This window comes from Solanum dulcamara, chromosome 5, assembly GCF_947179165.1.
Source record: "Solanum dulcamara chromosome 5, daSolDulc1.2, whole genome shotgun sequence".
Taxonomy (NCBI): domain Eukaryota; kingdom Viridiplantae; phylum Streptophyta; class Magnoliopsida; order Solanales; family Solanaceae; genus Solanum; species Solanum dulcamara.
Window position 1 is genome coordinate 42822434 of NC_077241.1, and position 72089 is coordinate 42894522.

Consider the following 72089-nt stretch of genomic DNA (forward strand, 5'->3'; position numbering starts at 1 on the left):
GGGAAAATAAAAACAGCAAAAAGGAGTTTTCTTTGTTGGCAGAATCATTATCAGAAGCTAGCAAACTTTGGTTTAGAGATTGGCAACGATTCGATAGCTCTTCTCCTCACCTTTGTGAAATAGTAGACACATTTCATAATTGATAGCAATTTTTGGCTACCATATTACGTTCCAAGAAATAAATGCATGACAATAGAAAAACGAACCACAGATCAAACATCAAGCTAAAATCATTAATCTTGAAATTTGTTAACACTCGAACTTTCAGAAAAATTGGATAGAAAGAAGTTTGGATGGCTGTCGAACCTGATAAAAGAAAGGAGGAAAATGGGTTTGAAACAACAATATTGCCTTCCTTTTAAGAGATACCAGCAAACAACTTGCTTTAAAATTTCTTGCCGAACTATGCAAATTCAGTTCGGTATTTACACTTATCGGATTGGAAAAGATGGACTTGAACAGTAGTAGCATTTGTTACAACAAGAATGATCTTTTATAAGTTTCCCCCCCAAAAAAAAACAGGGTAATTACAGTAAATGTACATCAACAAATACAAGCCTACAATTAGTACATGGAATAGAGATGGTTGAAATGAGGTAAAGGAGATAGGACTACATTTCTAGCAGGGCAAGTGCCTTGAAAACTTCTAAGACAGGAAGCATACAACAAAGAAGTAACCAACATGAAAGAGGAGGCATTCCGAAAAAATAAGGAAGCCTTTCCAGTAAACTACGCCTAGTGCTGTACAGATTCTACTCTAGATTTAGACTGCCGTGTAAACAAATTAAAGGGATTTTTTTGGGGGGAGACAAACTTGTCTAGCGTCTCCATGAATCAGTTCCCAACTTGAGATGCAGCTTTCCCCAGGCAAGAATTGGTAGATGTTGCACATCCCGATTGGACACTGGAGTTGTACAAGACAAGAATATTCCAAACATGCACAAAAAATGTTTACTTTGTGTGCTGTATCATAAGCAACGCTGATGGATATTCAGATAGGAACTTTGGCAGCTCCATAAGTGAAGGATCTAACTCCGGAAGTGCCATATATATGTCTTCTGTTAAGAACGGAATACTGCGAGCAGCAACAAATATTTTTTAAAAAAATAGGCAACAGTAAGCACCAAGAAATAATTAACGAAGGCAACCGGAAAATGATGAAATGAATTCTACATACACCAAGCAACTGATATGAAGATTGCACCTTATGGATTCATTAAATAAGCAAAATGCTTGATTAATGTCAACAGAATGGAATTTGCAAAATTGATATGACCTGCAATCTGGTTATTATGCTATGCTTAAATATTTGGTATGCTAAACTAAATGCTTTCAAGCATTTAAAAAACCAGGACAAGCTGCTGCATAGAAAAGAAATTATTTCTAAGGATTAAAATATTGCTATATCTCAAGAATACCATCAGCACTGAACAGTATGACAATCTAGTATTTATTTTTGACAACAATTAACTAGATATTTTAGGATTTGGCAAATCTCAAATGGAAGAAATACTGGAATAAAAGTATAGCAAGCTTTTACCTAAGATCATCATCCAACAAAAATGAGTTTGATGTTAGATTCTGAGAATCCTTGTTTAAAATCTCCCTCATCTGTGCAACAACCTACAGATTATATATAGTCATACGCCTATGAACAAAAACATACCGAGAAAACAGACTTGGAAGAAATGCAGCAAAACACTTACTTCATTTGACACGCTTTGAGTTCCATACTTGTCATCCCAATACATGGTACTAATTCGATAAATTTGCCTGGTTGTCAATGCCTGTCCAAGATAACGTATAAGGATTTTCAGTCTGCAAAGAAGATTGAATCTCAATGACATTTTGGGGTATTATTTCTTACCGGGCAAAGGTCCTGTCTTATCTCTTCCAATGATTTCTTCCTCTTTTGATGTATTACCTAGATAGTCACAGCGAATAAAACTTATAGCTCACAGTAAAACTTTCAGACATCAAAGAGCTATTAGCAAGGATATGGTTTCTACCAGAAATCCAACAGCTTGTCTGATATAGTTCAGTTCATGCCAAGATGTACCTGCAAACTACATTCAGCACCCATGTAATTCTTTCAGTTCAACATCTACATCGGAGAATGCACAGGAGAAAAATCTGTCTTTCTTAATACCTCCTCTTTTGCATTGACAATCCATTTTTCTAGTTCTGCCAAACCGGACTTCACATATTCTCCATTTGAAAATGTGCAACACTCTCGTCGCAGTAAAAGACTTGCAGATTTTTAAGACCAAAGACAATCATAAGCTTTATTTTCACAAAAGGAAAAGGACAAGGATTAAGAAAAAGACACTTGTAAGATCATGATACCTGTTAAAAAGCGATATATTGATGAAGGAGAAAACCTGGGTAGTCAGCTTGCGGATGAAAAACGAAGGCACCTGGGAATTCATCAATACATTCATGGACCGTAAATCGACAAGAGAAGAAAATTAAAAGTTTTGAAGTAACAAGGAAGAAACTAGAAAAAGCAGACATCCTCCTATCACCACACTAATGTTTAGCAGAGTATTATCAATTATGTATGTGCAAGTGTCACAAAAACATAATACAAGCTTGCCTCAAGGTCTTTGGGTTAGGCACGTCTCACTTGTTCAACCACAGCCAAAAGACTGGTATATAACTGGAGAATGGTAGAGGTGGTCAGTTTAGGCACTGAGTTTTTGAACCGTGTGCCCAGTTTCTTGGAGATTTCTCAGTTATCAGAAAAAACATAATACGGGTTTTTTCTAAGCAATACCGACAAAAGAAAATATCACCTCTCATAGGTTATTTTGGAGGTTATTCAGCTATACAAAATAAAAGATTAGGAAAAATTAAAAAGGAGTGACTGATTCATCATTAAGGTGATCAGGAATCCTCAGGTAGCACTGATATAGACCAGAGGCAAGCTGAAATAAGGCATATGCGCATGCAAACTAATAAATCACTAAAGGTTATCATTATGTATCCTCATGAAACACTGAGATAAAGATTAGAGACAGATAACCCAACCACAGATATCTGATACTGTGATACATGTGAAACATGGCATTTGTAGAAGGCATTTTATATGAGGATCTACCCTCTCAATTTGATAAGTTAACAGGCAACTTTATCTACACAATAATCTAGTTACCCTGTGGAGAACCCTATGCATATCCTCATGAGAAGGGAGGAATAGCTAGGTGAAAAAGACCCTCCTCCTCCAACACCAAGGAAGCACCACAGTGGAAATCGCCTCTTGGGTAGAAGTTTACGAGTAGGGTCTATGATATCCAGGAGAAAAAAAAACAAAAAGAAACTTATGAATTTCCTCATTGCTGAGTTAACAGATTTTTAGACTCTGAAATCTCATCATTTACATTTGGAGCAGATTAAAAATTTTGGGATAAACAACATTTTTATTGTTGTCGGACAATGTCTCGTATACTACTCGTATAAAACAAGTAGAGAAGCTACACAAAATTGTGGTTTCCTATGGAAGAACCCAATCATCTACAAAAACTGGAAGCCTGTGGATGCACCAACTTTCATAAAAAACTGCAAGTTATTCCACATATATCCAAAGTCATTTTCCACCACTTCAAGTTTGACTTTCATTGAAAACTAGTTTCTTCTTTTCTGCAACTAGATTCTTTTCTGCTGCTTTGAATTGTTCTAATCTTAAATTAAAATAAGTAGAGCTTAGTAATTAAGCAATCAAAATATTTTACCTAAATCTCAAGATTTGTTTCTTCCATTCGCTTATACAAAGAAACTTATCAACAAATATTGTAATTGGAAGATAATATTTTGATGTCTATTTATTGTAATTGGAAGCATTCACTTTCCTAATATTCTTCCATTCACTTAAATATCATTAAGATGTTTATTTAAGAATTTCTAAAAAAAAAAAAACAGTGCACCGCTACTCCATCTACGTTCACCCACAACCACCATTTCAGCCACAACTACCACCACCACCTACCATCCACAACCAGCACTCTCAGCCCAACCACAACCATCACTATCGCCAATCATCAAAATCAATCGTCGTCATCATGAACTATCATTTGCAATGGTCACCACCAAACCTTATTACATCCACTAATCACCACCAACAAGTACCACCATTAGTCAACATTATATATCGCTAATTACCATTAGTCAACATTATATATCGCTAATGAAATAAGATTAGAAAGAAGTTTGCAACGTTAAAATGCAACTACAAACTCTGATATGAAAATTACATCAAAGAAATTCTTCGTCAATGCAATATAGCAACCTCAAATGAAGAGGAACAAAAAGATACAGCTAAGACAATGAGAATGATATGCATACATGATTTCCACGTAAGCGACTCAAGAAAGAATCCAGGAATTTGATGATGCTATCCCACTGACTGCTTGGTGCTTGCTGAGGAATACCACCAGGTGATCTAGTTGATTTGCCTCCATGCACCCGCTGGATTTTTGGTGCCTTCACACATGACCACAAATATTAAAAAATAAGATTGCAGTCTCGGAGAAAAAGGAAGCCTATTAGGTGATGCAAATATCATGCTTAACTACAGGAAGAACATGAAACCATCAACATTTAGAAATGTCCTAATTTAGTAGCAAATGCTTATTTATAAATCCAACAGAGTTACCCATATACCATTCAAGTATCAGTGAAAATCATCTTAACCCCAAACAAGTTTGTTGGGATTGAGAATGAGCCCGTTTGGATGGGCTTTAAGTTGGTCAAGACCAACTTAAAGCCCCTTTTTAGCTTTTGAACGTGTTTGCCTAATGCTAACTTTAAGCCTTAAAGTTCTTAAAGTCCGTCAAAAATGAAAAGTTAGGATTCCTAACTTTTTTTTCCAAGTGTTTAAAGTCATTTTCTTTGACCATGAAAATTACTTTTATATCCCTTATATTTTAACTAAATTCCCAAACTACCCTTTTTATTCTTTTAACCCTAAAATTCACATCATTTTCCTCATTTAAGCACTTTTATCCAAACACTCAACTGCTTATTTATAAAAATAACTTTCAGCAATTCAAAGTTCTAAAAGCACTTCATACATAAAAGTTACTTTTTTAAGTCCATCCAAACGGGCTCAATATGACACTCTATATCAACTTCGGATTTTCTAGGTCCATTTACATATTAATAAGATATATAGTCCTTGTCCCAATTTATGTGACGCTTCTCTTCTTAGTTTATCCCAAAAATAAAGATACCTTCTCTCTTTGGGAACTGCTTAATTCCACCATTCCCGTTTTACTACCTAATGCCATCACTTGTAGGGGACCCTCACCACCACTCATTTAAATTAAAAAAAGAAAATGTGAAACTTCACTTGCACATGTAAAAGGATAATTTTGGTACTTTGCATATATTTGACTTACAAGTCAAAATCTTTTTTAAGTTCTTACATTTTGTGCTCAATCAAACACGGATACATAAAATGGGACCGCAGGAGTATGTCTTTTGAAAACATATTAGGGCTTATTAATAACTAGATGTTCTTTAAATTTCATACTTATCCATATATTAATATACAAGGATCTAGATAAACCAAAGACATTGTTGATAAACATCAAAGATAATATAAGTGATCATTTGGTAGAGTGTATTAGGAAAAACAATGCATGCATTAGCTTTGTGTATTACTAGTACCTTGTTTGGTACACTTTTTCAACATATGTATAACTGATGCTTGCATCAGTTACACACTCTATTGTGTATTGAGGTATGTATCACTAATACATGAAAATCCATGGTATTAGTAATGCAAAGAATTTCAATGCAAGCATTAGCACGATAAAAGACGATATTGCCCCTCAAAACCTTTTTCACATCTTTTCCACTATATTTGTGGAGGGTATTTTTGTAAACAAATATTTTTTTTAGAAATTATGCAATGTATGTTAGTTTTAATACACCAAACAAAACACTACATAAAAAATAACCTCAAGATAACTAACGCAAGCTTAACTAATACAAGCATTACCAGTACACCATACTCAACACTACTCTTACACACCCTACCAAACGACCTTAATCTCAACTAGTTGGTATAAAGGTATTACCCTTTTTTATAGGGTAAATAATTTTATTAGTGTGGGAAAAATGCTCTCATATACAAACGGCATAGCAAAAAGTAAAGAACCTACACAATAATATGGTGCTATACAAATGTCACCTAATCTCCAACACGGATAGGATTTGAACAGGCGCACCAAAGACTAACTAAAATTAAGAGGTTATTCTTCAAATGTACAAAATCACTTTTTTAATCCCTTAAAAGCTCTTATATTTCTCTCATTTCATAATACCCATGAGATGGCTAGTGGAGTATAGTCTCATGCCCTGCGTCTTCTCTTCCTTCTAGCGGTCTAGCTATGCAACACATTATTGATTGAATTCGACATCACCCCTTAACCCTCAACAAACCACCAAAGGCATGAAGCAACATGCAATGTAACAAGACGTAGCTGGTATCACCTATATGGACCCTTTGTTTTTATTGTCTCATGCTCTTAATCGAATGTGCCATCCCAGGAGATTCAATTTTGGCTTAATACATCGACAAACCCTTAATTTGCTAGTAAATTTCATTTAAACGCACGGAACTAAACTTGACATTGAGCATCTGACCACATAATAAAGACTTTCAATTCAAATTTAGGAAACACTTCTGCGCATATTCTCAAGTGCATGTTACGTAGCTAAGTTAACCACTTAGAATATGTGACCTCATTTAAATAAATGTATTAGCCTCAATAAGTTGTAAAATCTTAAGCATGTTCCAATTCAGCCTAATATGTATAATTAAAGAGGATGACATATTTTGTGGTCGACTTAACTACCTAATAAACGATTGGGAACACGCGCAAAAGTTTTTCCAAAATTTTTTGAGAAAGATTCACAATAATTACAAAGTTTTTCCAAAATTTGAATCAGAAGTATCAAATAGGAACACTTTATCTTGTGTTCAAGTGCTCAAATGGAACAAACCGTACTTCGAGTGTCTAAATGAAATTCACTAACAAGTTTAAGGGATTGTCAATGTATTAAGCCTTTAGTTTTTGAGACAATATCTCTACATATTATTTTAGGTCTACTCATTCCTTTGTAGTATCTTCAATCTAAATAACATTCCAAAAGGGATAAATAAAAAAAAATAACCTAATTTGTTAAAGGACTCAATCTCCCTTCACCCGCATTTACCCACTCCCTTTGCACCACGTCCTAAAAATATTTATCTTTTTCCCACTAAAATGAGATGTTAACTTAGTCAATAACACCAAGCAACCTAAATCAATTTCATCGTACAAGTCCATTTACTCACATTTCATTTATGACAATATTTAAGTTTAAGAAAAAAATGAAAAAACCTTTGTCACATACCACAAGTACCATTAGAACTTGTATCTTGATCGCGACATGACATTTTTGTGTTTAAGAGTATGTCATTAAGGATAAACAAAAAGTTTAAAGTCAAAAAGTTTTCACTTATATAAAGATGTATTCTTTCTGAAATAGACCAAAAAGGGAAGTGTGATATACAAAATGGAACACCAACTTTTGTGTCTAACCCAGAGTTTTCCAAGGCGTTTTCGGGGCAAGTCACGGGGAAAACGTACCAAAAACGCTCAGAGGCGCAAATTGAAAGCGTACATTCATAGCACTATGTTCCTAAGACAACTTTATCCATTTTTTATCATTACTCTTACACTTTTTTATCCTTCTCCTTCTTTGAAATATATAAACAATAATGGTTTAAGTCATCGACAGCCACTCAAAGTTGTCTGCATATTTCACTTAGACACCTCAACTAGGACTTGTAACTATTCAACACCTAAATTATTCAAAATGTGTACCGATTAAACACAAAATGTTGATGTGGCAATAAAAGTGTTCCTCACATTCATTGATCATTATTTAAATTTATTTGCCGAATTATTGAAAGTTCTACTTTTACTCATTTTCTTAGTAATAAAGTTATAAAATTAATGATACATGAGATATACGCCCCGTAGATCCATGGGATTTACGCTCCGTGTCTCGGGGCTTACGCCTCGCCCCGTGATGCCTAAAACGCCTCGCCTCGCACACTTGCCTTTTAAAACACTAGTCTAACCTTTCACTTCAACTACTTCCTATTTATATACGTTATTGTTTACTTAATTGTACTATATTCCTATTATTCTTTTTAAGTAAGTTAATATCATTATTCATTAATAAGGCATCAAGAAGATGCATAGTTACAAAAGGCTAAAGGTTAGCTCCAATACAAGAGTATCTCACTCATTATCGCTACTTTTACCTCTTAATTAAACCCAAAAAAACAAGGAAAGCAGTAGGTAGGTCTTCTCACGACCTAACTAACAAGTGATTGCAGAATCAGTAGATTTCAACAAGAAAGCAATGTTGACTTGGGTAATCAGTTTTATTAAAGGCATTAAGTACTGAAAGACAGTGTTTAACAGCTGAATGTGATGACATGCACACGCATAGAAAACTATTTAGAAGCAGGAGGAGCACACCTGAATGCACAGACCCAGCAATGGGGATATTTCCTTTTTCAAATTATCACGAATCAGACCAAATATCTTCTCTACGCATGCAGTAAGTTGTTGTTTAAACAGTAAAGCTGGATATCTTGCTTCCATATGCGACATTCCATCCTCCAATCCAATAAATTTCAAGGGAGACTTTAAACTCTGAAGAAGGTGAAAATACAAAAACCTGTTTAAGTCTTCTATCATTATCCAGTAATTTAAATGATGATAAATGCAAAAGAGGCTACAACAATCCAGGTTTGATAAGGATAAAGGACAAGCTACTGACTGACAAATATATACACCATGCACACACTATAGAGTATATGTACATATACTTGGCTTGTAACTCAGTTCGGTCTGTTTAAAACTTTTCTGGCACCCCCTAACTATAAGATGTAATTACATCAACCGTAATAACCCCAGTATCAACATATAGAAATATTTCAAATGAATGCACAGTAACCTTCTCCCTTCTTCAGGGACCCCCAAAAGTAAAGGGGAAAAGAATGAGTATATCAAGGTGGACTTAAAGGAAGACTTGTTAAAGAGGAACAGAAATCAGACACTGAGGCCATAGACAACAAAAACATGATTGGTTGGCTACATCGATATAGCTTTCTCGACCAGAGAACAAGAAAATGCCATCAAAGAAGTTCTAGCATAGAGTTCTGGGCAAGAAGACATGAAACTGATGAGATCTATACAGGCTGGAATAACACCAGTCTAATGAAAAGGTACTCCAACCACGGCCCCAGGGCTTTGCTCTAGTGGTAAGAGTGCATCATGTGATGTGTGCTTTAGATGCATGTCACGGGTTCGAACCCCACCACAGAAAAAAGCTTGGTATGTTAAGTGGATGAGGGTAAAGTGGCGGGCCCATTATCCACCGAGTTCCAAATCGTGCACCACTGACACTCGAGTATTTCTCGGTTATCCAAAAAGAATACTCCAACTGCTGCATGGCTTACAATATTGTCAACTCATCCAAATTTTTTTGACCGACAAATCCATCTGAAGCCAACCCTTGGGGCCAATCAGCCTTCGAAACTCGAGGATGATGTGCTCTCCCTTCTACTCTTCTCCACTTAAATACTGGAGTTAGTTCGCTCGGCACAAGGCTCGAACTTATGAGCAAAGACACAACCCCTCAATCTTTGCAGCTAGGCTAATCCCTGCGGCTCCAATTTGTATGAGTACTTGGACACAATTTCATAATGTTCTTTAAATGAAAGTTATAAAGAAACAATATAAAACATAATAGTTAAAAATAGAGGGGTGTATGATAAATTCCACCGACTACTTTATCAAAAGATTTCCAACTACTATCATGATCAAATATTATTGTTTATTAGTAATAACAATGGAACATGGCTATACTATTACAATTATCAAGATTTTTATTTTATGACCTCTATAGCTACACAACTTACTTGTGCGACCCTCCCATTTAGTGCAGAACCACCTCCAGAACGTTGAGAAGATGTACTGAAGAAGCCATTCGCCCTCAAATTTCTTTGCAGAAGACAGAGAAGTGCAGATGCATTAGATAACCAATATGGCAAAATGACATCCTCATCTCCAACCTGACACCCCAAGAAAATAGAAAGAAGAAAACCTGGTTAAAGATGAATGATACTTAAGACACTAGCAAGTCTAAAACTACCAGATAGTTACCATCTTTCTGAGAATTGCAATATTTACAAAAGGAAAAAACTATGCCCTCATTTAGAATAGAACTTTCGTTTGTTCAATGAGCACATTTAGTGCAATAGCTAACAAGGTGATTACACACTAGGTTAGGGAGCCACATGGATGTTTAGCTACATATTATGGTAAGAGGTACCCAAAGAGCAAATTTGGTTCAATAATTAGCAAGGTGGTTTAAAACTAGGTTACCAAGCCAGTTGCATATCATGGTAAGCAAGTAATCATAGGCCACATGTGCAAAAAGTTCTGAAAAGTTTGTACTGAATTGTGTAACCGACTAACCTCCTCTGAAAAGGGAGGTATAGCCTTGCGGTAAAGACTTACATCTCTAAAGATAACAGTTTGAGTCACACAGGTAGCAAAGCAGGGAAAGAGCAATTGTTGGGCTCATGCGTGGAGTACAGGGGTGGGTTTACCATATCAAAAAAGATTATGCAGGCCACTTTTTCTAAAACTTTAAAATATTAAGAGATGAAACACATTTATTTGTGGGGCCCATTTTTTGTTCAAGGTCCAAGCATATGAAATATTTTGTCGGTAACAGCTAAGAGCCTAATGCAGGACCTTTAAAGTATATGAACCACCTCTTTCTAAAAGCTCACGATGTTAAAGGAACACATTTGTTTGATTTAGGTCAGCAACACAATGGATGTAGGACTGGGTCCGACGCAACTCCAAGTCTCCAACTTCTTGGTAGGCCTTCAAAAAGTTCCACATGTGTTGCTTAACCTCACAGAAGTCAAATCTGACAAAAATGTCAATTCACTGATTATTTTAGCTCTCAATTGCTCAAGATTGCATCATGGCTTATAAAACTTGGACAAATCAAAGATAATGTCACAGAAATACAAGTTGGTCTAGGAATTTACACATAAGATGGTAATTACAAGAGCAAAAACAAACAAATAATATATAAATGTAATCTTGTATCTTCTATAACCTGGAAAATGCACTTACACGAAACCTGGCTAAAAACTACATAATGAAAGCATCAAGGAGTTCGACAAAGACCAAGTAGAATTTAAAATTCAGACATCCCTTACAACCAAGGACATTAAATAGATTACCTTCAAAACTTCATTGATCTCGGCAATGATAAAGTCAAAAATAGCAGTCCTCTCTGACTCAAAGGCATGCCAATGAATAAGGCATCTGTAGATGACACAAGCAGCAACTGGCTTTCCATCTTTAAATCCCAAATTCTCCTTGATACACCTTGAAAGAATTTCACAGTTCTCCTGCAAAAGAGACTTCATTTTAAAGCAGCATACAGTAGAACCACCATTACTTAAAACTTTGTACTAGTTATCCACCAAAATTACAGTTGCGGGCAGATGGTAAGTAAAGCAAGGGGACTCGTCACTTTTCCCTCACAAGGGAAATTCATTCTTTTATTTGCGTTGTTTACAACTTGAAGGAAAGTAAATGAGATTTCATCCTCTATAATCCTAGTCTACTACCCGAATCCTTAGTATCCTTCATCACTCATGTTCCCTGTTTTCTGACACTTTGCACCCACCCTCCCCAACGGTGAAAAACAAGAAATCATGGCACATAAGAATATCAATCATCACTAGTTGGAAATGAAAAGCAACCTGCTGCCTTTCACTGGTCAACTTAGCTCTACGTGAATCAGAAAATCCTTGAGCAAGAGGTGGTATCATTTTTGTTGGGGTGGGAGATTCCTAAACAAACAAAATACGACCGTTAGAGATCAAGAAATAGAAAAATAGAACTATGTACTTAAGCTGACACAGAAAAAAAGGATGCATACAAATGAAGGTTTACGATCAGCAGAGGGCAGAGCGAGTGCACCAGAGAATTTCTGCACAAAGGGGACAAAAGCTTATTAGATCTAGAGGTACAGCACGCGAGGAAGAATTCTCCACCATGGGTTATACATTGCAAGTTAAGAAATTACAGCTTACATCACTAAAAGACTTGGCAAAACCTGCACGATTGCTTCTCGGAGTTGCACTCAATGCTTTCTGTCGGAGAATATGATTTTCATCCTCTGAATTTGAGAGCTTCTCCTCCATACTAATATAGAAATGATACATGAGTTTTAAAACAACTGGAAATCAACCAGTTACAAAAAAGTATATGGTAGAACCACAAGAAATGTATGTAAATAGAGACAGAACGTCTACATTTCTAACTAGTTTTCCTAAAATATGTATAAGTTTTACCACTAAAAAGAAGTAGAAGACAAACTATGTGATGAGATTGCCCAAACAACTCCTCTTTGATATATCTAAAATTACCTTTTTAAATTCTGTTGGAGTTGCAAACATGTTTCTTCAACTGCTCTCAACTTGGCAATTGTGCCAGTAGACTCTTCTTTACCCTTTAGCAGCTCATGCTCCAATGCGGAGTTCTTCTCCTCCAAGGCTCTCAAAGAACTCTGCAAAGACACCAACAAAAAGTATCAGTGTCAATTCTTAGGGCCTTTTTATAAGCTTAAAATTGTTAGAGAGCATCCTTTCTGCTCTAAAGCAAAAGCAATTAGCAAGACTGTCAACCTTTAAAGTCATAGTATACAAAATAAGCAAGTAGTCTAGAAGCAGTATTTTGTCAAGTTATTTAATCAGTCAACAACAACATCTCAGTGTAATCCCACAAGAGGGGTCTGGGAGGGTAATGTATAAATAATGCCAAATGTCAGCTAATCAGGAAACATATGATTATCTGATCTAGCAGTAATTAAAGAAAAAATACTCATGGTTATAGAAACCCTAAAAACATCCACCCACCAAAATCCAGATACCTCTGCCCCAGGGAAAATAAATGTAAAGAAGGAAGAAAGGCAAATATTTTTTCTTGATAACCAAAAAATCCTCAAAGCCAGTGTCACATGGTTTAAAACTTGCTGGATAATCAGCCCGTTGCTCTACCATTCTCCACTTAAATGCTACGCTTTTGTCTACTGCAAGGTTCGAACCTATGGCATGCGCCTAATCCACACATCATGCATTGCACTCTTACCATTAGACCAAAACCCTAGCTAGGAGCAAGAAGAAAGGCAAGTATAAGTCCTTCGTTGACACTTAAAAATTTTGAAACCTTACAAAGCTCTTAGAAGCAACATGTTAGCAAATCAATACTCTTACCATCACTGGATAAATTGTACATCATATAGTTCTAAGCTTATAATCTCTTAAAATCTATGCAGACTTATAGAAAAATTTAGCACAATGAATTAAAAAGACACATTGATGAAAACCTAGTTGAGATTTAGGGTTCAGTCATGTTAGTATGTGATTTTCCTTTATAACAGAAGAAACCCCAAGGGCCAGTGACACACGATTCGGAAGTCAGTGGATAGTTGTCCCACCCCTCTACCCTTCTCCACCTAGATACAAGGGTTATCACTGCGGGAGAATTTGAACCCGTGATATGCACCTAATCCACACATCATAAGATGCGCTCTTACCTCAAGGCCGAAATTCCTCAGGGATTGTATGCTAGTAAAGTATGTTGAGAACTTCTAGCACAGAGTCTAAATATTTAAATATTGAATTAAGATACGTCTACGTGGAACAAGAAGGATCATGAGGATTTGTACAGCCGACCACAAATGGCTTGAGATTGAGGTGTAGTTGTTGCTTCTATATAGTACTACACCCATACACTTTCTGGCTAAGTTGCATGAATGCAGGTAGGGGTGTCCAATACGGGTGCGGATCTAGAAGTTGGATCCTTTATGATTTAAATTTTAAGATTCAGAGATACGAATCCAAATATGGATACGGGTGCAGGGATTCGGCTAAAAATAATTCAAATATCTAAAAATAGAGTTAACAACAACAACATATCAAGTGAAATCCCACAAAGTAAGGTCTGGGGAAGGTAGAGTGTACGCAGTCCTTACAACTACCTCACCGAGGTAGAGAGGTTGTTTCCGAAAGACGCTCAGCTCAAGGAAATTACAACAATAATAAAACGAAAAAAGATAGTGGGGAGAAACATGACATGTAGAGAACTTGAGGAGAAAACATTGATAAGAGGAGAATCTTGGAAGAAGATAAAAGGAAAAGGAGAAACATGACAAGTATTCAATTTCCTTCGATTTAACCTTAGCTTTTATTTTGCTGAATCTGTCCGGAATTTCTCTGCTAATTGTGGTCAAAGTACCCAAAATTGGTTGACCTACGGATCCCACACCCACACTCATGTTGTGTTGACACGAGTGCAGCACCGAAATTGAAGAGTCCGAGAAACTGAGCTTTCTGGCTAATCAAGATCCATAAGTATAACAAAAGCCTTCCCATTCTAGAGAGTGGGAGTGTGGGACTACTAGGTCAAGATGCATTATGAAGTTCAAGAAAGAGAGATGCTTAAAAGATGTTCGCAACATCTAGAACTAAATTTACACAAGGGAATCAATCATCATATTCAAAAATAGTGTAATCAGTGTTGAATGCGTTGAATGCAAACAGATAGAGAAAATCAGAGTGATATGACCTTCAGAAATGTATTTTCATTTCTCAACTCGGTCACTGAAAAAATTTCTCTTTCCAAAGCAGCCTTTTCCTTCATGTATAGTTCCAGTTGTCTCTGGAGCACGGCATTCTTATTGACCTCATTTACTGCAGCCAGCTTCGCTGCATCTAACTCGAGGATTAAAGATTCTACAGTCTTGTGGAGTTTTGAAATTTCCACTAATTTAGCCTCCTCATTTGATAGCTGCATCACAATGTTCAAACAATATTTCGTTCAATTAGCGAGTAAACTATGGTGAATTTGAGAAAAAATCACTACTGAACCAATAAAGCATTTACATATAAGTTAACCATTGGACCAGTACCCGTAATTTTTTTTCTAATTGCAACCTCCAAGTAAGATCCTCCAACTGCCTTTCAAGCTTGGTTTTTGCTAAACGGAGAGCACCAGCTTCATTAGCTTCCTGTACAAGGGGGAAAAATAAAGTGTGAAACTCTTCAGTTAAAATAACAGCTGAACCGCAGGAAACTTGGGGGAATAGAATTTCATCCACAGAAACTTGGAACATCAATTTTCTTAATATTTGTAAGGAATAGCAAACCCACGGTATGGAATCAATATTGAAAAGATCCTATAGTGGCAATATCCAACTAAAGCATATAAAAGGAATTTGCTTGCATCTCTCTGTAACATTAGTTCTTGTGTCTCTTTTTTGATGGGGCAAGAGAAACATACAGAATCTCAAGCAAAATCAATAAAAGAAAGAGTATCAACATCTTGAAGTCGCAAAAGTGTACATGTGTTTTCATGGGGAGCATAGATTTAGCATAGATGTATTTTATGTTATAAACAGAAACTTATGCGACAAAATAAAGATAATCTGACAAAATAAAACAACAACCCTGATATGGTAGTCCTTTTAAATGTGAACAGTCTTATGACCTTACTCGTACATAAAAGGCAACAGATGATAGCATTTCTCACTTGGCTGCTAAAGTCAACTGTTTATCACTTACCTTACTCTCAGAACTTTGTAACTAACATCTAAAGCACTCAAAAGTTGTGTCCTAGAAGGTTATGGCTAGACATATTCTGGCTTTTTTTATACCTTATACAAGCAGAAAGTTGGGCAAAATTACTCTGGACATAATTTCAGACTAATTGGCATGATCACTAAAAGCGGAAGGCTAATCGTTCTCAAGTCTTCGTATTACAGCATTGCATTTTCAGCAGATGCAATAATAAGCTTCTTTTGAATAAAAGCAGACAGACTAATTGACGGTCACCAATAGTGGCAGGCCAATGTTGTCAAGTCTTCGTATTACAGCATTGCATTCTCAGCAGATGCAATCATAAGCTTCTTTTGACTAAAAGCAGCACACAATCAGTTAGAACAATAATTAATTCCATGAAAACATCGACCATCCAGCTACTACATTTTGCATGCTTCCTAGCCACTTTTATCACAATTTTGTCCGTCATAACAATGAGGACATCACCATCAAATGGAGAAATTTCTAGCAGAGATTTGTCAGTAAACACGAATCTAAATATTTAAAACAGAAGTACCACCCTTCTCACCTGTTTGAGCCTTCGGAACTCTCTTGTTGCCATTTTTCGCCTCCAAAGACATTGAATTGCAATAATATTGGATTGACGATGACGAAAAGCAGAGCGGAACTTACACATTCTCCAATGTGCCTATGCAGTGGCAGAAAGAATATCAAACATTATCTTAGAACAATTTCTATTTTACGTTTTTTTTCCTTTTCTTTTGGTGGGGGGACCACATAACTGTCATCCCATATAAATAGTTCTTGCTTGAATGTAAAAGAACAAATTTATGAATGTATAAGATGTAACAGGTGGCAAAGCCATATACTCACCTGAATGATAGTAGCAGCCTTATTCTCCTTCCTATGTAAGAACTTCTGTCGAGCAACAAAACCACGAGTGCAAGACTGTATCAGCAGTGCAGAAGCATATAGTTGCAGATAAGCATTCCTCATGATCCACTGGCGCACGTATTTTTGGATTATGATCGCAGCCGATGCTTCCCGCAATGCAGCAAATATATTACGAGCAAGATAACCTGCAAAAAGAAGGTAATGTTTCAAGCCTCATTAGTGTTCAAACCAAATAAAGATGCAGGGAAAGCCACCTGACAGTAGCGTTAAAACAAATAAAACATACAACTATAAGCAAATAAAAAATACACACAAGTCGAATCACACACTGTTAAAACCAGAATGGAGACTTTATCCTTCTTCAGATATGATGAGTAGGACGTATTGTTTTCTCAGAGCCAATTACTAGGAAGAGATAATCTATTTTTTTAAAACGGAAAAAGGTCAAAAATGCCCTTAAATTATGTGAAATTGAACATAAATGCCCTCATTTTATAGTTTGGTCCAAAAATGCCCCTGTTGTCAATAGTTTGGTCCAAAAATGCCCCTATTGTTACTTAATGGAACCAAAATGTCATTTCCTACTCTAAATATATTAGTATTTTTTTTACTTTTTAAACATATTCTATTCCTAATAAAAATATTGCTTTTAAAGAATCATATTCTTATTTCTTTTCTTTTAAAATCACTTTAACTAATAAATAAGTAGGAAATAATTATTATTTTTTCTTAATCTCATTTTAACCATTAAAATAGAATCACTCCATATAAATAAGATCATAATAATCCCATCATTATTTTCATTTAGATCACGATAAAAAAATTCCTAATAAAATAGAAAATATTTTTATTTCTTAATCATTTCCGAATTGAAGTGGGATAAGCATTTTCTGATTTTAAAAAATCCTGGTATGTAAAAGAATGTGTCTAAATATATATTTGGAAAAGGGCATTTTTGACCCATTAAGTAATAATAAGGGCATTTTGGACCAAACTATTGACAAGAAGCACATTTTTAGACCAAACTATTAACTTAGGGCATTTTTGTTCAATTTCACATAGTTTAAGAGCATTTTTTACCCTTTTCGCTTTTTTTAATAAAGCTGCTTCAATTTACAATATCAGAGCACATCCCTTCATCTTTATCTAGGAGGAAATATGCTACTAATTGTTGCATATGTTCTCATTAAACAGCGCACCGAACAAGCTTGGAGAAATAAATCAGGTTGTGACAACTAAATGATGTCCATACTCAAGCTACAATACGACTGAATTTTACTTCAAAGGGACAGTGCAAAAACAAATCAGGCTGACTAGAAAATGACTCAGCCCTTTGGCTGTATGTGGCTTCACTTTACAGTATGATCATAAGAACACCATCAGTTTCCACTTAACAAACTGTAGAATATTGGGAGGATGGAAGATATGTTAATCCTAGAAATCTACAGCCAAATTATATCACCTAGGAACTCACAACCTGATAAACCAAGTTTGGGATCAACAAGGGCGGAACCTTACCTTTAGGAGTGTTCTGAATGATTGGGAAGTAGAAAGTCTTATTACCATGATCCAAGTTATAGGAACTTTTGGCGGAAATGCAGGGCAACAAGATAGACTCACATGGAGGCTCAGTAACAACGGTAATTTCTCAGTAAAATCAGTTTATCAGTTCATGAATCATAATAGCTCCATGAAAAGTGGAAACTGATTTGGAGAACAAAAATTCCAGTAAAGGTATCTTGTTTTGTCTGGCTGGTGGCAAGGAGAGCATGTTAAAAGCTACGAAGAAGAGGTCATCAGATTTGTTCAAGGTATCTACTATGTGATCAGGAAGGTGAAAGCACTGAACATCTTTTCTTACATTGTAAGACAACAATAAAAATCTGTGATACATGTTCTTTTGCATTTTGGGCATAAATTGGGCTATGCCTAGCTCTACAATGGATCTTTTGAATCGTTGGATGAATGTGGGAAAGAGAAATGGAGAGGAAGATTGGGGGAAGATCATCCCAGCATGTATTTGGTGGACAATATGTAAAAAGAGGAACTCAAGACAATTTGAAAATACTAGCAATTCCAGTCAAAAGATTATGATGAATTGCCTTAGTTCTTTTTTTGGTGTAAACAGAATTTATGGGGGGGGGGTGCCTAGGAGATTTAGTAGATTTAATTGGTAAAGTGTAAAGATTACAGAACTGGTAGGAGTCCCCTTTGGTTTGCTCTTTTGATGATGTGAAGTTCTAAATTCAGCACCAGTTATGGTGTTGAGTTTATATAGATTATACAAACAGTTACCTTTCTCAAAAAAAAAAAAAAAGATGACTCTTGTTTGCTTATACATTTGCATTTCTTGACATGGTTATGCAAAAAAAAGTTTGTATAAAAAATTTAGGAAATCAATAGAGCAAGAAAGGGTCTAGTGACCTAATTAAATTTCTGCGAGAACAAAACAGAGATTTGAATTTCCTCCTACTAGAATTCCACATATACTAGCATCAAACAAAATGTTCACACTTTAAACTGCAGTTTTTTATTTATTGATCCCGTTAACAAAGAATAGTTAAAACAAAAAAGTTATGAGAATCCTAAGAGGTGGCAAAGCCTAAGGTACATGTCAAACTAGATGAATATCAAGACTCGTAATATAAAAACAAAAATACATCAAAGATTACTTCTAAACAGAGTTTCGCTCCCCAGGAAAAAAAAAGAACCAAAAAGTAGTGAATAAGGGAAGACCAAAACCACAACTTCACTAGACTAGAAACTAACAATATACTCCCTCTGTCCTAATTTATGTGACACTCTTTCCTTTTTAATCGGTCCCAAAAAGAATTGACACTTACTGTATATTAACAATTCAACTTTAAAATACCTATTTTACCTTTAATGAGATGATTTATAGCCACACAAATATTTATGGTTTATTTTAGACCATAAATTTCAAAAGTCTTCCTTTGTTTCTTAAACTTTGAGCCCAGTCAAACACCTTCACATAAGGTCTTCATATAACAGAGATGTTATCTCTTTCAATCAAAAATAATAAGTTCAAACTAGGAATACGTAGAGAGTAACACCGTTCCCTTCTGATCTACAGATATGTGCAAAAGCACACAAGCAAAGCAAACTATTGCAGCAGTAATAGGCACGCAAATTTCTATTGTGGAAATTAGACAGCTATGCACTATTCTAGACAAAGTATAATTTTGTTGTAACATATTATACTGAGAACAGACCTCTGCAGCAAGACTGTAGATAGACTGCAGCCATTCGGTTTGAGATGAAGTCCCTGCGCGCAAGAAATGTCCGTATCCGACTTTGTATTTGCTTTGCAGAAGAGTCCAAAATTTCAGCTCGTCGTGAGTCCAAAATACCAATCTGGCCAGCCCGAAGGAATACTTTTGTTTTTCCCAACTGCAGAAATGAAAACCATGACATTACTTCAAGAAACTCACAGCAGAAAATAACAAATTTCAATTTGCAACTGCTAGAGCATCAAACTTTGAAAAGTTTGTGCTAAAGCTTATTACAGCAACCTGATAATTCCCAAGCTTGAGTTTCTGCAGTATTTTCTCTGTGATGGTTTTTTCATCATTACTGGACACAGAAGCAAGGTTAAAGATCAAACAAAGTGTAATAAGATACAAATTGGCATACAGTGCAGGAAGGAACCAAAACAAGATTATTGTTTATAATGAAGGATATTGTTACTAAAACATTCAGCTGGCATTCTCCTGCATCTCTACCTTTAATTTTACATTAAAAAACAACTTAGCCCAGCATAATCACAACAATCAAATATTTCTTTCTTTAAATGGCACTGATTAGGACAAATATCTAATTCCACCTGTATAGATCATCAAAAATGGAGGCTATCACACCAAAACATGTTCCAGAAAGAACGGAATATGGAAAAGGGTACTTCACTATATAAACCCAAGGTTCCTTTTTCTGAGGGTACTCCCGGGAACAGATCCAGTGGAGACGGGGTGGGGCCTGTACGTATGCTTTGGAAGAAGCTTGTACAGTTTGGGAAGGGGTTTTGATTGATCAAAAGAAGAATCTACTTCAACCGATATGCCCTTAGGCCCGGCCATACATAACATAGAAATCTCGGCTGCCTCCGGTCCGGTAGGTCGGTCGCCCTCTAGCCAGTGACTAGCCCAGCTATGGAGCTAGGTGTACACCGCCACGCCGAGACTCTCCTTGAAAGTGAGATACCGGCTTTCATAAGAGGGAAAGATCACTCCGTCATGCAGCAGAGCAGTGTTCATCTAACTAGAAATTTTATAAGAGAAGAGAACGACGACAACCATATCTCATTACCAAAAAGGGAAATTTCTAGATATTGATATACTGCAGATTGCAAAATCAGTTATTTATTGATCATGTATGGACATACAACTGAACAAAGTTGAGTAGCCATATGCTGCACCAACAGATGTTGATAAGCTTAATCTCATCATCCCACATTATTCTTAAAAACTCTTATGTTGCCCTAGTTACAATTAATCAAATCTACTTTCATGTTTTATACCAGCCTTCAAAAGAATCCAAACAGGGCCTATTCTGTCCTAGGTTGAAGGTGACAACGCCCTTTATTTTCGAATAGAAAACCAGATAACTAAATTACCAAAACACCAACTATTGCATGCTTCAATCTTTGATGAACTAAGGCATGCCATAACACTGTCCAGTTCAGCCAGTAAAATGCTCTTAGTAAGTGACAAATATTAAAGTGGGTGCCAAGCCAATGTTAGAAGATTGCCCAAACATAAAGCAACTTCAATATATATTTGTTGCCCGGTTTAGGAGCACACATGAAATTCTCAGGTGTAGAGATGATTGGTTGCATTTTGTGGAAAGTCATTGTTCGATTAAGTTTCTAATAATGCATATATGGGTTCTTAGTCAATACAAATCAGTTTATCCATCTCAATAATATTTGACTCAGCTTAGAGTTTTAGATATTGAATTGGTGTGCATATTAAATAAGTAGTAGCAGAGAAAATAAACAGCAAAGGTTATATAAAGAGATCCTTTTATTAGTCATTCATTGAATGGTAAATAACTGTAAGTGAGGGAGACTGACAACTTAATTTTTTTGTTTAACATAACTTGAGAAGATAATTTAATAGGTAAAACATTCAATCAAAGTTTATTTTACTAGTTAAATGAATTTGAATCTTCAGTGATATATGAAACTCGTAAAGAAAAACATTAAAACAGAAATGGTATCACATACTTAAGGACATAAAAACGACAAGTTTAGATAAAGGGAGTACTACTCATAAAAAATTGGTCCAAGCCAGTCAAAGTGGTTAACCTGGAAAGCAGAGAATTTCAGGATTGTGGAACAAACACAAGTTCATAAAAGAAGCAGCTAGTGGTCTGTAGAGAAGGGGATTGACCCAGTAACATAAAGGCCTACACCTAGATAAGTTCAATGCCTACATAGTCTACCAGCAGAAAAGGATAGAAGCGCATGCACTATGCTAAAACAAGCTTTATACAAAATGCACAGTGAACCACTGACATATTAATCCAAGTATCATCAGCTACCTACTTCCACTTTGTACCTGAGCAAGTATGTTTTTCTTTCATATTTTTGGTTGGGATACAGCAATACGCAAGATAAACCAAACTCAAAAAAAGTTCAGCTTCACTCTCATCTTTCATATGATCCATAATAGCAACATTACCAATGTAAAAGCCATATTAGTTAAATGTTTACAGCACTGCTTGTAAATTAGCAATGTAAGAAAATTTTGATACCAAGTACTTTCAGGTCTTTTCAAAAGATTCAACACATGAAACTTCTTATCCTAAACTTTTCATACATTGTTCTATGTTTTATGGTGTTCAAATTCTAGATGAAGTAATATTTTGTACTTACATTTCTTGTTTTCTGCCTTTTGCTTTTTCCCCTCATCTAGTTAATTATTTCCTCCAATATTCAAAATAATTGACCCTAAGTTACGTCCCTTGCCAGATTAACTGCAATGTGTATAATAACTATGCCTACCAAAAAGGGCAAGCTGCAAAATGATGTCCTTCTCAGACATCAGAATTCCTACTTTTGATAAACAGGCTCCCATTTGAATCTGAATTTTCAGCTGAATGGAGATTCAACTGGATACCATATCCCTCTTTCAGGTTAACTGCAATAACTTTGATAACTATGCCAAGTAAAAAGAACAAGCCACACAAAAGTTCCTTCTTACATAAGCTGGACATCACAAATCACACTTAGGATGAATAACTGCCATATTAATCTGAATTTTAAAATTGTCACAGAACCAAACAACTAGCAGAAAACATTAAGTTGGTAGCTCTGCTAAACTAACCAAGGAATTGATATGCATGGAGATGCTTGTTGGTCATATTTGATGTTTCCAAGCATCCCATTACAAATCCAATGCAAGAAAACAGAAAATAAAAAATACAAAAGAGGGGGTCAAATAATTTCACCAAAAAGAGTTATAATCTATAGCAAACCCACCTTCCATCCAACATGTCTAAAACAATAAGTCCAAATCGATCAATAAATTCATGGTAAGTTCTGCGTGTGGGATAACCCGCCAAACTTATGCGCACAGCCTCGAGAACACCCTGCAATGTATCAAATTACCATTAAATGAGAACATTACATTCAAGAGAACGCACATGCACGGCCTTTTATTTTCAAATGGTTAAGAAAAAGGACTTTGGGGGCATGAAGGCTGCAGAAGAAAGCAATATATAATGTCAGTTTCCCAAAAGTTCGACACATCACTGCTCATTAAATAAATCAATACAACAAAGAGACCCCTAATTCACTATATCATACTTTAGTCAAAGTGAATGAATGTGTAATAAGTGGCATAACAAACATACATACATTCATTGAAGCTTTTTCTTTGAAGGAACTTAACTTCTCACTTTGAAACAAGGAAAGTAAAGAAGCTGAGGAGATAAATTCAAAGTGCCAAGGAAACGAAAGTATCGAAAGAAAAAACAAAAGCAAACTGCACTACTAAACAAAAGGTTAAGAATTGAAACTGAGTTAAATGAGAAAAGATAACCAAGCAGGAAAAATTGCAAGAAAATATTAAAACAAGAAACCTACTAAAAAGAAAACAGGCAGGTAACTGATAGAAAAAACAATTCACCCTATCCAATATCATTCCAAGACAGAATCAGAGAATAATAGGCAAATCATGAAGAACAATGAAAGAAAATTAAGCATGTGAAGTAAACAAAGAAGCAAGCATGAAACAAGATTAGCTTTGCTGCCACGCATTCCACTATAATAACATATGCAAGAAACCAAGATTAAATAGCATATAGCAACTCCATTGAAAAATCAAAAATCATATCTTATCAGTAAGATGACTGAACTCTGAAGAGCCAAAATATTTGACATATGGAAATAAACAAATTCTATATCAACTGACCCCACAACGCAGTTGGTGCAGGATGCTGACATTCTCAAATTTTTGAGGCCGATTCAGAGAATTTGGCTTCACACAACGAATATAGTGTGGTTCTGTTGTGCTGAGTGTCTCCATTAGAGCTTGAAGTTGTTGCTACAGAGAAGAATAAGTGAGAGACAACATAGTCTAACACATTATATATATCTAATCTAACCTTTGCAACAACAGCTGCTCAAGTTGGTACTTATGCACAACCTAGCACCAACCTTCACACATAATCATTTAGTTGTAACTATAAGCAGGAGATAATTACAAATCAATGTCCCAGAAATTCAGAAAAAATGCACATCGCAAGGCCAAGATTGAAAGAATTGTGGAAGACAAAGTTCAAATCCTAAAGCTTTTTATACAAACCAGAGTATGCCAATGACACATTACAAGTAAATGCATGTGCTCTCATCTATAAAGCTGAAACAAATATTACTTTCTATAGATGTATACAACAATACAGAATATACAAGATGTCTGCCCCGACACACGTACACTTACATAGCCAATCTATCAATTTACTAGGAATCAACACAACATTCATATTACCCTACTTTAGCAACACATGCTCCTATAATCCACTCCCTGAAAGATTTGGCTGGCTAGAAATTTATAGAAACACCATCCGACTTATCACTGTCGTTTTACTCTTTAATTTCTAAATAAAGAGGTGATACTTAATACCAGAGTGTATCAACCACATTGGGGAGTAATTATGACATATTTAGGCTAAAAAAGATGCCGAACACCCTGCATCAATGCGAGCAATCGATTTATCTTAGTTCCACCAAATGATGACAAGAAAACTTGTAAACTCTTAGCTTGTGATGTTAATTGATGTGGAAGACAACAATTGCACATTAGAATAAGCTTCATACCTTAAACCGAGAAGCTACTGAAGAGAACTTGTATGATGACCTAGAAGATTCTTCTCCAAGGGAAGGAAAAAGATCAGCAATAAAAGGACACTCCGAAAAAGATAACAGATTACGGTGTTCTACCACAACATAATCACGATTTTTATCTAAAAATGTTTCTGTCTTGTATGTGACCTACACAAAAAGCACTTAAACATGAGTAACAATAGCAATCATTCTCTTCATGAACATAAACTGAGGTTACAAATGTCTCTTAGTTTGACATGCCTTGCCAGCATAATGGGAGATGGTAAAATCTGTTTCATAAAATTTTGCCTTCTCTAATCGTGGATGCGCCCGAAAATTCTGGAACAACTTATTGGTGAAAGTTTGATGTGTAGACTTAGGAAACATGCTGCAATGGTGAATACATCAAGATAAGGAGATGTTACACCATAATTTCTAAAAGAGAATAAACTTAAGAAATCACATGGCCGTATTTATACCAAGCTTCATCCAGAAGAGCAATTATCCCAATAGGCTTCTGCAAAACACATTCGACATTTGAGTAAGTCGAAAGAATTAAGTCCAGCTTCACAGTGAAGATGAGCAGTTTTTAAAGTGAATTGCGCAAAAATGAAAAGCACAAAACACATCTAGGTTCATGCGACTTGAAGCTCAACGTGTGAGTGAAGCAAACAATTTAGGAAACATTAGAAACTACCAAACACGTGTGAATTTAGTAATATAATAATCAAATTGCAATTAAAAAAAATCAGCATTCAATATAAAATAATGTCATTAGTCATCCAACTTCTCAAAGTTTTGATTCAATGAACCACCCGCTTCACATAGAGATCACTTAAGAACGTCATTATTTGAAGCGCACACTTCTCTACAGCGCATGGTTTCAACCATGAAGCAGTAATCCCTCGCTTTGCATGCTTTCATCCCTTCAAGTGATGGATTTTAATAACACCGGATAGAAGACAAATCAAAATGAAATAAACCACAAAAGCTTCCAACGGTGATTCAATTCACACTTCCGATAACAACCATGCTCTACATCTACATATTGTGTTTCAAAAAGGAGGTAATTTGGTTTCTTGGAAGAGTAAGAAACAAAATGTGGTTGCTCAATCTAGTGCAAAAGCAGAACATCGACTTGTAGCGACTTGTGAGCTAATTTGGATCAACCAGTTGCTCAAGGAATTAAAATTTAGAAAAATCAATCAGATGAAACTTGTGTGTGATAATCGAGTGGCCCTTCATATTGCATCAAATCCAGTATTTCATGAGAGGGCACATTGAAATTGATTGTCACTTTGTTAGGTAAAAGATACTCTCAGGGGGTATTGTTATGAAATTTGTGAAGTGATCAGTTGGCAAATATTTTCACTTAGTCCCCTCACTGGCCCTCGTATTAGTTACTTCTATCAAGCTCGATACATATAACTTATATGAACAACTTGATAGGGAGTGGGTAGAATAGGATTATATGACCACATGGAAAAGGATTATAATGTAGTGTCTATATAAAGGGCTCAATGTAATAATGTAGTCAACACAATTCCATAATATTTTCTCCTTTATTTATTACAATAGTCAAAAGAGTTGCATTGAGGTAGAAGATGCATTTTTAGAGGTAAACCATGCACATACATGGATATAGCGCATCTGCAACTTGCCGAGGACATGACCTTAGCTAGGAGGGTATGGAGGTCGCGTACAAGGGTAAAAGGTTTGTAGGTAGTTGAGAGGTATTCTTATTACTGCGCTATTCCAGTCTTTGCTGGGTGGGGCTACATGCATGTAGTGTTTGGTTTCGAGTTTTTGATTATCATTTGTGATTTACTGTGTTTAGGTGACTGCACCTTGTTGTTAATGTTACGATTTCTTACATATATGTTTTGAGAGAAAAAGCCCAAAACAGTCTCTTATCTTTGGGTTAAGACTCAAAGTCATCCTTGAGTTTTTACATGGAGCACTAATAGTCCCTCATGTTTGCAATATTGGTGCACTTTTGGTCCTCCCCCAAACTTTTGCCAATTTTTTAAAATTAATTTTGTCCATAATTTAATGTATGGAATATTCAATCATCTTTTCATATATATTTAGTAGTAATAATAAATCCATGTGAGAGAAGGTGAGAAGAAGAATACTTCATCACGTTCAGAAGGAATATTATTGTAGCTAAACTAAGAATATATTGACATATGACGTTGCAAGAAAAGAAAATGTGTTACTATTGCACGTGAAATCGACGTGATGAACCTCTCGAATTATAGCTGCAATAATATTTCTACTAAACAGAACAAGGTATTTTTCTTCTCACCTTCTCTCACATTAAATTATTATTTCTACTAAATATATAAAAAAACAATTGAATATTTCATACATGAAATTGTGGACAAAATCAATGTTAAAAAGTAGGCAAAAGTTTGGGGGAGGACCAAAAGTGCACCAATATTGCAAACATGAAGGACTATTAATGCTCCATGTGAAAACTCAAGGATGACTTTGAGTCTTAACCCAAAGATAAGGGATTATTTTGGACTTTTTCTCTATGTTTTGCACTACTTTGCTATTAGCTGTCATGTTTTTCTTTTGATTATTTCTTTGATTTGCTTGAGCCAAGGTCTTTCGGAAACAGTCTCTCTACCTTGAAGAGGTGGTGGTAAGGTTTGCATACACTTTACCCTCCTTAGACCCCATTTTGTGGGATTTCACTAGGTTTGTCGTTGTTGTAAATTATGCACGTACATCTGTTAGGAAAAGATGCATATTCAGAAGCAAATTATGCCCATACATCTGTTAGAAATTGATCTTACTGAACCTTCAAGTTAATAAATACATGTAGTTCAAGCAAGCAACAACAACATACCGACTGTATTTCCATAGGTACGGTCTGGATAGGGTAGAGTGTACGCAGACCATATCCCTACCTCATGAAGGTAGAGAGGTGATTTTCGAAAGACCATGGCTTAAGTAACGCATATCAAAGTAGTTTGAAAAAGAAAAATACAAAGTAAAGAGGATATAGCAAATAATAGGGAAAGCATTATATAGCATTCAGAAAGCAAGTTTCAGTAACAATAGCCAAATAACGCGATAACCAAAGCACAAGAAACAACAGGTAGCAACAGAAGTCATAGAGCAAGAAACTACAAGAAAATCCCAATAAAAGAATAGTAAGTTTTGAAGTTCACCATCCAAACTAAGAACCGCACCAAGTGACAAATGACATTGTGGGAGATACAAGCACAAAGTATCATGGTTGTATCCTCTTCAACAAAATCTTATTTAGCTTAAAATTTTCAGTAAGTGATAAAACATATACACCGTGATAATCAAGTAATACAAATTCATAACAAAACCAAAGAAATTTAGCAAACCCAAGTTTGCAAGCTTTCTTACATGAATATGTGGTATAAAAAGTTTTAACGTACGATATCAGCTGACAACTTTATACAAAAATTTTGTCCTTGCAGTAGGTTGCTCCATAAGATTACACAAATCAATTTGAAGATCTCAACCACATGATAAGATCAATCAATTACTTGTATACCAAAACATTCTGATAGAGTTGCATACGCTGTTTCATTTGTCGCGTCACCAAATTGATAGTAGAGTCTACTGTATAAGTAAGAAATAACATGCAAGAAATTTTCTGTAAAACAGATTATGAGGAGAAAAGTGTGGAACCTTTTCTATTAGATCCAAAACATCTTGGTTGTCTATAAATTCAATGTAACTCCAATTGATCACCTCTTTCTGATATTCTTCTTGCTCCATCTTGAATACATGCTAAAAATTTAACAGGATAGATATAAATAAGTAAAGGGTGAAAGAAGAAAAACTGAAATCAAAAAGGCTTAATAGTATACTTGTACTAAGATTCATAAGATCTCTAGTTCTTTTATTAGAAAGGTACATTATCCTAGACCAGTACAACTTACCTCATTAAAATGTTGCTGAAGCTTTTCATTTGCAAAATTGATGCAGAATTGCTCAAAGCTGTACATTGCATAGTGCAGATAAATCAGCTATTGGAATGTTCAGGTACCAATTTCCAGTTATTGCAATGTTTAGAGACCAACAACAACATCAACAACATACACAGTTAACCCACCAAGTGGGATCTGTGAAAGGTAGAGTATACACAGACCTTACCACTACCTCGTGAAGGTAGAGAAGTTGTTTTCGAAAGACCCTCGGCTCAAGTGCATCAAATCCAAGTAAGAGAAGAAAAAAACAATGAAGAGAGAACCTTTCTCTACTGGAGAGGATCGTTAATTGTCACACAGTCATAAAATAATTTAATTGGAACTATTTATTATTTCCAACTGTATATTTCTTCTCACTTTTTTTTTAATACAGAAAGTATATTTTACCTTTATTAGTATTATTTTTTTATGTGCAGTGGATATTTGTTCTAATTGGGTGTTTCTTCTTTTTCAGGCTAAATTTGTTAAAAAAGAATTAGCTGAAACTCTATTATCTTTAGTCAGATAAAAAGTTTTAGCCTAAATAATGGAATTCCAAGTGTGTATTTTTTTTATTCTTCTTCAGATACAATGAATATTTATTCTAATTGTGTATCTTTTTCTTTATTGAGCCAAATCTAAAAAATTAAAAAAAAAAAGAAACTTGGCTAGACCACCTCCATTGCTTTAAGCCATCTAAAAAGTTTTTACCCGAAATAATGGAGATCAAACTTATTTTTCTTTTTATTTCAAATTTTGAGGCAACGACTATTTATTCCAACTGTGCACTTTTTCTTTTTCGAGAAAAATATGTAAATCAAAATTTAGAGCTCTATTATTTTACGCCAAATAAAAGCTCAACAACAACCCAGTGAAATCCCACAACGTGGGGTCTGGGGAGGATAGAGTGTACGCAGACCTTACTCCTACCAAGGTAGGACGGTTATTTCCGGGAGACCCTCGACTCAATAAAAGCATAAAAAGATGTCAGATAAGGCTAAGAAATTAACAGCGTTATGGGAAAACAAATAACGAAAGCGTCACAGATAAAATAGAGTAATCAAAGTATAGAAAGTATAGGTAATAACAGAAATAACAGAAATCAGAGCACAAAAAATTGTAATGCGCAAATGCGCCTACGAATAGTGAAGAATAAAGAGACTATGTACTAGCCTTCTACCCTAATGTGAGTCCTCCACACCCTCTTATCTAAGGTCATGTCCTCGCTAAGTTGTAACTGCATCATGTCCTGTCTAATCACCTCTCCCCAATACTTCTTCGGCCTACCCCTACCTCTTTTGTAACCATCCATGGCCAACCTCTCACACCTCCGCACTGGGGCATCTGTCTCTCCTCTTCACATGCCCAAACCATCTCAGTCGCATTTCCCGCATCTTGTTTTCCATCGAGGCCACTCTCACCTTGTCCCGAATAGCCTTATTTCTAATCCTATCGCTCCTGGTGTGCCCACACATCCATCTCAATCTTCTCATCTCGGCAACTTTCATCTTTTGAACGTGAGAGGTCTTCACTGGCCAACACTCCGCTCCATACAACATAGCCGGTCTAACCACCACTTTGTAGAACTTGCCCTTAAGTTGTGGTGGCACCTTCTTGTCACATAGCACTCCGGAAGCGAGCCTCCATTTCATCCACCCAGCCCCAATACGATGTGTGACGCCATCGCCAATCTCCCCGCTGCTTTGCATGATAGACCCAAGATACTTGAAACTACTCTTTTGGATGGCCTGGGCACCAAGCCTAACTTCCACGCCAACCTCCTGAGGTGTCTCACTGAACTTGCACTCTAAATACTCTGTCTTGGTCCTATTCAGCTTAAACTCTTTAGTCTCCAATCCTCCAGCTTAGCGTTAACTCCGCTACGAGTCTCATCGATCAGAACTATGTCATCCACGAAAAGCATACACCATGGCACCTCACCTTGAATTTGTCGAGTCAATCCATCCATCACCAAGGAAAATAAAAACGGACTAAGAGTTGATCCTTGATGCAACTCCATCACAACTGGGAAGTGCTCTGAGTCTCCTATTGTCCTTACCCTGATTTTGGCTCCCTCATACATGTCCTTGATCACCCTAATGTATGTCACAGGTACACCTTTAGCCTCCAAACATCTCCATAGTATCTCTCTTGGAACTTTATCGTAAGCCTTTTCTAGGTCGATGAATACCATATGCAAGTCCCTCTTCCTCTTCCTCTCCCTATACTGCTCCACCAGTCTCCTCATAAGATGGATGGCTTCTATAGTTGAGCATCCCGGCATAAATCCAAACTGGTTCTCTGAAATAGACACGCCTCTCCTCGCCCTCATCTCCACCACTTTTTCCCACACTTTCATAGTATGGCTTAGTAGCTTGATACCTCTATAGTTGTTGCAACTCTGGATATCCCCTTTGTTTTTGTATAGCGGGATCATTACGCTCGACCTCCATTCTTCGGGCATCGTTGTCGTTTTAAAGATGACATTAAATAACCTAGTCAGCCACTCCAAACCTACCGAGTTCGCGTTCTTCCAAAATTCTCCAGGAATCTCGTCAGGTCCGATTGCTCTTCCCCAGCGCATCCTACGAACAGCACTCTTAACCTCTTCGACCGAAAACTCCTGCAATACCCAAAATCGTGACGCCTTCCTGTATGTTCCAAATCTCCCAACACAAAGTCTCTGTCCCCTTCGTCATTCAAGAGTTTATGGAAGTATGACTGTCATCTCTGTTTAATGAGAGTCTCTTCTACCAATATTTTTCCATGCTCGTCCTTAATGCATTTCACTTGATCCACATCGCGTGCCCTTCTCTCCCGCGCCCTGGCTAAGGTAAACTTTCCTTTCCAACGTGTCTCTTTTGAAAAAGTGACACTAAACAATTGATATTTCACTTTATCATACTTTATTTTCAATTTTGTTGGTTATATATTTGTCATTCATGTTTATAATTATTGGTCTTGGACCAAATATATATATATTTCTCCCTCTGCACCTTTTTTTTATTAAAACTCACACTTTATTTGCGCTCTGTGCTTAAAGCCCCAATGGACCTTAGAGCTTTTTTGCGCTTTTCGCCTTTGATAACACTGCTTAGAAGAGTAAGGGTCGTGGGGATAGAACTAATAAAGTCTAGCCTTATCTTAATCTTGGAAGCCTTTTTGTGTGCATGTCTGTTTTTTTGTTCTCAGATGCTACATCACTGCTTTTTAACACATTCCCTAGCTGAATAACTATCTTAGTCTGCCTTTTAGGTCTTGCACCTTATCCATCTCATTGAGGCAATTACCAGTCAATGGTAGTTGGAATGTGATCTTTGTCTTCTTATCAGGATCTATCTACACTTTCTCATCTCGTGCAAAGCGCTAACTATCCGAAGGAAGGGTACGAAGTTGATCCTCAAACCGTAAGAATACAGCTCATCCCTGGTGAAAGAGAGCACAAATAGTAAATCAAAGCTTCAACACTCATGGCACCAATTTCTGATTTCCTTATTCTCAAGTTTCCCCGCTTCTATAATTTGTAACTCCATTTAGCCAAAATTCTCTTTTGATTCCTTGATTCTTCAAAAATTGGAGGTCTTTACCACCATGGTTTTTGTGGATTCTAAAAGTGTGATAAATAATCAAAAAGCACTAATTTTCACAACAATCTTATAAGTTAGTAAGACGCCAGAAACTGTTTTTTCTCCTTTTTTGGGGTCACTCAAACATTTAGTCCATAGAGCCTAAAATGAAGGGAAAACAACCCATATATGGGTTTTGAGGCAAAATGAAAAAAATTCTCCAACTTTAAGCACATATTGACTGCACATGATAGGCTAATATTGGTTTCAAACTCATAGCTTGTGGAAAGAACCAACTTAGCAAACAAGCCACTATGTTGAGGACCAAACGGGAAGAAAATACTCAAGAGGCTAAAGTGATCAGATATTTCCAAAATAACTCCAAGACTTTGCCGTTTATGAACATCCAATAACTTCCCAACTTCTCATCTCCAATTTGCACTAAAAACTGCTTATTTAATACCAGAATAATTAAAAAAAGTCATAGCCAACTGTCATGCAATTCTAAAACATTATTTGTAGTTCAATTTCAACCATTGTCAGCAAGCTCATGTACTTATCAAATCTCAATTAAGCTTCCAATAAAGCATTTATAGCATTCCAATAGAGGCTTGTGAGCTCACATCTAAAATATAGATCACTACTCTTAGGTGCTAAACATCGATCAAGCTCAACAATGGATTGCCTTTCATATATTTCATAACATGTTTTTCCCAAAAATATGGGCATGTTCTTTTACCAGCAATGAAGGAGCATATGCCTACAATCTTGTGCTTTTTTCTTTGACCCAATGAGTGATTTAAGTTGACGTTGCAAAACTACGGAAGACTCCAATTTCATTATAACAGCAGTAAAGAGGATGCAATGTTGAAAATTGAAGCTTGAGCCAAATAATTGATCCACAGTTTCTGGGTGTCTATTTTACGAATCTGATTCTAGAAGGGCTTCCAATAACCTCTATTTCCACCTTTAAGTAAACACAATAATCTATTATGTTCACTACATTACATTATTTTTCAAATGAATACAATAGGCAAAAACAATAACATGTTACTGACCTGTTCTGCTTAAAGCATTCAAATCCATATATATCCAAAACTCCAATTTGTATCAGGGAATCAGGATCTTGCCCAACAGATCTGTTGATCTTTTCAACTAACCTGAAACAAGTAAACAATGTACAATACTCTTACATAATCAACTTATATATGTAGAACATTGACTATTGGAGACCATAAAGGAATTTTGAGTTACCAATCAAATAATTGGGCATAAACAGTCTTCGCTAAAGTATCACGTCCTGCAACAGCAGCACCACAATCAAGAGCCTTAATGATGATTCCTTCGTGAGTTTGAATTGATCTTGTACAAAGTGTGGTCACCAATAGCTGTACGTCACACCTTTAAAGAAAGAGGTATTGGGGATCAGCTGGACTGTCAAGACGTTAAGTAAAACAGGAAACTTACCACCCTTATAAAGCAATATGACAAAGCTTGAAAGGTTTCAAATAATATCAATACTGAAGAGCCTCCCAAGACAAGAAATGTAAAGAAGGTAAAGATAAACATAAGTCAGCAATCCCTCAAGGCAATACAAATACCATTAAAGCTAGTGCTGGAAATCCTAACCCATTTTTTGCCAACCCGCCCCACCCGCCCATATTTAAATGGGTTGGGTAGTGATTTTTAATAATGGGTCAAATATGGGCTCTACCCATATTCAACCCGCTGAAAATGGGTAAATCACGGGTAAAATATGGGTAATATGGGTTTCTTCTATTCAGATTGGGTATCCAAACTTAATAGACATAATCATTCTTACTATTAAATCTCCATCACCACGTAAAGGCTAGCCCACTTTTTAACTTAAGATATTATTTGTTTATTTTTTACTGTTGTATTAATTACCTTTATATGTAATGTGTTTTATGGTAAAAAAATGGAAGTATATATGTTTAAAAACTTGTACCTCTGTCAGCCTTTCTATTGCACAATTTTATCTACTTTTCTTTTTTACTAAATTACAAGTTTTATCAATTACTCTTATGAAATTAATCAGACGTATAAAAAATAAATTTATTTTATCTTCTCACATAAATTATATTCCAACAATTAAACAAATATTACCCTCAGCGGGATGGACATGAAGTGTGTGTGTGTGTATATATATATATATACATACTTACTTACTTTCAAGGCATGAATGATAAAGTGAAAACAAAAGTATAATGTTAGTGTTAAATAAATAGTATATATATCCGGCTATTCTTATTGGTCATTTAAAATTGTCATATCATGAAGGATGGAATCGAAGAAAATAAATACTTTCTTCATTTTGTAAAATGATAAATATTCTAAATTTTTTTGTTGTTGCAAAAGTGATAGATAAAAAGGATAAAAAAAATTAATTAATACAATTAAACAACCCAAGCAATCTAATCTTTCTTGAAATTCTTACAATTGTTGAATTATTTTTCTTACGCTAGCAACTGAGTGAGAAACATAATTAAATCCTCTTCCTGAAGCTACATTCCCTTATAAGTCACTAATTCGCTTTAGGAAATCATAAAAATGGGTTAGAATTGTAATTTATCCAACCTATTTTTTACCCATATTAATATGGGTGGGTTGTAAGTCTAACCCATTTTAACCCGCCCAAATTTGACCCAACCGCCCATTTGCCACCACTAATTAAAGCCAAGCATGGTGAACAAGAGAGACCAGTCCTACAGTTTAACAAAACTCCACTTACCTTCCCTCTTTTTGAGAGTTATGAGTTAAAATCTTCAAGCCCCCTAGGCTACATTTTTTGACAAGAAAAATGTATATCATGCAAAAGATAAAATAACAACCCATGAATTAGTCCTATCCTATAAGACGACATACACAGTGCTATCCTTTCCTGAATATTATTTCTAGATGTCTTAAAATCAGGAATAATGCCAATACAGAACAGAAAAGCAAGAAAATAAAATGAAGAACTATTGCAATAACCTTTGAAGATGACATATTTATTATAACAAACTGCCAACAACATATAGCAGAGAGACATATTGAGTGTACGGCAATCATTTCACCAATACAAACTGTATAAATCAAAATTGAGTGCAACAACAAACCCAGTGAAATCCCACCAAGTAGGGTTAGGGTTAGGGGAGGGTAGAGTGTACGCGGACCTTACTACTACCTCAAAGAGATAGAGAGGTTGTTTCTGACCCTCGCCTCAAGTGCATCAAACCCAAGTAAAAGAAGAAAAAACAATGAAGAAAGCATAGCCATTAATAAGAAAAGCAGTGTAAAGTCTACAAGAAAGAAACAACAACAAAAGCAAAATAGTGTGATAATCGATAAATCAATATTGAGTAATGAACATTATTCTAAGAGAAAGAAAGCATCATAGCTAAGAGCCGCAGAAGCTTAAGAGAATGGGCAATATACTTTATCCTTTTTTTTTTGGGGGGGGGGGGGGGGGCGGATTTGATAGAGAATCAAAGTAGATTATGGAAATTCAATTTTCTGTTGATTTATGCAGAGCAATTACCAGAAAGAAGTTCCAAAAATAATTATTTGTCAAGGGAGCAAGACCATCAAAGAGATGATTAAGGACATGATAATCATTCATCAACCAGCAACATCATCAGCAAATCAGAGAAACAAAAAGGCTTAAATGTGTTGCTAGGAGGAGGAGAACCACTTACTTAAAAAGCTTAGCAGCCATCTGTAAATGAGACCTAGACTTTTCATCTTTGATAACTGATGAGTCATGTTCTTTGCCTGGAGAGAATTCTATGTTTCCTAGATGTAGAATGGCTGCCAAGGTACGAAATATTGCTTCCTGTTATTAAGAACAATGCAATGTAGTAATTAGTGAAGTAGAACTGGAATGCTACTAAATACAGAAATATTGATTAGGATAACAAACTACAGTTGCAGAACCTGTTCCTCCAGACTGATTCCAACAATATCCATAGCTCTCCTTGTCTTGGTATACTCCTCAGCATTGCTAACTCCATCTAGCTCATAGGTTTTGCTCTGGTTCAAGTAGTGAAAGTCACTAGGATGACCCAGCTTGTATTTCTCAGCATCCTGAAGAAGTAAGAACATAAAAAGGAAATAACCTTAAACTTTTTCTGTAATAGTCAAATGGCATAAATTGGCCACTTAGAAAAACTTTTTCTGTAATAGTCAAATGGCATAAATTGGCCACTTAGAACGATTTAAATGCACAAATCAATGTCACCACATTGAAGTTAATACACTCGCAATGAAAAGAATATCAGAACACACATTTCACCTAGGGCATAAAGAATATCATGAATTAAACATCACCAAGCACATGGAGGGAAGAAAATACCATTCCAGATGCACATAATTGATAAAAGCAGTGGTAATTCCTCTCTGGATCTGTTAGCTGAACAACACGAGATCTCTCCAGAAGATAAGTCCTAATTGCAGCTCCAGATATTCTACCACTTGCATCAAATTGGATCTCAACAAACTTTCCAAAACGACTGCAAGAAACAAGGAATAAGAGGCATTAATCATAATTCAATAGACCTCAAGAACAATTTCCCCGTGTTCGGCTATCACTTTACTGAATAAGTATGAGTTCAAAGATTCCAACAAACTAGAATAGCCATTTCATTGTAAGAAGGTGAAAGACAGGACAAGCAGAGATTCCATATAAAGGACAAAACAATGCTCTTAAAAAAGACAATAAAACCACCTTCACTGCTGAAATAATAAACATCACTGATTGCATCAAATGATACCTCTTAGCAATACCAACGTTAGTAGTTGAAAACACACCTTGAATTGTCATTCCTAATAGTACGTGCATTGCCAAATGCCTCCAGCAATGGGTTAGACTAGACCAAAAATGAAAAAAGATTAGGAATTAGTAACATCAACTTTTTGAACTGCAAATAATCAACCAAATTCAATCATCAATGAAACTAACCAAAAAAAAGAAAGAAAGAAAAAGGAGGAAAAAAATCTCACTACAGTGAAGGAAAACACTGAAAAAAGAACCATGAGGATGATCTCCAAGCAATAAGAATTGAGTTGGCAATCATGACCTAATTCACATTACAACTTGATTTGATGATGACAGAAAAATAGGCTAGAATCTAATTGTTGCAATGACATGAGAATGACAGTAAAGGCACTACAATTTATTCAACGAGCTTTAGGGTGTCATATGCATATTGGATGGAGAAAGAATGCAGTTAATTCATGTGTAAGAGGAAGGTTGATGCTTGGTATGGTAATGAAATAAGATGCTTGGTCCTTTACATCTGGAAAAAGGAAGGATGCCGTCCCTCCCAGTCTGAGCCACATTAGCTTCCTGACGGGAACATTCATTGTTGCATGCAGATCTACCATGAAGTGATCAACAGTTCTCTCTCGTACGCCATCCCCCAACACCATATGTGAAATGTTTTGACCTCTATTCTTTTTCTTTCGTTGGTGCATTCAGCAAACTGTTAGACTGTACCGCCATCCAATAAGTTTCTGGAGATGTCACCTCAGGTTCAATTGAGATGCATAGAAGTCTGGACAATAACATCCTCCAAAGTAAAAATAGATGAACTGTTGAGAATTCATCTAAAACAGAGGTATGATCCAATCTCAGTCAGATGAGAGCAAAAACCATAGAGGATATGTCTCTTTCTTTCTCCTTATCAGTGCTGTTTAAGCGTGTGTAAGCCCTGAAGCGAGGCTCAAAACATGTTGAGCATCGCTTAATGTGCGCTTTAGTGCCGTCATCAAGGTTTTAAAGCATACTTCTCCTTATCAATGAGCTTTGTCTGAAGAGGAGACACTAAACAATTGATATGTCACTTTATCATTAAAAAATATCAATTTTCTTTGTTCATATATTAGTCATTCATGATTATAATTATTAGTCTTGGACTAAACATATATATATTTGTATTTTTTTTCTCCCTTTGCATCTTTTTTCATTAGAACTCACTTTATTTTCACTTTGCGCTTAAAGCCCCAATGGACATTAGAGCTTTTTTGCACGTTTTGCTTTTGATGACACTGCTCCTTGACAGACACATCATCAATAATTGGCATAATGGAATTTAACTCGTCCTTTAGAGTTTATACCTGACCCAAATAACTGGTAATGTCTAGATGATCTTGCTGCATATGGACGATCAAAACTTTAGTCCAAACTGAGATAGGTCGGTCATGCAAGGTTGAAAGAGACTGAGAGATAGGGATCAAGAAATGCCAAGATAGACTATACATTTGTCTTCTATTTCAATCCACACAGTTTGATCCAAAGTTTGAATATCTGAATAATTTTTAAGGGAATAACATATCCCTGACCCACGAATCATGGTTCCACACTTCCACTAAAGCTTCCCAAAAAGACGTAACTGTTACTTTTTGCAACTATGCATTTAGTAATTGTGGGTGTAGAAATTGAGGAGAAAATGTTTCTTGATTTTCAGTTTCTTTTATCCTCAACCATCTTTCTATAAGTAACAATTTGTTTAAATGGAAAACAAAACCACACAATTAGCAATCTTCAACCATCTTTCTATAAGTAACAATTTGAGATGGGACAATGGCACGAAATATATGGGTACTATGAGAAATATAGGGGAAGAATATTATTGAATTGTTGCATCTACATTATTACACAGAGATCCTATTTGTAGACACTACAATACAATCCTTTACCAAATTGATATTATTTACTATTTCTATTCATATTCCTATTCTAAGTAGGATTGTATATACCTATTCCTATTCTAACACTCCCCCTCAAGCTATTACATACAAGTCATATGTACCTAGCTTGCTACTAATGTAATTCATACGAGGACTGATGACGGGCTTGGTGAGATATCTGCAAGTTGATCACTCGACTTCAAAATATTGACAGCCAATCTCAATGTGCTCAGTCTTCTCATGAAATACTGGATTTAATGCATAATGTCAGTCAATCTCAATGTGCTTGGTCTTCTCATCAAATATTGGATTAGATGCATAATGTCAATAAAATACAGAGTGATAAATTCTTGAATTACAGTGTTGAACTTTCCAAACCAAGCTTGTTGAACTTCCCAAACCAAGTTTGAGAAGATTGTTTCAGACTATAGAGTGACTTACACAATCGACATACAAGGCTACCAGACTCCCCCTGAGCAACAAAACTAGGTGGCTTCTCCATGTAAACTTCTTTCACAATGCAACGGTCGCCGGAAAGTGCTCAAAATCTAGTATAAAATGCATGAATCGTCTTGGAATCAATAGACGAGTAGACATTAAACAAGAAAGTCACAGAAAAAATGGTCGGAACATACTCATACGTCGGAGTATTAGATTTGATGGCTGAAAATGGTCACAATCTGAGAAATAAAATTATATAGGTAGGGTCAGAATGATGGCACGATCCTACTGAGAAAGAGAATTATGTGTAAAGGATCGGAATGATGGCACGACCCTATGCAAATCAGATTTGAGGAGTCACCAGAAAAACGAATGGAACTACGCAAATCAAATTTGAGGAGTCACCGAAAAGACACAGTGCTATGCAACTCGGATATGAGAGAGTAGTTCGAAAAATCCATGATACTACTCAAATTAAATATGAGAAGTAGTCCGAAGGGATGCACGATGCTACACAAATTAGATATGAGAAACTAGTCACCGAAAAACTGGACGATACTTGCACAAATTGGATATGAGAAAGTAGTCACCAAAAAGATAACACGGTGCTACGCAAAGGATATGAGAAAATAGTCACCGAAAAAATAGCACGCTGCTACACAAACAATGACAGATATGGGGTTGAAACAAAACAGCCCTAGAAAGTCACCAAAAATTGACACACAGTGACCTATCTGATTGAGTTTTCTTTCCTTACATTTAGGGTTGATATATATATATATATATATATATATATATATCATTGTCCCTACTTTTGTTAACACAATCATTAGCCAGATGGGCTAATAGCCGCCGGCCGGCATATATAGCTAATAGTTGTCCGCCGGCAGCGGAAGCTCTTTGATTTTCTACCAAGATCGTAGAGGCTCTGATACCATGTGAGAAATATAGGGGAAGAATATTATTGAATTATTGTCTCAACATTGTTACACAAAGACCCTATTTATAGACACTACAATACAATTATTTACCAAGTAAGATATTATTTACTATTTCTATTCATATTACTATTCATATTCCTATTCTAAAAAGGATTGTATATACATATTCATATTCTACCACGTACTTATCTAGAGTCTAACAGGATCATTTACCAAACTAATTGTCCTTACACTAGTGCACAAAATGGATTGGCTGAACGGAAAAAATAGACATTTGTTAGAAGTTACAAGATCTCTTATGTTCAATATGAACCTCCCAAAACCTTATAGGGGAGATGCAACTCTAGCAGTTTATCAATAGAATGCCTCTCAAAGCACTTAATTTAAGAGTCCTTTAGAGATTTTTCAAGGGAATAATGTTTATATTGTTCCTTCAAAGGTGTTTAGATGTGTTTGTTATGTTAATGCAAGAAAACTAGATCTGAGGGCCCTTAAATGTGTTTGTTGGGTATTTTCCAACACATAAAGGTTATCAATGTTACTATCCTCCATCAAGGAAGTATTTTGTCAATATGGATGTTACTTTTAGAGAATTTGAACCTTACTTCAATGGAACTCAAGCACCTCTTTAAGGGGAGAGTAACAAAAGAGAAGAGGTGATACCTAGTACTGGATTTATTGATGACCTTACTCCAGATGAGAGTTCTATAGAGAGTGTGTTTAAGAGGAAACAGTTAGATGTTTTGTACAGGGGGAGACTATTGGACGTTTGGATAAGCCTAATTTGATGAGATATTCAAGGAGAAACAAGATAGAAGAAGCCATCATGCAACCTACTCCTTGCCAAGAATCCGTTTCTTCCGTTGAGTCATCTCTAATCTCAGATTCTACTAGTGATTTAGATATACCTATTGCTCAAAGAAAAGGGATTAGATCTTGTACCAAACATCCTATTTCTAATTTGTATCCTATGATCCTTGCCCGCCTCTTATAGAGCTTTTACCTTGTCCATTTCCTTTGTGTCTATCCGACAAGATTGGAGGGAAGCTTTCAAAGACCCCAAATGGAAAGAAGCTATGCTTGAAGAAATGAAAGGCTCTAGCAAAATATAAAACTTGGGAATTAGCCATTCCTCCACCAGACAAGAAATTGGTTGGCTGCAAGTAAGCCAATGGTTTGATTGAGAGGTTCAAGGCCAGATTGGTAGCTAAGGTATTCACTAAAACATATGGAGTGGACTACCAAGAGACATGTACTTCAATTGCAAAGAATGAACACAATCAAAATCTTGTTATCTTGTGCACTCAACCTTGATTGGAAATTGCAACAGTTTAATGTAAAAAATGCATTCTTACACGGTGACTTAGAAGAAGTCTATATGGAGATTCTTCCAAGATTTAATAATAAAAAAACTCAAGGAAAGGTGTTTAGAAGTCGCCTAGGAGCTAGGCGTTGCCGACGTCATATGTCACCTGGGCGCTTGGCATGTCGTCTGGGCGTTTGACATGTTGCCTGGGCGCTTGGCATGCCGCCTGATTGATGCGCGCAAGGCATTGCCGACGTCGCTTGTGCGCCTGGGCGCTGCCGACGTCGCATGTGCGCATGGGCCGCTGGCATCTGCCTACGTCGACCGGCACCCGTATACGCCTCTTGACATGTCACTTGGCATTAGAGCTGAACTCGACCCTCAACGACGTTGCCCTTGGTATGTCATTAGGCATTAGAAATGCACTCAAGGGCATGAAAAACCTCTAGTTGTGACATCGTTATTGGGCACGATCCTCGCATTCGCAGGCTATTGGTTGACATAGAAACTCATCATAGTTCAACACTTAGCAAGGGACTTTTCTCCAAGGAAGTAATACATATTACGTGCGACGTGATTCTTGATAGTTATTTTTCAACACTTAGTGGCATCTATCCGAGGAAGCAATGCATAAACCTCCTTTTAGAAAAGTTGAAAAATGATTGGATTGGAGGAAGAGGGGGGACGAATCGAAGAGACAAAGCGATGAATCTCAGTGGATCGTGGCAGCAAGGCAACTCTGCCACTTACAATACCCCATCGCGTATTTAAGTCGTCTCCAAAGGATTCTACCCGCCGCTCGATGGAAATTGCACTTCAAGGTGGCCATCGAGACGCTTCCGTCGCGATAACTTAGCCAATGACACGTACCCTTAGAGGCCAGAGGCCCTATTGCGGGTCGGCAAGCAGATGGCGGTTGCATGCGTCGCTTCTAGCCCGGATTCTGACGTAAAGGCGTTCAGTCATAATCCAGCACATGGTAGCTTCGCGCCACTGGCTTTTCAACCAAGCGCGATGACCAATCGTGTGAATCAATGGTTCATCTCGTACTAGATTGAATTACTATTGCAACATTGTCATCAGTAGGGTAAAAGTAACCTATCTCACGACGGTCTGAATCCAGCTCACGTTCCCTATTGGTGGGTGAACAATCCAACACTTGGTGAATTCTGCTTCACAATGATAGAAAGAGCCGACGTCGAAGGATTAAAAAGCAACGTCACTATGAACACTTAGTTGCCACAAGCCAATGAATAAAGCTTTATACATGCTAAAACAGTCCAGTGCATGATTCAATAGATTCAGCAAAGCAATGTTTTCTTTTGGTTATCAACAAAGCAATGTTGACCACTCTCTCTTTATAAGAGATCACAAGGATAAGATCACTCTTCTAACATTTTACGATGATGTAACATCCCTCAAAATGCCCACAAAATACCTTAAGAATGCCTTGAAAATAGGCCTCTCATGTAACGCATTATTCTTAATCTTTTTGGAAAATCCGAGTTCGGAATATTGATCAGAGGGTCAAAACCTACGAGAAAATGGTCTCAGTGGATTTTTAGGACTCGTAGATCGGAAGAAGGATTTTCAAAGAATCCACAAAACAGTGTGGTCCGCGACAGGTCCATTGCAGACCTGGGAAGCAGTTCTGGCCGAATTTAGTATTTTTAAGGGTGTTTTAGACTTTTCCCAAATTATTAGTTAATAAACCTAGACCTTTTTAGGACCTAATTCAACTCTATAAATTAACCTAAACCTCTAATTCTATTCATTCTTCTACAATTCATCTATCAAATATTTTTCTCTCTACAAAAAGGCTCTCAAGGGTTTCCATTGAAGACTTCAAGCAAATTCACTCAATTTCTCCATCAAAATTCTCAAGTTCTTCCAAATTAATTGGTGTTCTCACTCAAGGTATGTGGGTATTGATTCATGGATCCTTTCATCCATGAAGCCCAATCAATTTCTCAAGATTTTCTATCAAATTAAAGTATGGTATTTTATGGGTTTTGTTATCTCTATTCCAATTGCATGAATTTTGATTTAAAGCATGATCATGAGACTATTTTGATATAAATTGATGGTTATTGAATTAAATTGAAGAATTTTTCCATGAATTCATGATGTAAATTATGAGTATTTTGATTCATACTTCTAAAAGATATTATCTATATGAATTATGTATGGGCTGATATAAAGTTTATGATCATGCATGATTTCAAGTAAATTTCATGGATTTCAAGTCAATTGATCATACATTCATGTCATACCCTAATTTCAAGTTCAAGCTATGGTCATGAATTTTCAAAGTATGAACTATGACTGTGTTTCCATGATGATCATGAATTATAAGTATGTTTCAAGGTATGAATTTCATGCAAGTTATGAAGTAAGGTGACTTAGGATCCTATGTGGTGACCTAAGGCCTACTGATATGAATTATGCAAAAATGATTGTAATGATGAAAGGACAATTCTCACATTACAAGTATGTTATGAAAATGAGCTACTCTATGATTTCAAGCCTATGATCATGACTATGATATATGATATTATGATCTTATGTTATGTATGTATTCCGTGGGATTTGACTTAGCACCGAGTGGACTTAAAGTGGGAGCCCTACCAAAAGCCTTAGTAGCAGCCTCATGTCCCATAAACTACGTGCCACCGTAGGTTCAGGTTGCCTTTATGGCCTAGCTAGTGGATCCACAAATAGCACATGTTCATGATTAGGAGTCTACCTTGGCAAAGTAGCCTCCTCCTTCTCAATGTGGGTATCATCGGATTCCATGTTATAGCTCGCATGGTCTTATTGTCGGTTATAGCTCTTATCCCACATATGTATGATTTCTTAAGTATGTTATGACTTGAATTTATGTTTTTAAATGCTTTGGTCAATATGATTTTCTCATGACTTTACGTATTCCAACTTATCATGTGTTTTACTTGACCTTTGCATTTCATGATTTACGTTGCATGTCACGCCCTCATACTTAGCACATTCCAACGTACTAATGCATACTTTTTGCCTACATTGTCTCATAATGTAGGGGTTGAGGTTGAAGATCCTAATCGACCACGTAACTAGTAGGCGTTCCTATCCGAAGGTGTTATGGTGAGTCCTCATTGACCGGGGACTAGTTCCAAGTTGGTTACTGTTTTTCTTTTCAAAGACTTTGTTTACGTTTTATATTGAGGGTGAGCTAGGGACATGTCTTAGCCCCCACACTTACTCATTTTAGAGGCATCTCGTTGGACATATGTTTGAGTCTATATTGTCATAAGACATTTTCAGATTTCTATTCATGTTTTAGACTCTCTTATGATGTTTCCGCTTTTATATTTCACCTTATGTATGCTTATGATATGAACAAGAGGCTTGGTTGGAGCCCTTCGGGGTTTCGATGGCCATGTTACAACTACGCCCTAGGTCGGGTCGTGACAAACTTGGTATCAGAGCACAAGATTTTCCAAGTGTCCTAGGGTATCCAACATGCCGTGTCAAGTAGAGTCTTATTCATGGGTGTGAAGCGCGCCACACTTATGAGTAGGAGGCTATAAGGCATTTAGGATTTCTCAACTCTTTCATGATCCATGTCGTGCTATAGAGTTTACGTTAAGACCTCTTTTCCCTAATAGTCTTTCTTTGCGATTTTCAGAAAAATGGCTCCAAGAAGACCACTATTTCCAAGGGGAGAGAATGTTAATGAAGCCCAAGCTCCCCCGACTCCTCAAGACAATGGTCCTCTACCGGACCAAGTGACTAATGCGGAGTTTCGAACCACTATCACTATGCTAGCCAGAGTGGTAACCAACCAAGGTGTCGTGGCTCCTCCTAATGTTTCTACTCCAGCCTCAAAAGTAAGGGACTTTGCACGAATGAATCCTCCGGAGTTTCATGGCTCAAAGATTGATGAGGATCCTCAAGAGTTCATTGATGAGGTCTACAAGATAGTAAGTATTATGGGGGTAACTTCAGAAGAAAAAGCGGAGTTAGCGGCTTACCAACTCAAGGGTGTTGCTCAACTATGGTACACTCAATGGAAGTTGGAGAGAGTGGATGAAGGTCCTGTCGAATGGGAAGTTTTCAAACTTGCTTTCCTTGATCATTTTTTCCCTCTTGAGTTAAGGGAGGCTAAAGTGTTGGAGTTCATAAATCTTCGACAAGGCAATATGGGGATGAGGGACTATGCCCTCAAGTTTACTAAGCTATCCAAGTATGCTCCTTCAATGGTTGCCGATCCACGTGCCCGAATGAGTAAATTCATATCGAGGGTGTCCAACTTGGTTGCCAAGGAATGTCGCACCGCTATGCTTGTTAAGGAGATGGACATATCTCGGCTCATGACTTTTGTCGAACAAATTGAAGGAGAAAAGCTCAAAGAAATGAGGATGAGGGATTCTAAGAGGGCCCGGTATGAAGGTGGGTTCTCTAATGCTAGGACCGTTGGTAGCAGTGGACGCTCTCATCAAGGCCAAAGCTCGGGGAAGAAATTTGCTAAGGATAGGGTACCATACCCTAAAGCTCAAGGAGAAGGAAGTGCAAATGCTAGTAACCTTTCTCTTCCAAAATGTGCAAAGTGTGGAAGAATCATGGAGGAAAGTGTTTGATCGGAACGAGTGCTTGCTATGGATGTGGCAAGATGGGCCATAAGCGATCCGAGTGCCCTCTTGTAGCCAACAAGGGTGGAGATGGTCGCCCTATAGGAGGCCAAGTGCAACAAGGTGCCCAAGCTCAACCTAAGGGTGTTCAACGCAACAATCGATTCTATGCTCTTCATGATAGGCAAAAGGTTGATGAGTCTCCCGATGTGGTCACGAGTATGTTACGAGTCTTTAACTTCGATGTTTATGCATTGCTTGATCCGGGTGCCAACTTGTCTTTTGTTACTCCTTACATTGCTATGAGGTTTGATGTGTGCCCCGAAGTATTAATAGAACCTTTCTTGATTTATACTCCTGTTGGTGGTTCGGTATTAGCCAAGAGAGCCTATAGAAATTGTCCCGTATGGGTCTTGCCAGTGTAGCGCTCGCTTTAAGCGTGAAGCGAAGCGAGGCGAGGTATTAGCGCTTCAACACTGTGAAGCGAAGCGATTTAAGAAAAGCGTGTGCTTCATGGGAGAAACGAGAAGCACACTTAATCTAGAAGCAAGAAAAAGGAACGTTTTTTTGGAAAAAGCGGCACTAGGGTTTTATTTTAAAAAAAAAATCTGTAAAACTTACAATTTATTTTTCCAAGCTGCTGCGACTTCTTCTTCAACTTCGACAGTTCAACCAGGTTAGTTTTTCTTCTTCTCTTCTTCTCTTCTTCTCCTTCTATTTCTATTTTTATTTCCATTCAGCAGTTCTACCGTCTGCGCAACTGCTGCGATGTTCTTCTCTTATTCTCTTCATCTCTTCTTCTCTTCTTCTTTTTCTATTTCTATTCAGCAGTGAAGATAAAGAATTATTTTTTTCAAGTTTTATTCAGCAGTTTGGCCATTTTTTTTTGAAGATAAAGCATATGCTCTGGGTTTTTTTTCACATAGTCTAGCTGCTTTATTATTATTTTTTTAATTTTGCTGCAACTGCTCTGTTATTGTTTTGACAATTTGACTCGTGTGACTGAATTATTATTTTATTTTTTCTTTGTATTAAGTTGTATTTTCTTAATGGCACAAAAAAAGGATCCAGCTTGGGCATATGGAATTACCATGGGAAGTAACACAAAAATCAAATGTGTTTTTTGAGATATGACATATAATGACGGAATATTTCGTCACAAGAAGCATCTTATTGGTGGTTGTAAAGATGTTAAAGTGTGTCCAAAGGTCCCGAATAGTGTAAAGGAAGAAATAAAAGAGTATTTTACGAAAAAAATGAATTTAAAACTCAAATGAATCCTGAAGCATCCATGATTAATCTTATTGATGATGATGAAATGGATGATGAAGTTGAAGTGAATATGCCAATGGAGCCTCCCTCAAAAAAGAAACCTTCAACTAGTGAAAGTGGGTCATCCACCGCTAGCAATGTCAAAGGTCCTCTTAATCTCTATTTCTCGCAAAAACCAAATGAAAAGAGAAAAAGTGGACTTATTAATCTAGAGGCTTCTAGCAAGATTTTACAAGATCGTGTTGTATCTGCTTTTGCTAGGTGGATGTATGATGTAGGATTGCCTTTCAATTGTGTTAACTACACTGAAAGTTTTGGTGAATTCATTGAGGCAGTAGGCCAATATAGCCCTAGAATGAAGCCCCTCACCTATCATAAGGTAAGAGTTCCTTGTTTAAAAAAAGAGGTGGAAAAGACAAACAAAATTGTAGAAGATCATAAGGTTCAATGGAAAACGTATGGTTATTCCATTATGATGGATAAATGGACAGCAAGGAATGGGAAAATGATCATCAATGTTTTGGTGAATTCTCCAAAAGGAGTGTGTTCCTTGAATCTCATGATGCTAGTGACTCTTCTACTGATTCTAATAAGATGTTTAACTTGTTTGAGAAGACTATCTTGAAAATAGGCAAGGAAAATGTGGTACAAGTTGTGACTGAAAATGCAAGTGAGAACAAAAAAGCAGATGACATGTTGAAGGGAGTGTTCCCGCATATTTTCTGGACTCCTTGTGCTGCTCACTGTATCAACTTGATGTTTTGTGACATTTTCAAAGAAGCCCCGTATTCTACAGGTGAACTTGAGTCTTGATATTTAATGTTCTTTTTTAATCTTCATGTTAATTTTCTTACTTATTAACTATTAAATTTTTTTGAAAAGTTTTTGGTAAGGCTGTTAAGATACATTCTTATATCAGTCAAAGGGCACTGTTGTTGAATATGATGAGGAGATACACAAAGCAAAGAAACTTGGTAAAACCTGCTAAGACAAGATTCGCAACAGCTTTTTTGACATTGCATAGTTTTAATATGCAAAAGAAAAATCTGAGAACCTTGTTTATGTCCACTGAATGGAATGAAAGTGTCTATGCAAAGGAAACTCTTGGGAAAGAAGTTGCGAGACACATCATTAGTCCATATTTTTGGAATGACACTGTTCAAGCACTTAAGGTTGGTGGTCCTTTAGTTAATGTACTTCGTATGGTGGATGGGGAAAAAAAACCACCAATGGGCTACATTTATGAAGCCATGGATAGGGCCAAAGAAAGTATTGAAAAGGCATTCAATTATGATGAAAGAAAATATATGAATGTTTTCAAAATCATTGATGCAAGGTGGACGGATCAACTTCATCAACCTTTACATGCAGCTGGACATATTTTGAACTCGGGGCTCTATTACAAAAATAATGAGATGAAGACTTTAACTGAAGAAGTGTGGTTGGGATATCATGCATGTGTTGAGAGGATGATCCTAGATAAAACTTTGCAAGACAAAATAGGGAATGAGCTTGGTGTGTACATGAAAGCTGATGGGCTACTTGGAATTGAGTCGGCCATTAGAGCTAGAACCTTAAGGTCACCAGGTGAGCATTTCAACATTTAACTGTTAGAGCTTTAACTTTTAAGTTATTACATATTAACTTTTAAAATAATTCTTCTACAGTTGAATGGTGGATGCAATATGGTCATAATGTCCCAAACTTGCAACAATTTGCTATTAGAGTGCAGAGTTTAACTTGTAACCCATCCGGTTGCGAGAGAAATTGGAGCGTGTATGAACATATGAGAACCTATATTATGTTATTACTAAATTAAATGGTATCTTAATTGTCCAAAGTCCTCCCATTAATTACTTTCTACGAATTCTATGCAGATTCATACTAAAAAAAGAAACAGGCTTGAGTTAAAACGCCTGAATGATCTAGTGTTCATCAAATATAATAGAACATTGGTGCGTCGCTACAATGCTCACAATACCATTGATCCAATTTTGTTGGATAATATTGATGATGCAAATGAATGGTTAACTGGAGCACCCCAAAATCATGAAGATGAAAAAGTATATGAAGGAGAAGGTCTCACTTATGGTGATGTTGCTACGGCTAGTGGTGTGGAGGAGATTATTTATGGTTTTAGGGGGAGTACTTTAAGGGGAAAGGAAAAAAGAGTAGCTACAGGTTCAAGTTCATGTTCAAATAGAAGTAGAACTCTTGTTGATGAGTCCTCCGATGAGGAGGAAGATGAGGACCAAGTAGAAGTAGAACCCTTGTTGATGGCACTTCAAGAGTTTGAGGATCTTGTTGAAGAATAGGATTTTGCTCTCTTTGTGATTTGGTTATGCATTTGCTTTATATGTTGTTACTTATGAGGATTATTGACTATCTAGTTACTTTTTAATCTAAGTCTTTTGAGTTCTTGATTATTTATCTATGCATATTTTATATTTTATATTTTTATACTAAATAGCGCTTTTTCTAAAAAAAGCATGCGCTTCGCTTCACTCTTCTCGCTTCTGTGAAGCGAGCCCCCCGTCACTTTTTTCCGCTTCTCGCTTCTTAAAACACTGGGTCTTGCACAAAGTTATTCCATGTGACCTTGTTGAACTTGATATGACTGATTTCGACATCGTTCTTGGTATGGATTGGTTACATGCCGCTTACGCATCTATATGTTGTAGAACTCGTGTGGTTAAGTTTCACTTCCCTAATGAGCCTATTCTTGAATGGAAGGGTAATGATTCAGTGGTTAAGGGTCAATTCATCTCATGTATTAAGGCCCGAAAAATAATTTCCAAAGGGTGCATTTATCATATTGTGCGAGTTAGGGACATTGATTCCAAAACTCCAACTCTTGATTCGGTCCCTATAGTTAATGAGTTCTCCGACGTGTTTCCCGATGATTTGTCTGGCATTCCTCCCGAAAGGGAGATTGACTTTGGCATAGATCTCATTCCCGATACCCAACCTATCTCTATTCCTCCTTACCGTATGGCTCCAGCAGAACTTAAGGAGTTGAAAGAACTATTGAAGGATTTGTTGGATAAGGGTTTTATAAGACCAAGTATTTCACCTTGGGGTGCTCCCGTGTTATTTGTTAGGAAGAAAGATGGGTCACTCTGAATGTGTATAGACTACCGGCAATTGAATAAGGTCACCACAAAGAACAAATATCCAATCTCAAGGATAGATGACTTGTTTGATCAATTACAAGGAGCAAGCTATTTTTCCAAGATTGACCTCCATTCCGGTTATCATCAATTGAGAGTAAGGGAGTGTGATATTCCCAAGACAGCCTTTTGGACAAGGTATGGTCATTTTGAATTTGTAGTAATGTCGTTTGGGCTGACAAATGCTCCAGCTATATTCATGGATTTGATGAATCGCATTTTCAAGCCATATTTGGATATGTTTGTAGTGGTGTTTATTAATGCATTTTCAAGCTCGTCTTTTGCATTTTGTGATATTTGAAATCTACTCCTGGAAAACGTCTTCATTTTGCCAAACATGATCACCTCAATATAGAAACTTTTACAAATGCTGATTGGGTTGGATCTCTAAATGATAGGAGGTCTACAACTGGTTATTACACACTTGTGGGAGGAAACTTAGTCTCTTGGAGAAGTAAGAAGCAAAGTGCAGTTGCTAGATCAATGTTGACTCACGGTGTTTGTGATTCTGTGGCTGTGAAAGCTACAGAAGAACTGAAATTATCCGAAGATAAATTATCCTTGTACTGTGATAACAAGGTTGCCATCAATATAGCACATAATATAGTACAATATGACCGAACAAAACACATTGAAATTGATCGTACTTCATCAAGAAAAAGTTGATAGATGATACCTTGAGCCTATTCCATGTGACATCCAACAAGCGGCTAACTGATGTTTTTACTAAAGGTCTTAGCAATAGAACTTTTCACAACTTAGTTTGCTAGTTAGGCATGTGAGATATCTATGCACCAACTTGGGGGGAGTGTTGATAAATCTGATTATGTTCAGATTTAATCTGATTTTGATCTAATTTTGAAATGATGTTGATATGGTTAAATCTCTAATCTTAATTAAGTAGATTCTTATCTAATTTAGTTTTCAGCATTATAGAGATTTTAATTTGTTTCCTTAATTGTATATTTCATAGTTAGGCTTCTGTTTTGTGTATAAATACCTCTGTAATTGGTTGCATAGATACACTTGAGAAATAAGGAAATCTCTCTTCTCAAAGTCTACAATATACATCAAAACACCTGTGGTTTCTTTCATTCCAAACAATCCAAAAAATGACTGCAGGAATCATTTCCAGACCTTCTTGATGGTTTTGTCAACTCTCCGAAAAATCCAACTAGTGTATGCTACCTTTATGGACTGAGGCATACTCCAAGTTAGTTCAAAGAATGAAAGAAAGAAATTCCAGATTTCAGCAACAGTAAGGTAGTGGAAAAATAAGTGGTTGACACTTTCTAAACTTTGGTGGCACATATAGCAACTGTTAACTAGGGTAATTTTCCTCTTGTTGAGGTTGTCTTGAGTTAATGCCGCTTCCATGAGGGTTGTCCAGGTGAAGCAGGACAATTTGAGTCGCACATTGGTTCTCCAGACATGTTTCCATGGTATGTCCTCAAGCACACCACTCTGAGAACGCAAATTTGTAACCTTTTTTGATTGTGAACTTTCTTTTCTTTGAGCTACCCCATAAAATTTTGCCTAGTAACTAGGCTTCAAAAGTGAAACCCTCCAAAGTGGCTAAGAGAGTTATTAAATCATTGATCTCCCCGTCAGTCGTTAAGGTTTCCTTCTGAGTGAAGGTCTCCAAATGTGGTCTTCTCTATTCCGAGCAATAAAAGAGTCCTGATTGTAAGCAATAAGGAAAAGGCCAGGATAAGAGTCCTCTAGACATTCATTGCCAATCCACCTGTCTTCCCAAAATTTCACATTTAAGTTATTACCAACCTTAAAAAATATGTTTTGAAAGAGGGCTTAATGAAAACTATTGATATGTTTCCAGGGCCCAATACCATGAGGACATGAACGTTCCTTATGACTCCAATGATTCTAAACTCCACATTTAGCAATGATGATCTTTTCCCAGTAACCTGCTTCTAGTTGTCCATACCTCCAGAAGCACTTCATCAATGGACTTTGATTGTGTAATCTAAGATTCCTAATACGGAGACAACCAGCGTTCTTTGGTTGAGTGACAATGGGCCATTTCACAAGAGAGAATTCCGGAGTCTCATTGTTACCTTCCTATAGAAAACTTCTTAGTTCAAGAGTTGTGCCTCTTGAAGCATTGTCCAAAGTCCTATTCATGTTTTTTTTACTTCTCAGTAGTTCCATCAATAATTGTATGAAAGTGCCACTTTCAAGAAATAGGAAGCTCATAGATCTCTAACAAATAATTTAGGAGACCAGATCGGTAATCCATGAACACGACGACTAGAAATTTGACCACCCTTGACATACTATCCTGAAAATTATCCTATTAGCCTATGAAGTTGATATAGAGTTGCACATCATCCAGCAAAAAGGTTTACATATATCCCATGAATGAGATAGAAAACATGCAACAATAAGCAGACGTGTCGGGCTACAAATAGCCTTCTAACCATCCTCTTATCTGACTCTTCCTCGTAGGGGTTAAGCAAAGCTTTGTCACTGTTGCAAGGGGTTATTGAGAAGTTTGAGGGGAAAAAGTAGAAATTTGGAAACAGCAACACTTATATTTAGGATGTGGATTTACTCTAATAAATAGTGCACTTGTCTCTTGATACCTCACCAGGTTGTATTATACTATGTCACTGTTTCCACTTCTAAAGAAGGAGAAGCAGCTGCATAGGTTGAGGAGAATTTTTTCTCTGGGAACACAACTGCCAAGAAAAGATATTTGTCTTGAAAAATGGAAGGAGCGTCTAAAACTAAAAAAGATGGTAGATTATGGTTAGAACTTAAGAATTTGAGTCTTTGAAGTAGAATCTTATTATATAAGTGGCTTTGGGGCTGTAGAACCTTATTATATAAATGGCATTGGAGATATAATACAGAAGATGGTGTTCTTTGGAGGGGAGTAGTTTTACGAAATATGTGATTTTTGATAATTTTAAGTACTAAAGTGACACAAACCCCTCATGAAGATGGATACTGTAGAAGTATATAACAAGCCTTTAGCCAGAAGTCAAGCCTCTCAAACAATTCAAAATTGGAAAAGGGAATAGAAGCAAAGTTATTGAGTGATTCATAGTGACAGAAAAGGACCCCAACATATTTTACTTGGTAGTGCTACTGAATGCAACTATAGCGGATCTGAGAAAAGATTTTATATACAATAAGAAGAAGAAACTTGTCAAATTGGAAATAGGACGGTCTCAATTTGGAGAAGGAATGGATTAACAAACGCAATGACATGTTAGAGCGGATAAATGATTATCAAGGTATTTATACTGTCAAATCTAGCTATAAAACTTTATTTTACACAACAGGGAGAGGTTACTGTATAAGGCAATCTGATTAACCCAGGCACCTCCTAAGGTGGCACACTTTTGGTGGATTGCAATCAATAAAATTTGCCTCACACAGAATAACCTGATGAAGAGGAGTATTTTACTGTAAAATAGATGTCATATGTGTGAAGTTGAAGAAGAAACTATAGCTAGTTTCCTCTATAGCTCATAAAGAAGAATGTTATCTGTACTCTGACCCAATTGAAAGCTGCACTTTCTTGGTGTTTGGTAAATAATAAGTCATACCTGGCAGCTACTTACGAGTTATTTTTAATATTAAAAAAAAAAATTGCTCTCGCCAACAGAGAGAACAATAGTCCTTGGAAAAACTAGAATATAAGATAAAGTAATTGAAAAAGACATTCTAATGAAGCTAATAGATCACCAAGCAACCAGTCTTCAGTGGGGAGACGCTCTATGTTGACATGCCGAACAAAAAATTGACACCCTTCTAAGAAAATAACAGTCAGGACAATAATAATTGAAATTTCCTTATGTTGCAAACAGAATCACCATGTGATGTTTTGCCTCTAAAACCAGTAAGCGGCAGTACCTCGAGAACTTGTTGTTCAACTGTTCGGTCGTCAGCAGCAGCACGACCACCAACATAGGTAAGATATTGCATTATCAACTTTGTGGTCTCTGTTTTCCCTGCTCCACTTTCACCACTAACCAATATAGATTGGCTTTGGTTCTCAGACATCATAGCCCTAACAAGGAAAATTTGAGCAAAAATAAATCACTAATTGATTCACTTTAGGCAAACGTCATCAGATCCCCAAATGACTAGTCAGCAAACCTGTACGATGCATCAGCCACAGCAAACACATGAGGGCTAAGCTCACCGAATGGAGCTCCTTTGTATTGCTCCATCATGTGAACATTGTACAGATGTAGGAGTTTAGTGAATGGATTGACAGCTATTAAGATGCTTCCTGTGTATGTCTAAAGAAAAAAAAGGGGGAAATCAATTATGTTGCAATGCACTCCTGTAGGATGATGATGTTAGAGCATATGAGAAAATGGTTATTTAGGCTAATGTAGACAAAAACTGCACCTGGTGAAACCCCATCAGGGAATGATGATTCTTAACTAATGCACATAATTAGATGACAGTAGCTTTTGGTTCAACATTTAGGTAAGCATAACATATGTCAAAATCCATGATGCAGATATTCTAGAAGCAGTCACAAGAAATAGCTCCCATTCTTCCCGCACCAAAATATTATCAAGGATATGCTTTTAGCAAATAATGCAAACACAATGCAGCGGTCTAGGGGCAAAAATCAATCTGCTACAGTGAATGAAACTCAATAAAGTGTTTTAGTATCCATTTGAGTCGAATAACAAAGTGACATTCAGAACAAGGAAGATTTACTATTCATCTATCAGAGCCAAAGTAGAACCAGGAACTGGACCAGAATCGGCACTGGTTGATGCTTGAATTTAGTTATCTTATTCCTAAAACTCTAAATGGATCATAAAAGGAACTATTTTAGCAAGCTTCATTTACTTCTTTTTTTGTACATAGACATCACAAAAGGAATCACACTGCTTCAAGAAATAAGATAAAGAACCTTTATTTTAATTATGATGCATTTTGTTTTCCTTCCTCCTTCAAACCAAACACAATACAATCCACTGTGGCGGCCCCCAACTTCTGCCTCTACCAGGAGGCTACACCCCGTCTCCCTGCTCCATGCCCACAGTATCTTTCTTCTTCCAGTACTTAATGCTAGAAGTGGCATCTTATACACTATGTGCAGACATGAACAATCTATCAATAAAAAGATCCTAGCTTTTTCTTAATTTATACAGTTGAAGATATTGTGTATAAAGAGAAATTCCAAGGATTATAAATTCACAACTCACATAAATTTCATTAAGAGCGTATCTTCTCTGAAGATTGTCTAAAACTCCGGGCTCATTCAAATAAGTCAATTTGGTCATGTCATCAACTCCTCCATGGTCTGCCTCTTCATCCCTTGGGTACAGCTTCTCTGGTAATGTCAATACCTAAAAAAAAAATTATTCACATTTTCCATCAACCCATTTGACCAAAATTAACAGCGAAAATTCAAAATATGTGTTGTCTCACTTTCTTGCCATGTTCAGTAACAACTTGGACTTGTTTACCGATAAAATCAGTCACTTGAGCTGCAACCCAAGCGGAACTTTTGTCTTCGACCCATACATTAGAGCCCTTTCGCAGTGTCATTATTCGGGTTTGGATTAAGCTAGAGTGGCATGAAATAAGAACAACAACTGCGTTGAGTGAAATTTTGGGGATTTTTTGGATTTGAAATTTGAAGTTGCATCAGCAAAACCCTAGAGAGAGAAAAAAAGGACGATAACAACAGAGAAGAAGAGGTTGATTTTTTCAGCTTCCCGCCCTCAACCAAAAAAATGAAGCATCTGACAGAGTCCAAACTGTTGGCCTTCTGTTCCCCAGCGTTATCTTAAGAATATTTACTAAATGGGGAACTTAGACCTCATCATTCACACTTTGAGGTACTACTTTTTCAAAACTCTCTTATTTGGAGATTGAATTGCACGTCGATTATTATGACCATACTTGGGATCTTGTTTATAGTGGGATGGCAACCTAAATCATACTCCATTCTAAGAATGGTATTTTAACTTTTATGTTAACTCAAAATAAATGATGTTTTACCTAATTAAGAAAGTATTTGATTGTTCTCTTTCAAATTTACCCTTCCCTAGATTAATGACTTTTAACATAACCAATACAACATATTATATAAGTACTATACTTATAGCATATTTGGATAATTGGATTGGTTTTTCATTGTTAACTTATAAGCTACAAGTCTAATTTATGATTTTTGGCTTATTTTTAGCATTTTAGCTTAAAACTGAGTGTTTATAAGTACTTTTTAAACTTATTCAAACACTTTTAAAATATTTAAAAGCTATTTTAGATTAAAAGCACTTAAAATAAGCCAATTCAAATGTGTTCTTAGTATGCATTTGAACCTGCGATTTGGGATTATGATTTCAAATTTCAAGTTCTAGAAAAAATTATTTGGGATTCCAAATTGTGATTTCAATTTTATTAAAACATAAGATTTAACTCATAAGTTTAAATTTTGTAAAAAAGACTCGTCATTTTAAAATATATACAAAAAACACCCATGCTCATCATGAAGATTGTTCGCACTATGTAAAATTGTGTTTATTTGAAAGTTTGTAATCGCAAATAAATATTTATAAAAGGAACATGGATCAGAGATATATGATTTATCAATACGGCGTCCCGAGATATTATGATATCTTGTTTATGAACTACAGTTTGCTCATTTGGTAATTGTCTAAGCATTGGAGAGTTTTCACAACTTATGATTTTTTATGTTTATAAAAAAAATCATAACTGAGAAATTTTAATTACATGTCTAGACAAAAAAGTTCAACTTCATTATATACGAGGCCTTAGTGAAGCATTTCTTACTTTTTTGCGCAAGTGAAATTCTCAAAGGGTGAGTTCAAACTAAAAACACCTTATAATACGTGTCGGAGTGAAGATCCACCTTTAAATTATTCACAAGAATTTTTATTTGCTGAGATTCATTTATTAGAAATTATTAACTAACACTCAAATTTCGAGACATCTTTGTAGTATGTTGTTGTAACTCCAAAATAAGTAGCTATGTTAAAAGAAGGAAAAACTACATAAATTAGATCCGCTAGTGAAATTATTTGTTCAAATTGGAACTAATCCAAACTATTTATCTTTAATGAATTCATGATCCAAACTATTTACGTGTCTACCCCACTTTCTCTTTTTTTATTTCGTTCATGACGTTAACATCACAATTATGAATTAATTCTCTGTGATACTCCGTCGGTATATTAATACCATATCGGTATCATGTAGGACTGAGTTTATTTCTCTGTGATAATTCGTCGGTATATTGATACCTTATTTGGTATCATATAGGATTTGACTCTCTTTTTAAGAAATAAATAAGAAACAATTAAGAAAATATTATGATTTGTAACGCTTTAGAGATAATTTCAAAGATCTTCCTTCAGGTTTTTCTTTGTAACGTTCACCTCTCCTTTCGTTTACGATATTATGATTATCTCTCTTATTTTGACTTTTTTGTAATCATTCTTTAAACCTAATAAATATAAATTAATTATGATTTGATAAATTTGCCTTCTTCATATTAATGCATATTATAAAAAATAACTTATTTAATAAATATTTTTGAAAGTAAATCAACATAAATAAATATTATTCTTATTCTTAAGAATCAAAATTTCTCTTCTATCCAAACTTCCACATTCCTGTTCAATTTGTCTCCATTTTTTTTGAGTGAAAATGGTTGGTTACCGTGAATGAAAACACTAGTGAATCAGTTCACTTTACGCTGCAAAGACCTTTAATATTTATTGGTAATTAAATAAACATGTGTATCTATATATAACATATTATAGTACTAATTTATTTGTGTTGATTTAATTTTAAAGTATTTATTAAATAATTTATTTTTAATAATATGCATTAACATGAAGAAATTAATATAAAGAAGGATATATTTGTCAAATTATAATTAATTTATATTTATTTTAAATAGATCTAAAAAATGGTTACCAAAAAAATTAAAATATGAGTAATAAGCATAATAGTATTATAGAGGAAAATCTGGATGGATATATCTGAAATTATCCCAAATATTTAAGGAGTAAAATGTTTTGTGTGTGATACGTCAATGAAGAAGAGAAATTTAATAAATATCTTACTTATTAAGAAACTGATGACATGCAAATAAGTAGGAGTAGACGTTCCCTATTTTTGTCTTTCTTTTGTAATTTAGCAAAAGTGTGCACTTCACTACAAAATGGTAGAGAGAGACCCGTGAAGTTTCAAAATTTGGACATTTTGAAAATCGTGGCACACAAGTCAAGGGAAAGAAAAGGGACCTAATATTTAGTCAAATTTACGTGGCCTGCCATCGTGGGCCGTGGTGCGAGGCGTCAAGTATGGTTTGGGCCAAAGATGCTCCGCTAAACGACAAAAATTTTCACATATAACCACTCAAAATATATTAATTAAGTTTTATAGCTATAGTTTGGGTAATTGCATCTCGTAACTATAGCTATAACAATGTTTGTATAATTTACGCAGTGTTTGTATAATTAGATTCACTATACAATTTACAATTTTTGTATAACGTTTGTATAATTCGCTATATAATTCGCAGTTTTTGTATAGCGTTTGTATAATTCGTTATACAGTTCGCAGTTTTTGTATAGAATTTGTATATTTTGCTATACAATTCGTGCACAACGTTTGTATAATTCGCTATACTATTCGCAGTGTTTGTATATTTTGGTATACAATTCGCACACAATATTTGTATAATCGCACACATCATTTGTATAATCGCGCACATTGTTTGTATAATTGTGCGAAATATACAAAATTCAAACTGTAATTATAGCTAAATGTTAGTGGCGAGCCATAATTAATTCAAATTATGTATAGCTATTATGCTACTTAATTAATATATGTTTGCCTGCTCGCATAATTTTTCCTCTAAACAAGTTGTGACGTTTCAGGAGAGCGCTTTGTCGATTGAGCACTATAACTCGTTCAAATATCATTCAAAATGTGGAAGATAATATTCCTTTTTGTTTGATTTTTTTATTTATTTATGTAAGAAAACTAAAATGTATATACATCGTTCAGAAAATTATTTTCAACTCTTTCTTGAAGTAAATGCCGCTTATAATATTTCATTTAATTTAGACCTCGTGTCCCATTTTATATGGTTCTATCTCATCTTTGTATGTTTGAAAGGTTGTCACTAGTTTATAATATTTGGATTGATTTTAATATTTATTTTTTGGTCCTTAATGATGTGATATGTCAAAAATCACAATATTTAAGGGTCACTTTTTAACATGTCAGCAAACATTGTGAGTATTTATTTTTACAGTACAAATAAAATGAAACAAGTATTACTATTTTATTTTTTATCAAAAAAATAATCTACAGACACGAGATATTGTGTTGGGAAATTTAAAGTATCTCTAGAATCGTGATATTATGTATTGTAAAAATATAAAGGTTGAGAAAGTTAAGGGATTCGTATGATGAACAACAAAAGAATGATCGAGCCAGACGAGATTTCAGTGAATTTTTGGAAAAGCATAGGCAGGACAGGCCTAAAATGATTGACTGGGTTGTTTGATGTCACTTTTAAGATAGCACAAATGCTTGAAGAATGAAGGCGGAGTGCATTAGTTTCATTGTGCAAGAACAAGGGTGACATTTAGAATTGCAACAACTACATGAGTATCAAGTTGTTAAACCACACTATTTTATTTGGGAGAGGGTGATGGAAACGAGGGTGAGGAGGGACGTGCATTACAACAAATTTGATTATTAGGCACAAATAGTTTCGTCACTCATAAATCATCTTTCGTCACTAAAGATTGTATGTGATGAATTTTTTTTGTCAATCAGTCATCCCTTAACGTGAGTCACTAAAAGTATACAAAGACGATTAAGTGTTTCATCACTAAAAAATTGTATAAACTACAAAAAGAAAAAATTTCTCCAAATGCGCAAAGATCTGTGCTGAATTTATTTGTTATAAAAAGTGTAATTGTTTTGTAGTTAATACTATGATTTTGTAACTAAAAAAAAATTATTACCAACAACAAAACCATATTGTCACTAATTATTTAATGGAATAATTACAGTACATGACCATTTGGTCATTTTAATTACTAAAAAAATGATTATTCGATGTATATTCATGTATATTTGTCGTATATTTCATATATAGAGTGTATCATAATGTATATTCAGGTGTCATTTGGCCCCACATAGGTTTTGGGAAAAATTTGAAAAAACTTGAGAACTAGTGTTTGACCATTTAATTTGTCATTACTTAGCAAATATATTTTATAAAAAAATTTAAAAACTACCCTAAATTTTTATATTTTATAAAAACACCCATCATTTATTGTCGGAAAGATTTTATAAAAGAATAATTTGTTATTACCTCATCCGAAAAAGAATTGTTTGAGTGATAAGATTGAAAAAAATAATAATTTATTTTTAATTCGATTAATGTATTGCTCTTTCCCATATTGTTATTTTTTTTATTGATTGTTATCAATTATGTTATAAGTTTTTTTAACGGAACATGATCATTATAAAATGATAACACAAACTTATGAGTATTTTTAATAATTTTTAAAACTTACGGGTACAACACAATATTTTTTGAAATAGTCAAATATTCTTGAAAATTTTTGTGGTCAAACGCATGGTGAAACTTCACTAAAACTTCACCCAAAAATTACTTGCCAAAAATATTTGGGAACTCGGGACCAAACGCTAGCTCAGTGTATAATTCATGTATAAGTAATCTATATTGTATAGTCAGTATTTATTTTCTATGAATTTTGCCAAGTAGTATTGTATAGTCATTGTATATTTTCTATGATTTTTGCTATTTTTTTATGTAAATAAAACATGACTATATTTATTGTAAACTAATTAATTTATTGTATATATTTAAAATTGTTTCTTATTTAATTCAATCAGTGACGACACCAATTATCTCTAAAGTTATATGTATTTGGTAGTTGAACAAATGTAATTTCATCATTAATGGCTATTTTTTATATATCAAAAATTGTTTCGTCCTTTAATGTACAAATTAGAGACAAATTTACTATTAAGAAAAGGTTAACAATTTTTACATTTAAACCTATCATCTTGTCACTAGAAATATTGCTTTTACAGGAAATATTGAATTGTCATTATAAATTATCATGCACATTGACAATTACAATTGTCATAAAATAAAAAATTAATCTGTATTCAATAAAAGGAGTATACTGGGACAAATATTTTTTTATCACTAAATATAGTCAAGTTACGGCGACTAATTTATTTCGTAACGAAGAGATTTACCTTGAAAGTTTAATTTGGTCGTTGCTATAAGTTATCTTTGATGATAAAATCTTTTACAAACACTTGATGAAATTTAATTATTTCATATTGGTATTATTTTTAAACCAGAGTTACATAAATTGAAAGTTAAATAATAAAATGTGTTAAATCATAATAAAATTTTTGTCATGACCCAAGCTAGGCCTTAGGAGTGACACAATGATTAGGATCCCGAAAGGCTGCAACCAAGCCTCCTAGCATACCAGACATGAGCATACATAAGTTAATTAAATCAATAACAAGAACATCATAAAAGTGGAATAAAGGTCTAAACATAGATGTCTCCATAAATGGGGAATCAACTCAACTCCAATGGAAAGAAGACAACATAGACTTCATAACTTCTAACATGCCTCTATTAGTCTAGATGGGGGCATAAGACAAGCTCTTAGCTCACCCAAAAGTATAAAGGATAATGTCATAAGATACAATGAAAATATAATGTCTCGTCCTCAAATCATGAGGAACCACCAACAAGAACCAATAATAGACAACTCTCGCCATAAGCAAGAGGAGCGTGATCGTCTGACCTTACATTATGCTTTAATGTAGGCAAAAAGTATGCACTAAGTGTCACGATCCAAAATTCGGGTGTGATGACACTTGTCCTTTTCCACCGGACAAGTCAGCCTAACCCACAAAATGCAAAAGTAAAAGAGGAAAACAGTTTACAAATAAACAATTTAAATGTCAAAAGTGGAAACTCTTAATCATTACAAAATCCCCCAAGGACTGGTTGTAACATATACATGCCTTCTAATACAAGATACTGAAATAAATACAAGTCTTAATCTTTGTATCTCGAATAGAACAAAATAAAAGATAAAGAAGAATAGAAAAGATGGTCGGCATCAATAGCTACATCTCCAATCACCTTAGGAAGCCTCAGATGGAGATGAGAGATCTCGGTCACTGTCCAGGCTCAGAACCTACACAAGTGTAAATAACAAGGGCGAGTACCACCGTCACGGTACCCAACAAGCGAACGACTAAGACTAAACTAAGCTAATAAGAGACGCATACTCTTGTCTTACCATCCAACCCTAGACTATAAGGCACAGAAATCATTACAGTCTAACAGTTCTAATAGCATAGTACAAATATACATATGAGTCTCCACAACAATATAACCTAAGTAACAATAGGGTCTCATCAGTCAATAATACAGATCAAGGGGTATCAGGGTGCCAAAATAGTCCAAAATAGTCCAAAATGGCAAAAGAAGTATGATGCAATATAATGCAATGTAATGTCACATATAGTGATGCATATCTTTCCTAAATAATACGCATCCGCTGACTAGCAAGGCAAAATCCATGGGGGCCACACATGGACCATGTATCCGCCAGAATAATTTTTCTTTGGCATAAATCATCTCTCATTAGAACAATTTCCCTTTGGTATTGTCGAAACCATTTCCCTTCGACATAAATCATCTCTTGTTGGAACCATTTCCCTTCGGCATAATCCTCGGATCAAATTCAATCTCAAAGTATCAGAATCAATGCAAATAGGTAATGTCCATGTAAAATACAATGATGAAATGATAATATCAACAATTCACAACTCATATCACAATATATTCAAATATTCACAATAAGTCAAGTATCAAATCATATCGAACACAACATGTCAGGAGAATGTATCGGTCGGTTCGATTCAATTTTAACCAATATCGATTTTTGATTTCTAAATACGTTAAATCGATACCAAACTAATAAGATATTTGTTATCGATTTTTGGATTATCAGTTTTTAGTCTTTAACAGTTCAGTTTTTGGTTTATACAATAAAAAAATACTTTAAAAATAAATATACGATTCCTGGAGTCGCCGTTGTAGCAACTTGCTAACCTTTACAACTAAACCTAAAGCAGCAAAGCCTAAAGGGGAAATACTAAAATACTAAATACTAAATAGTATGATATAGTTATTGACTAATTATATATTTATATTAATATTTTTGTTTTCCGTATTTATGTATAAAAAACTAAAAATTAAATTAGTAAACTATTACAGTCTTAATGGGTTATCAATTTACCCAAAATCCAATATTATAAAACCATTATCGAACTGATAACCCAATAATTATTTTTTATAATACTATTAAATAACTGTTAACTCAATAACCTAATAGCAATAAATCAATAACACTTTTTTCGATTCGATTTATTGGTCGTTTTGATTTTTACACATCTCTAACCAAGATTCTAGAATAGCCCTTTAAAAATCACCTAAGTCGAGCTTGTCGGGTTCAACAATGGTGAAAATGGGATAAATCCCAATTTTTGAGAAATTTCAGGTTTGCCCATTCATTACACTTTGCGATCGTGGCACCCCTCCTCGTGATAGGGAAGAGTAAAATTGTTCAACTCATTAACGACGACCACTACGATCGCGAAGAAGGTCTTTCACTGGCCATGCCTAACCAAATAACACTTCACGATCACGACTAGGCCTACGCGATCGCGAAGAACAAAAATACCTGCACCCGATATTAGATAACACAACAATTTTACTAAATCTCAAAGCTCAGAATTGACCTTCTAGATTTGTTTGGAATCTCGAGCACACAAACTCTATATGCTACCATACTAAAATCGATGTTTCGGACTCAATGAAAGCATCGAAATTTAAATTCGAGGCGTCCTTGACCCAAAACTCGAAAAGTTGTAACAAAACTAACTTAGGCCTCCAATTTACCAAAACGAGCTCGGAACCTCTAAAATTTCAACCAATACTTTTTCTAGACCAAAAACCATCCTTTAAATCCAACGGAGTCATCCGAATTCTATTTCGAGCTTCAGAACCTCCAAAAGTTGATCAAAGTCAAATCTTGGCTTAAAATTCTTCAAATTCCCAACTTAAGACCTCAAACCTTCGTTATAACTCCAAAACTGATCCCGTAAACTCTCCAGACCAATTTACACATTTTGGAGCTACTAAAATAAAAGAAATCCCATTTTGAGACTCGTAGCTCCAATATGCCCGAATACCACTTTGGAACACTTAAATCTTATGAAACCCCCAAATTTCCAAAATCTACTTTTTCATAGTATTTTCTCAAAACCAATATTTGATACTAATCAAAAATGACTCGGGGCAACTATAGGGAGGGAAAAAATGGTCATTTTATAAAAAATTCCAAAAATGACCTTCAATGTCGTTACACTAAGTATGTGAAAAATATGCATGAACAATGATAATAGGATATAATCAATATGAACATTGGATGCATTGCCAATATTGTAAAAACATGAAAACATTTGAATATCATCATCATATGGTCAATGCATCATAAACATCATAAGAACTTATGCCATCACATATACCTTTTGCGGGATAAAACCTTTAACCGACATATAATGTCACGTGAGCTATAAGATGGAATTTGATATAACTCCCATATCGAGAAGAGAGAAACTACTTGCAAGATAGACTCTGTGAGAACCTCTTAAACTTGAGCTATTTATGTATCCACTAGCTATGCCATATTGGCAAACCTGCGAGGATAATGTAGTTAGGGACTAAAGGTTGCTACTAAAATTTCCTTGGGTCTTTACTGAGCTTCTGGACCAGACCCACCTCACAGTCCTCTCACTGCTTAGTCATTATCCCAACAAAATTCATGAAAACATAGTCATTAGGAAAGGTAAATCAACCAATGTATTATCATAAAAGCATAACATAAGAATATCTCCTTGAAAACCATGATCATAACTTGAACTTGTGGATACTTACCTTTCTAAGCATCCAATTATGATAACTTGCATATTAACAATTCATGGTCTTATACATAAAAACATACTTGAGTCATCATACATAACTTTCATAAATCATACATAAATCCTTGATCTTAGATTCATAACTTGAAATTTGAGATTCATGGCATAATGCGTTGGTCATTCAAAATCTTATTGAAAACATGAAATTTAACTCAAATCATGCATGAATAGACTATTGGAATTAAGTAAAATCACAATTGAATTGACGCAATGAAATTTGATAAAAATCCTAGAATAGTTGAATGGAATTTGACATAGAATTAAGGAGAAATTCTTGGGACTCCATGGATGGAAATGATCCATGAACGAATTCCCATATACCTTGATGAAGATCAACTTGAAATTTTGAAGAAAAGATTTAAACCTTAGAACCATAGCTTGGTGAAGAGGAAGAGTCCTTTGGGAGAAAATCCTTAATGCCTTAGAGTGATTTTGAGAGAATAAGAAGAAATATTGATAGTTTGAAGGTTTTAGGTATTTATAGGCTTAGAATAATACCCCCAAAATGATATAGTATAGGTGTAGCATAGGTAAGAAATTCCTAAAATATCCCTCATTAGATTTAGCTGTAGTGTCCAATGGATCAATTCCTATGGGTAGTAGTAGTTATGACAGGTCGTAAGATCATTGCTCTAAAAGTTGTTCTACTGAAATTGTAAATTAGACCTACGACTAGGGTCAATGGATCATCGATCAATATACAGATCATAGGTATGAGTCGTCAACTTCCACAACACTTAGCCAAAAGTCTAAAATTTAAGACCCCTCCTATGAGTATTGTCTACGGGCCATCAAACTTCCTATGGGTCGTAAAGACCCTCGTCCTAGCAACTTTTCCAAGTCTTAAAACTATGAGTCTCTGATAACTTCCTACGGGTCGATCCTACAAATCGTAGACGTAGGTCCTCCTCATAGAGTGATTGGACACTTAGTGAAATTTCATTCCTCTGGACCCCTTTCTACGAGCAGTAGAAGAGTCAATGTCTCTATGGCTTGTCAACTTCAATTGTCTCAGACTTTAAGATTTTTCCAAGTGCTGGGCTTCCTACCACTGACTTTCTATGGCTCGTACAACTTCCTATGGTCCGTAGGTTGGCTTGTCGGAACCTGCACCAGCGATTTTCTGTAACATTTATCTGCATCCTTTTCTTTTGTTTGGCCTTTCAACTATCGAAGTCTTATAATATCTCCTCATTTGGAGCATTCATCCTTGAATGTGACTCAAGCTAGCATGAATAGAGTATGGAAAAAGACATAATAATAAAATATAAATGTAAAACACATCAAAATGCATAAAAATATGGAATACTCAATCCCAAGCTAAAACATGACTTTAGAACTCATTTCATGAACATGCATGCATATGAAAACATAATAATGACTGAAATGCATGAATTTGATGGAGTGAATAATAAAGGAACTTAATACCTCAACTAGGAACAAAAGGAAAGAGATGACGATATAGTGTCATCATTGTTCTTTAACGTATTTATGCTCCCAATAGCCAATATAACCCATAATTGTAGTCTAGTTTGAGAACAAATCCCTAAGTTTTTTTATTTTTTAGAGTTATTTGTGTGTTATTTCAGCTAACCAATGTGATTATACACTTTTAGGACTAAACAAGGAAGATTAGACCTTAAAAAGGCACCATGATGAAAGTGGGAGTTTAAGAATGTAATTGGGAGGCTAAAGTGCAGAATTTATACTAGCAAGGAGCATCTCCGCATCGCACTTATACTCCAGGAATGAAGGCCTTGATTTTATATGAAAACCTCGCGTAGAAAGTAGAGTTTGCGCCAGGTCCATGTCGCAGACCTGACTGATGATCAATGTAATTTCACCGAGGATTTGAAGATCGAGATAATGTGAAGGAATGAAACAAGTATGCATCGCGGACTTCAGTGCCAACTATGGAATTTTGTGTTCTTTTAAGACTATAAATAGCACACTTATAATTTTTATTATTCATTCAGTATTTTATTTTGAAGATTACGAAAAAGAACGAAGGGAGAACTACTCTAGGGTTACTTTTCTCCTTCTCTTTCATTTTAACTACTCTTGAATGTCATTAATTACTTTGATTATTGTAATTCAAACTATGAGTGGCTACGATTCCCTATTCTAGGGCTGTAGCCACAAGATTATGGTATAATATTAATTTGCTTTGGTTGAGAATGGGCCTTTGTTTAACTAGGATGATTCATGTATTAGATGCCCATGACACATGCCTATACACCATATTTGGTTATTAAATAGGATGATAACATTAATGCATTTTTGTTCGTTCATGCCTATCCCTGCTCAACGATTTAGCTAGGCTGTCAATAAAGGTAGGCAATTAGAGGTCGGAAGACCATGATTGTAATATCAACCCTGTAAATCAGTAATTTAATGACCCATTGGATACTGAAGTAAAAAATATTATGTTTGATATCTATAAATGCTACAACCCTGGAATTTAACTTGATTAAATCTCAGTGAAATCATTGATTCGCTTTTAGTAGTAGTTTACAATTGTTTAAAATTAGAAGTAATAAACTACTAACTCTTTATAACACACACAATTAATTTAGTTCATTAAAAGCTAGTGAGATCCTCATTAAAGTCCTTTGATTTTGACAATCTGGCTCTAAGAGGAGTCACTTTACTAGTTGTGAGACCGTGTACAGTTGTGTGTGCTTTGGTAGCAACAAGTTTTTGGCGCCATTGCCGGGGCCTTTAAATTTGGCCATTAGTTCTTTTCAAAGTTTCTTCATTGTTTTCTGCTAGTGTTGACAACTTAATCTTAGCTGCGATTTCTTGCAAGTACCCTTAAATAGTACACTGGACAGGAATGGGGAAATTTTGGAGCCGCTAGCTGAGCTTGAAATATTTTTACATCAATAAATGAAAAGAGTGTCTTTGTAGTATCTTTTGCTACAAGTCAACCTAGAGTTTGATCAAGAGGCACCTGTAGAGGTTCCTACAAATATGGCAACAAGAATAGTTAGGGATGTGGTAATCCCTTGAACCACAAATGTTACCAACAACATTTAGAAATTGCCCGCTGGATGTAGATTCGAACTAAAGCAAAATATGGTGCAACTCTTGAACACCAATGGACAGTTCAGTTGATTGCCACATGAGGATCCCCAAGTTCATTTACAAAACTTCTTGGAGATTAGTGACACTTATACACCAACTGGAGTGTCATCAGACTATGTGAGATTAACCTTGTTTCCCTTTTCTCTATTGGGGGAAGCAAGAAAGTGGCTTAAGTCAGAGTTGCCAAACTCAATCATTAGTTGGGATGATTTGGACCGAATGTTTCTAATTAGATTCTCCCCGTCAGGAAGGACAACGAAGCTGAGAAGTGAAATTTTGAGTTTTAAACAAAAATTGGGAGAAAATTTATACCAAGCCCGGGATAGGTTTAAATCTTTGCCTATTATTTGTCCTTACCATCATCAAGCTAATGAGGTGTTAGTCCATATTTTCATTGAAGAGTTGGAACCCAACACCAAAATTCTTCTTAACTCTACTACAGGTGGACAAGATATGGAGAAGACATATGATAAGCTCCTATGCACTGGTTAATCGCATATCTCAATGAAATTCTGAGTGGAATGGAGGGAGCTCTAGGCTCGTGGTACAAAAACAGGCTGGGATATTGGAAGTTGATGTTGTGAAAACCTTGACAGCTCAAATTTCAACAATACAGAATATGATGACCATACATTTTAATAACTTGGCATTGGGTTAGCAACATGCTCTAGTTAATGTTGTACAACAGCAAACAACGTGGTGCGAGGTCTTTAGTAGCAGTGAACATATGTATGAGTATTATAGTAATGCACAAAGGGGTAGAGGTCACCAGAACTATGGTAATACTTACAACCCAATTGAAGGAGCCATCCAAATTTCTAATGGGTGGAAATTAACAAACTTAACAACTCAACACCAATGGAAGACTCAATACATACCGCAAAGAGGTGGACAAAATTATAATCAACATGTCCAGAGTATCCAGTAGATACTTAAATCAAGAAATATGAGTGTTGAGGATATGCTGAAACATCCTATGGATAACAAGCTAAGTTGGCAGCAGAGATTCACCAAAATCAGTTAGCAACCCAAAACTTAGAGAAGCAGGCTAGGCAATTAGCTAGTGTTCAGAACGCTTGCGAGCAAGGTGGTCTTCCAGGTAATACTGACCCAAACCCTAAGCAGGTGAATATTTTGAGTACCCATAGTGGTCATTCGTTAGATGAGTTGGCTCCTCAAACTAAAGTTGTTGAGGGAAAAGATAGAGAAATAAGTTTTGAAGCAAGTAGATCTTGTTTGCCAAGAGCTAACAGGGAACCAAAAGCAAAACCACCTCCTTTGTTCTCATAAAAGTTTAAAAAGAAGAAAGAGGAGGAGTGTTTTGAGAAGTTCATCGACATGCTGAAATAGGTAGATATTAACGTATCTTTGATTGATGTTTTGCAAGGTATCCCAAAGTACGCTAAATATGTAAAAGATATTATGGCCAACAAGATCAAGTTGGTAGAATATGAGACAGTGGCACTCACTAAGGAGTGTAGTTCTAGAATTCTAAACAAGGTCAAGCTCCCTACCAAGCAAAAAGATCCTAGAAGTTTTACTATGCAGGTAGCTATTAGGAAGTGTAGCAATGCTAGAGGACTCTATGATTTGGGTGAAATTATCAACTTGATACCAAGATCTATTCTCAAGAAATTGGGTTTGGGTGAACCCAAGCCTACCACGATTTTGTTACAATTGGTTGATCGTTCTATGGCTAGGCCAGATGGTATAATTAAGGATGTTCTAGTCTAAGAGATCTCTTATCTTTCTTGTGGACTTTGTTGTTCTAGACTTTGAGCCCTTCATCTTGGGACACCCATTCTTAGCAATAGGGGGAGCATTGATTGATGTAACTGCTGGAAGATTGACTATGCTAGCACATGATAAGGTAGAGGTGTTTGATGTTTATCAGACAGTAAAGTTGCCTGCCATTTATAAGGAGTTGTCTGTAATAACTGTGATAGATGAAGAAGTGGCAGCACAATATGTGTTAGCAAAAGTCCCTTTGGAGAAAGTGTTATTGGGCAAGATATTGAAGGTGATGTTAAAGCAAATAAATTGGCCAGCGTGTTAGACATCCCAAATGTAAGTATGTTGAAAAAGCACGTGGAGCATTGGATAAAGTATTTCTTTTCCCAAAACATTAATTGAGAAAGCTGCTAAAGTGGCATTGAACCTGCTTCCAGCCCATCTTATGAATGCCTTTCTAGGTGTTAATAATACTTTACCTATAATCTTTTCATCATCTTTGTCTGAAGTGCAAGCTACAATAGCTTTAGAGGTGCTAAAAAATGCGAAAGAAAGCCATAAGTTGGCAAATGGTTGATCTACATGGGATTAACCCAGCTTTGTGTATGTATAAGATTTTCATGGAGGAGGGGCATAAGCAGTTGTATAGCCACAACGCAGATTGAATCCTGTAATAAAAGATGTGGTAAGAAAAGAAATAATCAAGTGGTTGGATGAAGGAATCATATATCCCATTTTAGATAACAAATGGGTAAGTCCAGTCCAGTGTGTACCTAAAAAAGGTGGGATGACTGTGATCAACAATGAGAAAAATAAATTGTTCCCCACCAGAATAGTTACTGGATGACGCATTTTCATAGATTATCATAAGCTAAATGATGCGATGAGGAAATATCACTACCCTTTTCCATTCATTAATCAAATGCTAGACAGGTTGGCTGGGCAATTATTCCTTCTTGGATGGGTATTTAGGATATAATCAGATCACCATTTCCCCTGAAGACCAGGAGAAGACTATTTTCACATGCCCTTCAGGGACATATTCCTTCAAATGTATGTTATTTAGACTGTGCAATACTCCTGCAACTTTCCAAAGGTGTATGATGGCATTCTTCCATGATATGGTGGAGGATTTTGTGGAGATTTTTATGGACGACTTTTCAGTTTTGGGGAGTCCTTTGAGTTATGTTTACAAAACTAGGATAGGGTCTTAGCAAGGTGTGAAGAGACCAATCTTATCCTAAGCTGG

The 72089-nt window shown here is 35.7% G+C and overlaps 2 protein-coding genes across 4 annotated transcripts; one reads left to right on the forward strand and one right to left on the reverse strand.

The window, feature by feature from the left end:
- Nucleotides 1-527: 527 nt before the first annotated feature.
- Nucleotides 528-56779, reverse strand: LOC129889165 (myosin-15). 3 transcript variants are annotated; one of them, XM_055964358.1, is made up of 38 exons: nucleotides 56339-56778; nucleotides 56113-56256; nucleotides 55040-55185; nucleotides 54794-54950; nucleotides 37294-37352; nucleotides 36839-36995; nucleotides 36421-36570; nucleotides 36183-36319; nucleotides 33739-33885; nucleotides 33543-33644; nucleotides 28892-28949; nucleotides 28638-28739; nucleotides 25439-25476; nucleotides 25221-25347; nucleotides 24954-25127; nucleotides 24049-24180; nucleotides 23115-23224; nucleotides 20149-20209; nucleotides 19849-20026; nucleotides 16595-16800; nucleotides 16290-16409; nucleotides 15073-15171; nucleotides 14730-14951; nucleotides 12530-12669; nucleotides 12194-12305; nucleotides 12040-12090; nucleotides 11861-11950; nucleotides 11333-11503; nucleotides 9989-10141; nucleotides 8541-8717; nucleotides 4342-4479; nucleotides 2347-2417; nucleotides 2150-2249; nucleotides 2010-2066; nucleotides 1868-1924; nucleotides 1707-1787; nucleotides 1541-1623; nucleotides 528-1075 (listed from the first exon to the last, which is right to left on the reverse strand). In XM_055964358.1, exons 1-38 carry the CDS (start codon nucleotides 56456-56458, stop codon nucleotides 952-954), a joined length of 4551 nt encoding a protein of 1516 aa, XP_055820333.1. In that variant the 5' UTR covers nucleotides 56459-56778; the 3' UTR covers nucleotides 528-951. The 3 variants fall into 3 exon arrangements, with proteins under 3 accessions (XP_055820333.1, XP_055820335.1, XP_055820336.1); XM_055964360.1 differs by lacking the exon at nucleotides 24049-24180 and having other exon boundaries at nucleotides 56339-56779; XM_055964361.1 differs by lacking the exons at nucleotides 55040-55185; nucleotides 56113-56256; nucleotides 56339-56778 and having other exon boundaries at nucleotides 37257-37352; nucleotides 54794-54940.
- On the forward strand, nucleotides 47525-49466 carry LOC129889166 (uncharacterized). Its single transcript, XM_055964362.1, has 2 exons — nucleotides 47525-48537; nucleotides 48624-49466. Exons 1-2 carry the CDS (start codon nucleotides 48225-48227, stop codon nucleotides 49346-49348), a joined length of 1038 nt encoding a protein of 345 aa, XP_055820337.1. The 5' UTR covers nucleotides 47525-48224; the 3' UTR covers nucleotides 49349-49466.
- Nucleotides 56780-72089: the final 15310 nt, after the last annotated feature.

Bases quoted from the DNA above. Each gene is read 5' to 3' on its own strand.
- LOC129889166 (XM_055964362.1), top strand. From the start codon at position 48,225: ATGGACAGCAAGGAATGGGAAAATGATCATCAATGTTTTGGTGAATTC. The intron at 48,538-48,623 runs GTGAACTTGAGT...TTTTTTGAAAAG, and splicing joins AGAAGCCCCGTATTCTACAG to TTTTTGGTAAGGCTGTTAAG.
- LOC129889165 (XM_055964358.1), bottom strand. From the start codon at position 56,458: ATGACACTGCGAAAGGGCTCTAATGTATGGGTCGAAGACAAAAGTTCC. The intron at 25,128-25,220 runs GCATGTCAAACT...CTTTTTGTGTAG, and splicing joins TCTCCCATTATGCTGGCAAG to GTCACATACAAGACAGAAAC. The intron at 16,410-16,594 runs GTGAGTATATGG...GCCACTGCATAG, and splicing joins AGGCTGCTACTATCATTCAG to GCACATTGGAGAATGTGTAA.